Raw genomic sequence first — 70096 nt, forward strand, 5'->3', positions numbered from 1 at the left:
TTGCTCCCCGAGCCGTGCCCGTAGCAGCACTCGCGTGTCCTCCTGCACAAATCCTCTCGCTTAAAGTTTCACCCGTGCCGGGCCAGGCGCTGGCACTAGGGTTACTGGGGTGGGGGAAGCCAGGATCCTCACGGAAACCCTCTCGAGCCAGCTTACTAAGGACCTAAGAGACCCTGCAAGTGCTGTGCAGACTCCTGGACTCCTTCCTGCTTCCTCCCCCGTACAGCAGCCAGGAGAAAGGTTTGACCTGGGATATTTGGAAGCAGATTTGCTCCGATACGGCCGCAGCCTCTGAAGCGAAGCAGCCAGCTAGGCTGGAGGCCAGAAAAGAGCCAGCGAGGACTTTTCTATAGTAAGAAACGCAGAGGCTGAACTTGTAAACAAGCCTCCTCCCCCCGGATCCATCTTGCTCCCACGTGAGCGAACGAGCAGATGATGAAAGCGCATAGCTCTGTCCCACCACCGAAACGACTGCAACGGCCGCCGTGCACACGGGCGCTCGAACACGCGTGCGCTTACGGGAGCCGAGCCAAGCTTCCTGTGAGGCTGCAGCGCTGCTTTTCAGAAGCTAGCAGCTTATTTTTATCTCGAAAACTTCAAGGACGCACACGTGTACTTTCCTACACGTCATGTGGCAGCCCGCGCAGGATATGTGCACAGACAGGTCCGGTATGCAGACAGCTACAGCTCACAGCCCCAAGCAGCGCCACGGGGGGGACATCTGAGCATACGGATGAGAAACGTGATCCCTCCGGAGTGCAGCCCGCTGGCACGGACCAGCACACCCCTGAATCTCTTCTGGGAAGACCTCGGCTGGGAGGACCTCGCTTTGCGATGCTGAACGTCCCCCGGGTTGCCATAGCACCAGCATCCACAACACTGGGCAGGGGAGGCCGGGAAGTAGGTCAGACCGGGCTAACAATACCCAGACGGGTCGGTCTACAACTCGGCCTGCTCCAGGGAAGGGAGCGAAGCAGAGGAGAAATGGAAAGGGGAAAAAAAAGAAGGAAAATATAAACATCCATAGTCTGAACAACGCACTTCCTTCCCCTCCCCCCCCCAAAAAACAAGGACTTTTTAACTTTTTAAAGCCACCTTTGTGTATCAGTGCTGAGAGCAAGACTAGCACCCACCTCCTGCCCATCTGACAACAAACTACAAGGGAATTCAAATGCTAATCTGTAGCCAGACTTCTCAATGGGTCTTTATTTCCCCAGTGGCTCTGGGATCAAAGCCTGCAGGAGCCAGCCTGCCGAAGCTATGAGGAAGTTTGTTTCGGGAGCAAGCACTGAAGGAAGCTTTCCTTTCCCTTCTCCTTTCCTCATCCTGATTTTATTATCAGCCTTATTTTTACTTGTTTACGTCCAAGCGACTTCAAGGGCAAGAAAAAAGAAAGCAAGTCACACTGGAGTTGTGTAACAGAAATAAGCACTGTCGTGACCCATTTTATCTGCTGAGTCTGCAGAGGTCTTACTCTCACCATAACAGCATTTTTGTGTTTGCCTGTGTGACCATTTTGAATTAGGTATTGATCAATGCCAAAACTGTGAAGAACATTCTGGCAGCAAGAGCCAGAACCCCATTGATCTGAATGAACACAGAGCCGCACAGAGCTCCTGCTCGGTGCGTGCCCGAGAGCCAGGGTGGAGGAAGGAGTGCTCGGCTGGGGGGGAGCGCGGGGGCAGCAGCCGGATCCACGCTGCACAGACTGAGAGGAGTCGGTGAAGTACGGACAAAGGTGGCCTGGGGTGAAAAGCGTGACTGCGGCTGACCCGTGACATATCAGGGGTTGGCAGCATGGCGTTTGAACTCTGCGCTGTCGCAGGGAGGCACAGCTGCGGATGGAGGCACAGGGTGTTTCCGACAGGGTGAGAGCAGGCCCCTTGCCTGCAGGCAAATACTCCCTTTACGACAGGCCACAGTCCTATGCAGTAAAAAACATTCCTAGATTAGATAACATAGAAAAACGCAAGCAAAAACAAAGCAATTTGTCACTTTGAATGTTAGCGGGTCAAGATAGGCTAGGAAAGTCCACACTTTAATGCTACAATTTGCCTTGTCTTCACCAGTTTTTCACCAGTAATCACCACTTGTTAGAGAGCACCGAGAAGTCATCTTTCTCCCTGGTACAGGCAGAGCCATAGTGTAGGAGGGGGATGCAGCCTCACACGTGCCCTTGTGTGAATGCCCTCCCTCCGGAGGAGAGCTTGGACGCTTGTTGCGGCAGCTTAGGAAAGGCCATGCCTTGCTCCTGACACCGTCTCCTGCTGTGGGTTCTGGGATTTCCCGGGTTTCAGTGCTAAAAACTATGTAGGAAGAGTCAAAGTAGGGTCAGCACTGAGGAAGACTGCAGAGTCTGACAGAGCATTCCTGGAACAGGAAGAAAAAAGAATTGTGTCAGCAGCATGTGTGGCCTCTGCACCAGCTGCGTCACATGGTTGTTGCATTACTTGACAAGAGAAAGGTGGGTGACTCCAAAGAGAAAGGTGGGTGACTCCAAACAGCTACGGCAACATTACCTGCGGGGAGTGGGAGATACAAAGGGGGCTACTCTGGCACCCCTCCCTCCCCGTGCAGCATCGCAGGCTGGACAGTGATTGTGAGTCACTATGATGGCTATGACGCTAAGCTGAATATGACATGGGGAAAAGGACTTTGGGAGATGGGGATCATCATACCAGCAAGCACGCAACCAATGAGTCCCTGTGGTCACTGCTCCTGGATCCGCAACTGGTGAGTGGCTGAAATAGGCTCCATTTCATGGACGGGGCAGTTGAGCCCAGGGTCTTGCCTGAGTGCATCAGCTGCACTGGGTTTCTGACGGCACCCCTGTCAGAGTGGCTGGCAGCCTCCCTCGAACGCCTTGGCAGCTGCCGTGGTACCAGGGGCTCGCGGGTCCTTGGCACGGAGTTCCCAGGGTATAACAAGAGCTCAGGCACTGCCGATACGGTGGAATTGCACTGCGTTAGCGCTGTGCTGACACAGCCAGTGCAGCACACTCTCCCAAGGCTGGACCCAGTCACCCCACTGTAAAGTATTTACAGCTGTATAGCTCATTCTCCTCCGGGGAGGAAGGAAGGAACTTCAGACAGGGCTTGTTGCAACTGATGCAAATGGACTGTTGCCTGCCTCCCTCCCAGTGGGTGCAACACTGAACCACCAAAGAGCTGTAAATGTTCTGCCTGAGCAAAGAAACCTTCTCAGCGGTCAGCTTTATTAGCTCAATACAGTGCTGCACGGGCGCATGGCCTTTGGATCAGAACTGACTCATGCCCACCGAGCTCAGAGTCAGGCAGAGCACGGCTGAAGGGTGTAGATACCCAAGTTGTACTGGAAGGGGTCACCGCTTCTCCTGCCGTAACTGCATTCACAGAAAGGAAGCTGTTATCAGTAAAAAGCAAAAGGTATTCTGTCAATTGTCATAATTATCATGGTACAAAACCCAAACATTAACAATAATGAATAGAAAAGCATCAGACAGGTAAACTCCAAAATGAGCCCTGAAAGGGCAAGATCATGGAGCAGAACAGTGGCAATTCTTCCAATCTCTCAGTGACTAAAGAGGCTGAGCCTAAGCTACGGATAAGTTGGCGGTATAAAGGGAACGGTGATGGGTTCAAACAGTACGGCAGCAGCCTCAGAGAGGAGGGGGACTTGGGTATCTGCTTTTCACTAAAGCAGAGTGTGTATCAACCTCACAAATTGGTTTCCAGACTGGCTTCTTAGTAAACTACAGATTAGGAAAGCAGGGAAACCGGAGCTCCTGCCCAGCCTTAGTTACAGAGCAGCACTTACAGCATAAAGAATAAAGACAGAAAAGATGAAGTGGAAGAAAGTAAAGGTGCAGTGTAACTGAAAAGTTTCATAATTTGCCCAAAACAAAAGGGAGACAGAGGCAGAATTAGCAAAGCTGTGAATTGGCAGAAAGATCATGGATGTGACCATGTTATATAATGTGGTAGAACACATATCATACATATTTAATAGCATTGTTTAGCTTGTATTTGTCACAGCATCACATCTAGAGGCTGGTTCTAAAGCCATGGATGGTGATGGAAAGGTCCTAATTGAATTCTAGGGCTTTTAACTAGAGGCCACATTATACAGAAAAACCTACAGAGTGTTAGTCGTATGAGACTTTCATGCATTCCCCACTTACTGACCTCAGATGATAAAGAGTGAGCTGCTAGAGGTATTTGTTGAGAGTTAATCAGGTTTGCAGATTAACTCTTAGATCCTGAATTATACATGTTTATATGCAAATGGAGGGAACAAGCAACATGTTCGGGGATAAGACAGCAGACAGCTGAGAGACGAAGGATGAGGCTTATGACGGAAGCACAAGAACAAATAGATAACATCTAGCTAGGAAAGACAGGAAGGGAAGGAACATAAAGCAGTGGGGCTAGGATAGCAGTTAATGGGTTCTGTCATCTTTTCAGAAGCAGACATTTAAACTCTGATCTCTGTTTTCTCCCTGAAATGGCAGATTCTTACCCATAATAGAATTATTGATAATTTCTTTTGCATTGCACCATTACCTCCAAAACCTACGCAGAGATCACCATCTACATCACCTACAGACATGCAATATGTACCAAGCCTGTATGACCGCAAACGCAGGCTGAGCAGTTTCCCTGACATTTTCTTGCCTACTAAAGAAACTTAGAAAGCTCACAAGCAGCAATTTATAACTGGTACCAGGCAGGATGTCCTGAGCAGGTAACAGGCTTTAAGGAAGAACTTTGCTTGCTGTCCTTTGGTCTAGCTTAACACTTACATGTGTGCTCAGCTTTATGCCTCTCTCTGCAGGTTGGATCAGTGCTGGTACTGTTCTGGTGGGGGTCTCTGCGCCCAGCCCCACTCACCATGAACATCATTGGGAACATAGCACAGGGGCTGCACAACTGCTGGGCAGACCATTTCTCCCGCAAGTTTCTACCCAAGAGGCCTCCCCTCCGCCAAATCACCTATTTGCCCATTTTCTACCAGGTGGACTATAAAACCCGGCAGACTGAAGTTGGCTTAGATTATGGCCCTCCCCGGGCCCACTTGAATGAGGCTAAACTTATCTTCCGGGAAGGCAAGTGGGAAGATGAGAACAGCTCCTCTCCCCAGCAATCACAGCTGCAGACATCCCCTTCCCCTTTGCGGGAAAAGGCCAGTGAAATTCTGGAAAAGAACAAAGCCCTTTTGGAGGAAAACAATTACCTGAAGCTGCAGCTTGAGCTGCTGATGGACATGCTGATAGAAACCACAGTTCAACTTCGCCTGTTGGAGAAGAAGGTGCAGGTGTCAGGCAGGCACCTGAAGACAAAACAAACAGGTAAATTGCTGATGCTTGAGTCCTAGAAGAAATCACGGAAGCAAGACTGGAAGCGTATATGTCTAACATACATGTCTAGCTGTTTCCTTGCTTCAAGAAGCCTAATAAAATCCTGAAGCAGATGTTTCCAGAGTGAGATTTTTGTCCCTATCACAGTCCACACTCGCAAGCAGCCACATTCCATGGAACTGCCCTGCCTTGCAAAAGCACTTATGAGAGATGGCCTGTTGGGAAAAAGGCTGCGGCTGTTAACAACAGCGCTGCTTGAACTGATAGTTGTTTTCATCCTCCAAACATCGTGTATATGTTGGCTAATTATAACTCTTCTGATAACTAGTTATGTTTCGGTTTGCCTCTATGTATGGCTGCTGTTCTGCTGTTCACAGCCACATTTGACCCCTGGAAGCGGCTGTACACAACAGCCTGTTGGATGCATCAGCTTTCAAAGTGGACAAGTATTTTGCCTATGCTTAATAGTAATTACATATTTACAACAAACTCATATGACTTTTTTTGTAACACTGAATAATTAAACCGAAAGAGTGCACACCCAGCAGAACGTCATCCCAATGTGAGCAAGGGAAGATCTCCAATTCCCAAGAGATCTCTAAAGAGTGAACTGTTGTCAGAATGCCTTTCGACTACAACAAACACGATCACGAATATACAGGAGTCACCATCGTACCGGGCAAACTATACTTTACTTATCATAAAAATTAGATTCCAAGAAACCAGCCAGTCCAGCCCACTTAAAGTCATGAAGTCACGTGGCTCATGATGCACAAAAACCAGAGAATCAATTTTCCCTTGTTATTTAAATGCAGTGGTGGTGACTAAAAAAACCCAATCAGACTAGTAAAATGACACAGTAAATGTATCCCAGTCGCTGGTTATTAATAAACATTAAGGGAAGACAAATATTATCATTAACCCACTGTTAGAAATGCAAAGACTACAGCATGAATTAGCAGGATTCAGTTTATATTAACCAGTCACTCAGAAACAAAGCTGTGAGTAGACACCACACCTCCACGGTCCTAAGGTCACCACTTATCTGTTCAATCATGCAGGCTGCCTGACAGCTATTTTAATCCAGAGCTGTCCCTACACCCCCAGCTAATGTTTCTTTGCAACAGCATTTTGCAGAGGGCCAGGATCCGGTTATGGCAGGGCAAGCGGGGGCGCGGGGCCCCTGTGGCAGCGGCCCGGCGTGTCCCCCGGTCAGGGCATGTGGAGATCTCTTTCCGGCAAGCTAAGCCGCCGCACGGAAGCCTGAGCAAGCAGCGAGGCTGCGAGCGCCACCGGGAGAGGCCGGGCTTGGCGCATTTTCAGCCGCCGCAGCTCCGGGCCTATTGTTCGCGTTTCCGTGCGAGGCCTGGAAGGAAACCCGGGGAAGGGCCTGCTCGGAGCCCAGGCCGCAGCGTGCCCGGCCCGCGACGCCATCTCGGCGCGGCGCCTCGCTCCTCCCCCGCCGCCTCGGGGGCCGTTGGTGCGGCGGGGGAGGGGGGGAGCGTCCTGCGGCGCCGCACAAAGCCCGCGGCCTCCGCCAGCCGGGCCCGAGCGGGCCACCAACCCCCTCCCCCGCCCCGGGGAGCGCGGCGGGGCCCGTTCCACCCGCCCGGCGCTGCGGCACCGCGCTCAGCCGGGCCCCACTCGCCGCCCTGCGGCCGCAGCTCCCGCCGCGGCCCTCGGCGGGGGGCGGGCAGGGACAAAGCCGCCGCCATGTCCTGACTTGGGGCAGGAAAACAGCCGGAACGGGTCCGCGAACTCGGGCGGCCTCGGCGCGGCGCCCCCGCCTTTTGGTACAGCCCGCCGGGGAAGGCGGCATCAGGCGGCGCCCGTTGGCCGGTGGGGCGGCCGTTGCCCCCAACCGCTCGCGGCGGCGGTTGCAGGAGCGCGGGCTCCCGGCGGACACAGCGGCGCGGCCGCGCGCCTCACTCCCTCCCCTCCCCCAGCCCGGCCGCGGCAGGCGGCGGCCCCCTCCCCCCGTCTGCGTTGGGCCTTGGGACGTGACTGGCTGGTTTAATTTGTCACTCTGTGATTGGCTGGCGGCCGGTTAAGAAAAGGAAGGCGGGCCCTGTGTGACGTCACGGCCCTGCGCAGCGCGGGCAGCCGCTATTTATAGGCGGGGAGCGGAGCTGCGCAGGAGGAGCGAGCAGGCGGGTTGGGCCCGGGCTGGCGGCTTTGTGGTGCCTTGTCCCCGCAGGGAAAGGGAAAAAGCGGCCGAAAAGCCCCGATCCGCCTTCGCCGAAGCGCCCCTTCGGCGGCCGCTGAGTTTTTGTCTCCGTCCGCGCCGCGCCCGAGCGCCCCCGTCGAGCTTTGTCTTCTCCCGGCCACTGTTGGGAAGGCGCGGCCAAGATGGACCCTTGTCACACCGAGGAGACCGAGGGCGAGATCCCCGGCCTGGGTAAGGCCCAGCGGCGGCGCGCGGGGGGGGGGGTGGGGGGTGGAGGAAGGCCCGTGGGGGAGGGGTGGTGTAGCCGGGCCGCGGCGGCGGGGGGGAGTGGGGGAGGGGCGTCCGGGCCCGCCCGATCCGGGGCCTTGGCGGCGCCGAGCCCCGCGCTGGCGCCTGCTGGCGGCGGGGCCGGCGGGCGGCGGCCTCGCCGGGCGGTGGCGGCGCGGCCGCGTGCGCCGCTCCCCGCCCTTCCCCCCCTCCCCCCCGCCGCGTGCGTCGTGGCTGCGCGCGGCGGAGCCTCGGGGCGGGGGCCGCGGACCCGGGAGCGAGCGCGGGCGGGCGGCGCCGACCGCCGCTGGCTGGGGGGGGGGGGGGGGGGGGTTGGGGTGGGGGGAGGCGCGGGTTTCGGCTCCGCGGGAGCGCCGGCGGGTCGCTCTTGGCCAGCGCCCTGCTGCCCGGTGGGAGCCCTGCCCTGCCCTATTCGCGCAGGGGATTTCCGTTCTTTTTTTTTTTGGGGGGGGGGGGAAACAAGACACTTTTAAATTACAGTTTATTTAAGGTGTAATAGTGCTAATCCCCGTGACTGCGGTAACCTCCATTTCAAACGTAATTAGCATAAATCTTGTGGAAGCAGTAATTCAATAAAGCAGAACTTGAAAGTAAAGGCTTCTGGAAGCTGTAGCAGTCTCGTCTTAAAATGGTGAACTATGCCAGTTATTGCAAAACAACCCTGCCTCAGTGTCTGATATCTCCAGTTACTTGGTTGTCGGCCTTTGATAACCAGTTAACTCCTCCGTGGCTAGAGGCTGTTCCTTGTCCATTTTAATTTAAAATCTTTATTAAAAAAAGCAATGCATATACAGGAAGTCAAGTACTTTTTTTTTTTTAAAGCAGCCCCCTTTTTTTCCCCTTTAAACTACACAAAGAATTCTGTCAAGATTACTCGGTTCATACAAGCCAAAAATAGATACCCATTTTGCACATTTCCTTTCAGGAAAATCCTTAATAAGCTATACAGATAATACATTCAGTTAGCTTTAAGTAAATTGCCTCAGCACACACCAATCTTCGGTTTAACTCTTCTTGAACTTCTGGAACTGGTTACTTTCGCTGATCTTAATCTTTAAATTAAAGTCAAAAAAGACTTGACCTGTGAAAACAAGAACGAAAAAAAGCTGAAGAGTTTCAAAATCTATGCAACTCCTTTGTTAGAAATGGCTTGATCACTAAACTGTTAGGCTTTTTCCCTTCTGCACTTAAGGAACACTTTATTACGTACAGTCGTCAACACTGTTTTGCTTGTACACAATTCAAATGCCTTTCAGTATAGGAAATGGCTGTCGATGAGGGATTTGTGGGTTGGTGCTAGGCAGAATTGAGTAACAAGAAAGATAGAAAGTACTTCTGAAGGAGAAAATATTCATAGCCTGCCTAAGATAAAGTAGCATTTGTTAAATAGTACTTCCCCAGAAAGAAAGGGGTTCTCTGAAAAATGAACAAAAAAATCTGGTAGTACTTCCACCATAGTGTTCTTCCCCCCCCCCCCCCCCCCCCCCAAGCTGGAAGTAGCACTGATCTTTTATGCTTGGGGGGAGAGCACACTATGAGTGAGAGGAGATGAGATGTTTGAATGTAGTCTTGGTAACTCTCTAAGCTGTTATTTCCTCATTTTCATGAGGATATAACTTGTTAGCAAATACCTCAGTACTTTGACAGAATATTTTGTCTTCCTCCCTAACTTAAATAGGGCTATTTTATTGAGGGCACTCTTTTTATATCTTAGAGCAGGAGGAGGTTGACATGTCCCACTCAGCAAAATAGTGCAATTCTGTGCTTAGAGGGTTGGGGGTGAGCAGAGTCCCTTTCAGAATCTGAGGCTTTCTGCTGTGGAGTGGGTGCACAGTGCATCACTGCAACAGGAGACTGCTTTGGGCATCTACTCACTAAGGCTTGTCTCTGTTCCGCTGGGATTAGCAAACACCATTTTGTTTCATGTGACCTATTCACTATAACCTTGTTTCTTCTAATGGCTGTCTCTTCTTTCCCTCCCAATTCAACCTCACATCATGCATTGAGAACTGCTGGTAGAGCTCAGTTATCTTCACATTTGTCAATGTGGTGCTGTACTCCTTCAAGCAAGAGTGTAGGTCCCTAGAATGGGAGGGAGCATAAAAGAGTGCCAAGCTCAGACCGTAGTGTTTTTTCTGGAGGAATCATGTCCGACATGAATCAGACCGCATACTTCTGTGAACTATTTCATGAACAGTAGGGCAGTGCAGACTTGGCTGAGAGCAGTGTGACTACTTCAGCTGTCATGGGCTGTCTCTCCCCACAACTACCCCTCTGGAGGAAGAAACAAAAAATTCCCGGAACTGTTCTAAGTGAGAATGGTGAGGTTGGGTTAAACCCTTTCATGGAGGAAGACAAAAAGAGTCTCTAACCATGTGACCTCCTAACTCTGTACAAAGGAGACTAACTGTACTAGCCCCAATTACTGCATGATTCCTAAACTGAATTTGATGGGTTAATATAGGTAATAATTTTTAAATAACTTAAACTGAAGACTTACAGCTATTTCTGTAAAATAAAAGCAGCTGAGAGCCTTATTTAATGCTTACCTTATCCATCAGGTATTCCTGTTTAATCTTGTCATTCTTAAAATCTTCATTAACATCCAAAACTAGAATGGGAATCTCTCTAAGGTTCTCAAAATCAACTCTGTTAGGGGGAAAAATGTCACGGTAATAAAAAGGGTATAAAAATACATTGTGTATAAAGTCTAGCTCTTTCAGTTGCTTTCAAGTCATTCTAAGGGTGCAGCATTACTCAGATTACCACACGCACCTGAGATGTTAATGCTAATATCAATGACCTAAGTATAAATCCCTAGTCAAGTCTGCCCTTAATTACTCTTGTATAACCAGTCAACATTGTATCAGCATAACTCTAAATGCATATCAGAAACCTGTCCCTTTCACATCTAGCTGTATGGTACAAGTACTAAAAAAAAAAAAAAGCTGTTCATGGTTCTTTTACCAAAAAGTAGGTGACAGGGAAGATATGGAATCAATTATCACAAATGTGATTCTGATAAGTGGGAGTATTTTTTTTTTTTTTAAATATTGATATCATTAGTCCTGTCTCCCCATTCCCTTCCAGTTAACTGCTAATCCATTTACTAAGTTGCACTTTTAAAGCTTCCTTTGGTGGGGATGACCTCTTAACAGGTTAGAAAACTGAAATACTTAAAGCAGATTGGAGCATTGGTTTTTTTAACTTTTCTCATTTTTTCTTCCTATTGTCTATGAAAAGCACTTCTATAATGCAGTAAATATGCTGAACCACTTTAACTTGTTTTTTGCAGACCAAGCATTCCTGGGGAAGGGGGACTGACACAAAACAGGAAATACATACTCCATTCCAAACTTGTGAGCAAATAATGTAAACATTCTCCAAATTCCACAACATGCAGTGCATTCTTGCCCCTAAGCATGTGGGTCATCCTATGTTAAACTTAAATTTAGGAGGGCAGATGTGACTGTACAATCTAAGATACTGTTCCTGATATTGTTATGAGTCTGTTAGTGTTCTGTCTGGAAACAGTCTCTTGTTTCAGCTGAAAAGGTGCGCTTGTCTACCAGGCACTAGGAACATGTCCTGAAAGCTTCATTGATATTCTCTTCTGTTGTGACAGCAACTCACTATGCTAGAGACAGGTGTTTCAATCAGTAATAAATGATATTTAACCCTCTGCTTCCCATGCAACTGAGTACTTCATACTCCTGTGGAGTAGAATCTAAGGCTCTCTTCCACAGAGCTTTATCTAGCAAATCCTTGCATGGGAGGGTTAATAAATCAGTAAGAGAGGCTGGCTGGGGGAAAGGTATGCAGAGCTAGTTAGTCACTGACAAGGCTTCTTGTGTATAATAGTGCAAGCTGTAAGCCTTTCTAGTAACTGTTTATTTTGAAGCTAGGATCAATGTTTAAACTTTGAAATACAGTCATCCTAGTTTAAAGGTAGTTGGGACGCCCCCCCTATTGGAATTGGAAGCTGCCTGCTAAGGTAACTGTGATCAGTCACTGAATACAATTTCAAACTCCACCCTGTTTCTGTTTACTGCTTTCAGTTACCAGTTTGAAATCCTTGCTGGAAAAAGCTTTTAGCTGGGTTACTAGCTACATAGCTTTCTAGTTAAAGCTAATGCTTAACATAGGCTTTAAATTGGATGAGTTTCGATCTCTTGGTGATTCTTACTTGCTTGCCAACAGATGACCTTCCCTCTGCGTTTAACCTACAGTAGTCATCTTTGTGCCAAGAAACCTGGAGTGTGTCTAAAGTTAAATCCTTCCAGCTGTGCCTGAGTGAAGCTGGATTTAAATCTTAAACTTATCCCTAATTAACTTTAGCATAGGCTAGAAAAGAGCCTTACCTATAAGCTGAAACTCAAAGAAACAGGCTGTCAGTTTTTAGTATGAAACAGTTCTAGTTTCAGTCAGTGTCTAGTGTGTTACTGCAGCAGATCGTTATAGCTGTTTTGCCCACAGTAGTGGCCTACAGAAAATAGGTTCATACCTCATAGTCCTTTCATGAAGCCAGGCTTCATGTTTATAGTGGAGGTTTTCCAAATATTCGAGCTCAATTCCTTGCTCCTCTTCTCTTCCCCTCGTCTGCAGCCTTTCCATACATTTCTGAAAAAGTAAATGCAAGCCTGAACACTAGTAATGTGTTGAAGACTAAATCAGCCAAAGTGATGAAGTCAGAAGGACTAACAGACCAAAAACTACCAAGGCTTCCCTAACTGCATTCAGTTCCTGGGGTATCTTTAATTATAGAGGATTTTTTTTGTTAGGTGAATTGCTTTGGGCACATGAACATGCGAACAGGCTTACTATGCCAATATTAAGCAAAAGACTGACAATCCTTAAACCATTTAAGGGTGGAGAATGTTCTAAGCATTACACATCAGTGAGCATTAAACTGTAAATCCTTTCCTGAACATAGAAAATGAATTGCAGTCTAGGACAACCTCTTTTTCAAAAACAACTTGAGCCACTAATTAGCCAGATGTCAATAGGCTTTAAAAGGCTGTGTTTCTACTGCTCATCCCTTCAGAGTACACTGCTGAATTAAAGTTGAGTCAGATTTGATTCAGATGTTGAAATTCAGCCTAGGGATTCTTAGTAAGAGCATTGAATGTTAGCAATTGTAGCATCTAAACATCTACCATCAGAACAGCAGCTCAGAAAGAGGATTTATTTTATCTTTGGTCTCTGAATGAAATCTGTTGGAATTCACTGTAGGTTTCCTGTTGCTTTTGGAGAGTGAAGTACTAATTTGGTGTTCATTACTGCAGTATCATGCAATGAAAACTTACTGATTCTTTTTTGGTACCTTCTAAGCTCCTAGAAACAGCTTTTTCAGCTAATACTTTTCATCTTAAGTGAGCATACCTCAGGTGTGGTTCTTAGGTAGATCATGCCATCCAGTTCTATATCAGATTCAAACTGGTTCAAAAGCCATGTGTGCCAGTCCTGATAAATAGCCCACTCTGTTTCATTGATGTTTCCAGATTCAAACAGATTTGAAGCAAAGACATATCTGCAATGAAAAATGCTAGCATCATACCAGGAATGACAAAAGTGGGAGCTCCTTTAAAAAAAAAAAAAAAACTCCCCAGAATCAGAATTGCAGCACTAAGCAAATAATTATTCGCTCTTACACTCAAAATGAGTTTTTACCATTTAACTCACACCAGTGTTAAACCTGTTCCTTGCAAGCCCCAGGCCAAAGACATTATTGTAACAAAATGTTGCATTTGATGGTTTAGATTTAATCCTCTTAGGAGAAAATGCTAGAGTTTAGTATCAGTTTCCCCAGCTTCATTCTTTGCATAAAGACCTAGAGCTATTACTCTGAGCTTGGTAGCACTGAGAGAGTAGTTACCTGTCACTGTATACTGATCTTTCAAAAAACTGCACTGGGTGTTCTGCTTCATGTAGCTTGGCTGAGATGGGTTTTAATTGTGCCCTTACACGGCTCAAGCAAGCATAAGTCTGAAATGTGTAAGCCCATCTTGTGGGTTTATCATACAACATTTTTAGTAGATTTCCTCCACTCTTCTGCGATGTTGAAAGTTCCTGGGGAAAGAGAGGAATATCAGTATACTTAAGTATTTGATGCATTTTTTCTTACCTTCATCCAAAATTCTTCTATGTTGAAGTAGGAATTTATGCCTTGTATTTCTTGGGAAGTGGCTTGGGCACAGGAATAACAAGATTTGTTTCTCAGCTGATGATAGTCTTTAGTCTGACAGCTTATTTAGGTTTATCAGTGCATTTCAGACTTGATAGGGGCTAGTACACTTTGTGTGATTCCTGTGGGGTAGGGGTGACTATTTGGAAGATGCATTGCGTAGTATCCTCATAAATAGAGCTTTCAGTCTATAAATGTGTCTGATAAAACTAGGATTATAGTGGGGCTGACTCTGGTCTCAGGAAGAAACCCAGTATCTCCAGACTAAATATAGCTGAGTTCTGGCATGGCTTGCTTGGCTGGTCTCTTTGATTCCTTCCCTCCCCCCACCTCTTAAGCTTCCCAAGACCTGCACACCTACCTCGTACTCATCCTCAGCTGTCTGAATGTTGCACCACTTGGCGATAGGCTCAGGGATTACCTCCCACTCATCACTGTGCTTCTCTAGTAGCCTGACAAATGTAGACTTTCCTGCAGCTGCAAAAGATTTTTAAAAATTCATAAGAATGTGGCTTAGATGGTCCCACTGTCCAAAATAGTGGTGTTTGAAGTCTGAGGTTTGGGATAGTGGGTTTGTTTGAGATGGAGGGCTGTGTTCCTGCAGTGGTGATGGGACTTGCGGCAGGATTCTGCCCTGGCTGCGGCTTGGGAGCCCCTAGGAGCAGGGCTGGAGGCTGGGGAAGGGCTCTCTAGGGCTGCCTTCACCGTGCTGGTGCACATTCAGAGAAAACCGTGCTAATCTCTAGCTCCAGAAGGCCTTGCCTGGGCTGGAAAGGCGATAAGGAGGCGAACGGGACCGTAGCTTCCCTCTCGGATAAGGGTTGCTGCCACCATTTTAGAAACGGGTTTAGACGTGGGGGTGGGGCTTAGCGCGCGCCATTGTTCGCGCGGGGGGGAGAGCTGCTGCGCACGCGCGGCGCTGGGACTGGGGGAGCGGCCGCGCATGCGCGGCCAGCTGGCGCTTGCGGCCGAGTTAGCGAGTTCCTGGCGGGCGGGCTAGAGCGCCACGTACGGGCCTGCCGCGCACAAGCGGGCCCCGCCTTTCAGTGCTGTGGCTCAGCCCTTGAAGAAGGGGAAGCACAAACACGCTCCGGGCGATAGGGGCAGGGAAATGGCGCCCCCTGGGGAGCCGCAGATAGCAAATACTGGGCTCAGTAGTAGCAGCCGAGGCCCGGTGGACGAGCCGCGCCTTCCCGCTCGGCCATGTCAGCTAAGCGTGTCGGGTGCCGGGAGGAAGGAGCGCGGCGGCCCTGCTGCTGGCCCGGGCAGGCCGCGGCGCCGTTGCTTGGGTGTCTGAGCGTTAGTGCAGAAAGGTGTTCGTTCCCGTAGCGCCCGCCCCGCAGCGGCTGCCCGTGAGCGAGGGCTCCGTGTCCCTCCGGCGGGGCGGGAGCGGCAGGCCCTCCCCCACCCTGGCCGTGGCGCCACTTTCGCAGCGGCGCCGGAAACGCGCCCTTCAGGGAGCGGGGCCCGGGGAGGCAGCCGCGGCGCTCCCCCTCCCCCCCCCGCAGCGAGACCCTTCCCCCCTGCGAGCAGAGGGGGAAAAGCGCCCTCAGCCCGCTCCCGGGTGTCTCCTGCGCGGGGTCCCTGCGAGCCCTCCGCCATGGGCGGGGGCCGCGGCTCCCCTCCCCCGCGCTTACCGATGTTCCCCTCGATGGAGATCTTCCTGAGGCGCTTCTGGAAGCTGGAGTTGAGGGAGTCGGCAGGGCTGCGGCAGTGCCGCTTGGCGGGGGTGGACATGGCGGCGGGGTCCGCAGGCACCGAGCGCCAGCACACGGGCTGCCCCAGCCTGCTTTAAGCTTCCCGCCAGCCAGTGGGCGGGAGGCGGCCCCGCCGCCACTCCCCGAGAGGCGCAGGCCGTCCCCTCCCCGCGGCGGCGAGGGGGCTGCCTTTGCTTTTGCTTTTTTTTTCTGTTTTCCCCCGAGATCAGTGTCGAGCAAGGGAAATGGAGCAGAGCTCTTTAGTTCAAGAGCCAAGTGGCTGTAACGGAGCTACTGCAAAACGCTTTAGTTATTCGATTTGCATTAACTCTCATGAGTTCCCCATATCTTTGAGTTAGACTTATACTTCATTTCCTCCCCCCCCCCCCCCCCAGGTCCCCAGCTTTGAAGGGAGGCAGAGAGTGGTCTTGATTGGTATCTGATTAAAAAAAAAATCAGGTTATGTAGACTTGTAGGCACTGGATAAAATGTCTTTTGGAGCTGTAAGCTGATTTTGGTAAATGACTAGATAGGAAACAAGCATGAATTAAAGGAGTGAGGTGTTAGAAGCTGTCCTGGGCAGCTTTGCTTCTAAACTCCAAACTTCTGCTGTTAGTATGAATATGCTTGGGGCTTTATGGAGTCTGATTTAACTCTTGGTGTGGGTTCTGCATGACCTCTCTGGGCAGCTGCCAGCTGAAAAATGAACTGCTTGCCCCGATTCGTACTGTAAAGCAGCAATATAGGCTTCCTAGGCATCTGAGTATTTTTATTTTCTAAGTACAAGTATCTGAGATTGTACTACAGCAGTTATTCTCAGTAACTCTGTTCCTGTTGCTTTTATTGCTATGAGATGCAGGGTTAAATCTAGCAAGGTCTGGTGTGTTTGGAGGAGATGGGAGGGAGTAGTATTTTCCTTTTTATTATGATAATTGTGACCCATGTCTCTTCTTTCCCCATCTCCTACAAACACACCAGGCTTCAGTGACCGAAGCGAGCAGATTGTTTCACGTGGGGTAGCGTCAGCATTTGAAGCTGGTAAGTGCTAGTTCCCACACATCTCTTGTTCAGTCAGACTTCTCTCTCCGTGCAGTGCGTGTCGTGTTGGTGCGGGGTGAATGTCGGTGGTGCGGAGCAGCTTCCCGCGCACACGGGCGTGCCCGGGCCCGCGCCTGAGGGAGGACGGGGCGGGGGGAAGCACCGTGCGGCCTCCGGGGCATGCGCAGTGTGGAGAGCGGCGCTGAGAGGCGCATGCGCGCAGGCCGGCCCGCGCTCTGCGCGGGATTCGGCGCCTTGGCTTTGTTCAGAGGACGTAGCAAGCGACGCATGCGCACAGGCTACGTCGGGGAGGGGGGGACGGAGGCTAGCAAGGACGCATGCGCAACCTGGCGGGAGCGGCGCGGGGAACGTGTGCGTAGCGGGTGTGTGTCCCGGGGCGGAGAAGCGTAGTGGTCCTAGAGAGCATGCGCAGGCGGATCCTGCGGGGGAGGGGCAGGAGCCTGCCGGGGCTCGTGCGCATGCGCCCCGCGCCTTACTCGCAGCCACGCCGCGGCACACTTTAGAAGCCGGTGAGCGGCGCGGGCAGCCCGGGCTCCTTGGCGGCCGCTCGTCGCTCTGCTGCCGGCCTCCACCCTCCGGGCCCCTAGCGGGAGGCGGACGCGGTGCGCGTCGGCGGGGACTGCAAGTCGTCGGGCCGACCGGGGCGGCGTCTGGGGCCGGGGTTCTTTGTGCAGCGGAAGGCCCGGCCCAGCGGGAGCACCCGCCGCCATTTCCTAGCGCGCTCTCGCCACAGGCTCGCCCGCTCGCTGCCGCCTGACTGGGACTAGGCGCTCTCCGGACAGCGGATCAGGCTCGGAGCCCTAGAACCACCGCGGAGCCCCACCATGTGTGCGTGCGGGGACGGGGGGCTGGGCGCGGGCCGGGGGGGCGGGCCAGGCCAGGCGTGCGCCGGGCGGGAGCGGCTCTGTGTGTGTGACGGTGGGCAGCGGTCCGAGGTAGAGGAGGCTCGGGGGCGGGCGGGCCCGGGCCGGGGGGCCGCCGGGCGCTCTGAGGGGGTGTGGGCGGCGGCCGCCCCCCGTGGCGTCTCAAAGGGCCTGGTTTGGTTTTCTCCAGCGGCCACGGAAACAGAGACGGAGCCGAGCCTCACCTCCAGCATGATGCTGAACACGGAGAGCGGCGAGGGATATGTGGTGAAAGTGAGGGGGCTGCCCTGGTCCTGCTCTGCAGAGGAGGTGCAGAGGTTTTTCTCCGGTAAGCAGAGGTGGGGGAGAGGGGCCTGGCTCCCTGGTAGCCCCTCTGGGTTCCTCTTGGGGAAGCTGTGGCAGCAGGAATGAAGCAGTGAGCAGTTTTAGAAAGCATTTAGAGCACTTTAGGAGCAATAAAGTTTGTAATATAACAAATACCCCAGCTAGGGTGTGCTGTACTAATAGGGACTAGACAGAGAGTTCAGCCTGGGACTTGCTGGAATAGTTACAGTTGCCTTAGGTTCCTGGTCATCTGGAAGAGAGAGAGCTTCTGTTTGAAGAAGAACTTTAATACTTGCTTCAGGCTCACCCAAGTAAACTTAGTTCTTGGCACTGTTCTGATAGGCACTTGGGTGTTAGGTGTTTAGTCCTAAATAATTAGTAACTTGGTACAGTCATAAGTCATTCCTGTAGCGGTCACTGTGAACAGTCATTGAAGAAAGCATGTATGTATTTAATGTATTTCTGGAGCTTGATGTATTGGAGCTGGTACTGACTTAGATCATTATGCTTACACTGTGAGTGTAACTAACTCTAAGTTCACTTCATACAGACCAGACAGTGTAAGCCACTTTTATAATCAAAAGCAGAGAGCAACATGAGCAAGAAGATGTGACTTGAAACTGTAAAGCATTGAAAATAAACAGCTAATTTGACTTTTATCCTTAAGTGTTTTGGTAATCTGTAGGGATTTGGAGAGAAGAGTATTTTGATCGTAGACAAGCCCTTAGTTTAGTATCATCTTTCAGAGTTTAGCAGAACACAATTTTTCGTCGTCCTGATGCAACTTTAGTCTTCAGTAGGAAAGCTTTTTTTCTAGGATATCTGCCAATTTACAGCCACCATGTTTCTTTAATAATTAAACCAATTCTGACCTTCCTGTTTCTCTTTTTAGAATGCAAAATTCTAAATGGGGCTTCGGGTATCCGTTTCATCTACACAAGGGAGGGCAGACCAAGTGGAGAAGCGTTTGTTGAACTTGAATCAGAGGACGATGTGAAATTGGCACTGAAAAAAGACAGAGAAACAATGGGACACAGATATGTTGAAGGTTTGACTCAATTGGTCTCGTAAATGGCTAAATGTTTTTTTGTAGTTAATGGCTTTTTGGTTAACTGTTTTTACTGTCTTTTTAAAATGCATGTAAGAGGACAAATGGACTTGCGTATCATACAAGTTGACTAGTTTCTCAAGGCAAATGACTTTTAAAACAGTTGCTGCATTCCAGAATGCATTAATTCTGAGTGCCTTTTACAGTTTTCAAGTCAAACAACGTTGAAATGGATTGGGTTCTGAAGCATACTGGTCCCAACAGCCCTGATACGGCTAATGATGGTTTTGTACGTCTTAGAGGACTCCCATTTGGCTGTAGTAAAGAAGAAATTGTACAGTTTTTTTCAGGTATGTGGGGTAAAAGTACTAGCTGTAGCACTATTGGTCAATGCTAAAGCCACTGATTGCCCAGTAGTACTTCCAATAGTATACTGATGGATGTTAACAGTAAATAATCCTCCATTAGTTATCTGGGCTTGAGAGGTCAATTGTCTAGATGTTTTCATTTATTAAATAACTGAGGAAGCTCCCAAAAGTTGTACTTACATACTCTTACTGGAATGTACTGGTCCATGTAAGGACAGCAGAAAACAAGTGTCTTGCTTGTTAAAGTAAACAACTAAAATGAGGATACTTCCACCCACAGTCTTAGCTAGTCCACTTTTCATTCAGTGAAAGAGGTAGAACATTTGCACTGTTGGGCTCAGTTAAATGGGCAGAGTTTTAAGAAGGCAAGGCATTGTTGCCCATGTTTCTCATGTAAACTTAGTATTAAGATTCAGGAAAACCCCACCCTGCTTATCTCCACCCAAATACAGATTCTTCCCCCTCCCTCCCCCACCTTCCAGAACCCTTTCTCCCCTGGCCGCCCCCCCCCCCCCCCCCAATGTTGTGTAGTGTAAAGTTTTGATGAATGAAGAGATAATGTCTTGTCTTGACTCTAATTCTCACTTTTTTCCCAGCTGTTGTATGTTTATTTTAGGAATTGGAATGCTATTAGAAATGCATAAGAATGAAATCTGTTCTCTAGGATTGAACTTAGCAGTATCTACAAAGTAGTAAACTTCTAAATGTGAATGTTATAAAACTAGCTAGAATGTTTTGCTTTAACAAGCCTGTAGATATGATTAAGTTTACTGTTTTGCTTTAAAATATATTAGAAATAATTTTCCAGTTTTAAAGAACTTCAGAACTTGCTTTTATGTATTCTAAATCAGTAATATATTGTGAACAAGAGCAATTCCTAAGCATGTGTATTTTACATTGTTTGTTTTTATATGATTAAGTGATTTAAACTTTAAAAACTGTATAATATGCTTAATATGCAAAATATGCTGCTTCTGTTTAGAAACTAATACTTTTGAAATTCATGATTTTTTCTTACTTAAGCACTTTTATAGATAAAAATTAATACTGAACTTGACATTTGCATAAGAGTATAATTATTTTACATGAGTGACTTCTAGTAAAAATACTTGTTAACTGTAAAGCTATTTAACTTGCTGTGTTTGAATTTTTAAAGTTATATTAAAGTTCTGCTTAAATTAAGTACTTTTGCAGAATCAAAGAGGTTTTTAATAATATGTAGACTTCTTAATGCACCCTGCATTAGATGCCTTATCTGAGTCGTTCACCACACTCAGTTTTTTTGTGCTCTGCAGGGTGGGTTAAGAATGTAAACTGAATGGTATGCGATCATGGATTTCTTTTGTTGACATGCTTTTTCTTCTAGTGTTCTAGAATCAGCATACCATTCACTTACAAGTATTAAAATTCTGGTGTATTTAAAGCTATAAGAAAAACTCATGACTGGGCTTGTGATGTTAATATTGCCCCCTACTGGGGTTATTTGTCCTTGGGTTGAAGGGTTGGAAATCGTGCCAAATGGGATAACATTGCCGGTGGACTTCCAGGGGAGGAGTACGGGGGAGGCCTTCGTGCAGTTTGCTTCACAGGAAATAGCTGAAAAGGCTCTAAAGAAACACAAGGAAAGAATAGGGCACAGGTGGGGATGGATGGTTGGTTGGATGTGTCACTTTTCTTATGGTAAACAATAATTAAATCCATATTCTCTCTTCTGAAAGTGTTAACTTCCAAATAGAAATAGTATTGTGGTCTCTAACTTGGTCATAAGTAAAGTTATCACTAATGTGCACATGGCACAGACTTGTCTGAATTTACCCAAAGAGAAACACAAATTTCGGCTAAGCTTAAGTTTGCTTCAAAACCTTCTAATACTGGAGAAGTGCAAAACTGCTAGCTTGAAACTGACAAAGTTGAGAGACTATGGCTTTAACTTCTCAAATAGCACCAATTATGCCTTTAGCTCTAAAGACACACACATACTCTATTACCATAAGAAAATGTGATAATTTCTAAACTTGTTTTATAAGTTGAAATGTAACAAATTTTCTTACTGTGTTAATCTTCAATGTAATAAGCATAGCTTTCAAGAAATTGTCACAAAGGGTTTTTATTCTATTTTACTTGTGACTATCTTTCATTGAAGCATGCATTTTTTTGCCTATGCTGAATCACTGAAGCATAGGCTGGGTTTATTAGCACATGCAGAGCTTTTTGTAGCATCCTGATGGGTTAAAAGCTTGGTGGAGACTGGGTTTTTAATCCTCTTTATATATTGCCACATGAGCAAAACAGTGCTGAGTTGAGTGGACATAGTCCCTCCTATACTTTTTTTTTTTGACTAACACTTTAAATTTGGGGGGAGGAGGGTGGGGATTCAGTATTGCTCCCCTGCCCTTAAGGTTGGGATACTGTGAAGTATGAGGAGCATGTAAACCCTTCAGTAATTGTAATTTCTTGAAAATACACTAATTTGAAAGTAATGTAGTGTTTTTAATAGTATGTCATTGCCTGCATAATATAAAGAAACCTGGCTTAAAACATACTGCCAGTTTCAAGGCTATGACTAAATGTCTTGCTTTAATGTAAAATTATGTGAGGTTTTTGTGGAAAGAATTAAAGACTGACTACTGCCTGTGGAAAAAATTCTAGGTACATTGAGATCTTCAAGAGTAGTCGAGCAGAAGTGCGCACTCACTACGATCCTCCACGCAAGCTAATGGCAATGCAGAGACCAAGTCCTTATGACAGGCCCGGTGTTGCACGGGGATATAACAGTCTTGGTAGAGGAAGTGGCTTTGAAAGAATGAGACGTGGAGCTTATGGGGGAGGTAAGTATGTGAAGTCCAAGAGTGAGCTGCTAATCTTGGAAGCAGTAACACTTGGAACTGATTGTCTTCCCTGCTTTGTAACTATTGATTTGTAGATGTAGTGGACTTCTCTCCCCAGGACTCCCCTTCCAGAAGAAGGGAGCTTCCTGATACCAATCTTTGCCCAGTGTATTTATGTGCATTTGAATCTTTGTGTAGTTGAAATGAACATGTTGTCCAATCTGTTTATAGGTTATGGAGGTTATGATGACTACAATGGGTATAATGATGGCTATGGTTTTGGTTCTGATAGATTTGGAAGAGGTAAGATTTCTCTAATAGGAATATTAAACAACTTTACGACTACATCTCCAAAGTAACTCAAATACATCTGAAAGACCTAGAATGGACTCTCTTCTCTGCAGGAATGTCGGACCACAGATACGGCGACGGGGGATCCACCTTCCAGAGCACGACCGGCCACTGCGTCCACATGAGAGGTCTGCCTTACAGAGCTACGGAGAACGACATCTATAACGTGAGTTCTGTATCTGCTTAAGCTCTTAGCTTAAGATACTGTGATCATAACTAGAAATGTTAATTGAGCTACTTGTAAAGAATACTTGTTTGGGGAATAGAACTTGCTGCAATGCTGAGGTGTTGAATTGGTGCGTTTTAATCTGTAAATATTTTGTATGTAGTTCTTCTCACCTCTGAACCCTGTAAGAGTACACATCGAAATTGGACCAGATGGTAGAGTGACTGGAGAGGCAGACGTTGAATTTGCTACTCATGAGGATGCAGTGGCCGCTATGTCCAAAGACAAGGCAAATATGCGTAAGTATGGCCATTTCTGAATATAGCTTTGTGAAAATACAGCATTGTGGCATAGTTACAGTATGTATCAGGCTCCTGAAATATTGAGTTGTTTCATTGTGACCCTTCTTGCAGTGAGATAAATTGCACACTTATTTGGTGTGAAATGCTCTCATGGCAAACTTTTTCTTCTTCCAGAACACAGATATGTAGAACTCTTCTTGAATTCTACAGCAGGAGGAAGTGGTGGTGCCTATGGCAGTCAAATGATGGGAGCAATGGGTATGTGTAAACAGTCTAACTGCACTTTTAAACAAGCACTTCATATTTAACGAAGCTGGCTAATTTTATACAGCTCCTGCTTATTCTATGCCTGGCATAAAAACTGAAATTCAACATTCTGTCTTAATCACACAGTCAAGGAATCGGAAGGGGTAGTTCAAGATTGGAACACTAGCACATTGCCAGGTATATAAACCTTTTGGGAATACATTCGAACAATTAATAGGTTGAATAAACTGTGTTGAATGTGGAGTGTATGGTGGGATGAATGGTTTCTGGGTGTGTGGTGGTGTGGGAGTGAAGTGGGAGATGCCTGTTCTCTACTCTTTTCCCCTCTCCCTTTGAGACTGGAATATAGTCTGGCGATGGAGGGTGTATCTGTTGTATGTTGCTTGCCATTCAAGCCTTGTCTTGGTGGTGAGGGAAAACCTGTTTTGGGATTTGGAGAAGCTGGCTGAATTACTAAAGGAAAATGAAACTGCCTCAAAGTCTAATGTGCATTCTCAATGTAAAATTCTAAATGATTGTCAATATTGTCTCTGTAAAGCAGATACCTCTCTTGATACCTTACTTTTCTGGGTTTTTAGAGCTTAAGGTGGTGGTTGGTTTTGGGGGCTTCTTTTTGGGGGTGATGGGGTGGAGGGTGTGTGTGTATGATACTGCTTTTTATAGTATTTTGATTGCAAACTGCTTTAAAAAAAACTAATGCTGATTATCTTAATGCTGATATTTTAGAGTTCTGTGGGAGTATAGAGAAGCAGTTAAACTTGAATAGCAGTAGTTAGTAAGGTTAAGTAAGTAGTGGCTTCCTGTGTGGTGAGGCTTAGCGCTGATGTGATGCATGAGCAGTCTAGAACAGAAATAAACCTGTTGGGATTGTATACAAAACAATTATAGTTAATTTGTCAACATGCCTCCTAAAGGGGATAGTTGCTGTCATTGTCAGCACTCTTGTGCAAGGTCATCTGCAAAGCATAGTCTGAGTCTCAGGGTATAATAAGAGAGATCCCATCCTGTATAATCAGGACAGTAGAAACGGCAGAAGTAAGCCCTCTTATTGTGCTTCAGCATCACAAGCACTTCCAGCAGTTCTTGAAATACTTGTTGCCACTTGATTATAGGAATGCCTGAGGCATTTAAAAACTCAGTGTTCGCTGTTTGAGCTTGTTCCCATTGTATTTAGGAAGCGAGATCTCTAGGCTAGAAAGAGTTAGCTCCAAATACAGAGGCTATGGTTGGGTAAAGTGTGGATTTGTTAATGGACAGACTTTTGACAGGCAGGATCTTAACATTTGTGTCCTTAACTTGAAAGGAAGCCAATCCAGCTATGGTGGTCCAGCTAACCAGCAGTTGAGTGGGGGTTATGGAGGAGGATATGGTGGTCAAAGCAGCATGAGTGGATATGGTAAGAGCTTTTCCTCACTAGTCATAGGTGGCATCCAGTGCAGCTGGCTTACGTGTTTTACAGAGTCCTGTTCATTGGTGTGGAAGGGTAATGGTATAGACTGGGCAGCGCAAGGCTGAAGCATCAGGATGCTCTGAGCTTTAGAACTAATAGAGGAATAGAAGGGAATGGAGGCAAAGCAGGCGTTTGGAGGGTAGTGGGGAGGAATGGGTAGGAAACAACTTCCAGGTTCTGTGTTGGCCTGTGTATGTTCATGGCTTAATCTTCTCAGTGTGGAAGCTAGAGACTCATGTGGTCTAAATAGACCACTATGAGCAGGGGAAACTGGTGGGGTGGGGGTGTGGGGTTGGGCCCTTTCAAAAAACTGCAATTTGGAAAAGAGACCTTCAGAAAAGGAGAGCGAGAGAGTAGTCTCTTCCATTGAACATCCAATAAGCTTAACTTTGGCGATAAAGCTGTAAACTGACACTTTTGGGCATCTGTCTTAATAGCATGTGGTATTTACAAGGTGGCCCAGCAAGAGTTCTTGGGGAATGACATTTCAAATATCCATGAACTATCCAGTAATCTGCTGTTGGTTTTCCCACCCCTGACCCAGGCAATCAGGGCGCCATGAACAGCAGTTACTACAGCAGCGGGAACCGTGCATCCATGGGAGTGAACGGCATGGGCGGAATGTCGAACATGTCCAACATGAGCGGCGGCTGGGGAATGTAACCAATTGCTGACTTTTGGTCAACCCTTTTTTAAAAAACAAAAAAACAAAAAACTAAGTTTAACAGTTTTGCAATACAAGCTTGTGATTTATGCTTTACTGTAAGTGAAATCAGGATTGTTATTTTAAAACCTTTCAGGTTCAGTATTTTTGAACATACAGAAATGAACATTCATCTAGGATGTAATAACCAAGTTGAGTAAAGACTATAACTGTTAAACAATTTTGAGCGTTTCTCAAGTTAGTTTTGTTGTAGGAGTGTATTTAAGCAGTAAGCGTATTTAGGTTAAAGCTGTTTGAATTACGTTAAATGTTGCTCTTATACCATATTACATCCAACACTGTTTTGAATACATGTTGAAAGAAACATGCTTTTTTGTAAAGAAACTATAGGAGCTGTGTCTGAAATTCAAAGTGAACATTTGGCATGTTAGTTCTAGTTTATTTCTTTTAATATCCTGTAAGGCACGTTTAAGCTTTTTTTTTTTTTTTTTTTTTTAAGTTAATGGGGGAAATGTGTTGAGACGCAATACGGCTACTTTAGGATTTCGGTCTTGGTGTTCGTATAAAATTCTGAGGCCTTGATTTAATCTTTCATTGTATTGTGATTTCCTTTTTAGGTGTATTGCGCTAAGTGAAACTTGTTAAATAAATCTTCCTTTTAAAAACTGGAACTCATTTCTTTAACTTTTACTTCTCTGGTGTAGATATGCAGGGAGAATATCACTGTGCTCCTTCAGTGATGGTAGTGCTCCAGTGTCCATCTGCTGTGAAGTAATTTGACTGCTTCTAGCAAGAACTGTAATGCATTCCTTGTGGGATAGTAAATGATGTGACAATTTTCTGTCTGAGCCAGAACAGTGGGGTTAGTGAAGCAGCATCCAGCCCATGCTGGTGTAGGTGCCAAAAATACACTGCTTCAAAGGCACAAGGCTACAACATGGCCAAGTTTAAGCTACCTCCCTGATGTGACTTCAAAATGCCCAGAGAGGCTGGGAGAGGATTCTGTACTTTAAGCTTAAATCCTAGGCCTCTACTGCTTGGAGGCAAAGTACTGGCATCAGTGCACTTTCCAGCTCAGTGCAGCTGTGTTCTTACAAGGATTTCAACTTGACAACTCTACTTGAGCTGCTTTTGAAACCAAATCTCTTGGGTAGTTAAAAATAGTAATAGCTGTTTAGTAGTTTCATACATAAAATGTAGCTCTGCTCATTTTTAACAGCAAGTATGCTTGCCTTCTGTAATTAAATGTGTAAAGCTTAGTTGATTGATGTTTTGGGTTCCTTCTAGTGAGAAGGGCAGCCAGAGATGGTTAAAGCTAGTGTGACCTACTTTGCTTTCAGCATAGTAAGTCTTTATGTACTAAAACACAACATCCATTGTCAATGAAGTATAAGTGAGGTGTCAGTACAAAGACTACAGGAAGGAATCTCTGAACTCTTGTGTTAGAAACCTAGTGGCAGTGGTGTTCAGAGTCTACCTGAACACTGACTTTTCCTGCTAAGCTTCTACTCCTGCTGACTGGAAGCTGGTGTTTCAGGGGAGAAAGGCAAGAGGCAAGCGCTGTAGAGGGAATCTCACCTGCTCTTTGCAGTATAGTATTCAAAAGAAATATTCCTTAAAAGCCTAATCACCTTCTGCCCTTGGCTAAAGTGCTGCTGCTTTATAATGCAGCACTTGAAGCAAAGTGGTGCTGTTTTTACATTTTTCTTCCTCACCATAATTGCTCATGCTGGTGTTCCACTCAGTGTACAAGTTGTGCAACAACTGACACTACCCCCAGCTGGGGAGTCCTTAGCTGTGTATGCAAAATGTACTTTGAAGAAATAGAATTCAACAGTAAACATGTACTTTCTTGGACGTCAGGTTCCAGGAAGCATCTTCCTTACCAAAAGACCCCAGAGAACTAGAAGCTGTATCATCAGCTACTCTTTGGTTAAGGCAGTTACTTGCAGTTAATTCATACTGCAAGATGAGTTTAGTTCCTGCCTTTTCCCTTGAAAAGTACTGAAGCAGCTATTGCTGCAGAGCATTAGCTTTAGCTACAGTAGTCTTTCCCCTGGTGTTCAGTTGAGATGCCTCCTAACATCTATAACTTGTGTTACAAAAGCTGTGCATTGGCCCAGCAGTGCAAAAACCTTGCCCTCCAGGGTAGGTAACTAACTGAGCTTTTAAAAATCAAAACAATATTACTTTCAGGTTTTGTGAAAGACTTTATTGTGTAACTACCACATGTGTTCAGATACTTTCAGAACAAGTATAACTTCTTATTTTTAAGTATAGTGAAGGCACATTCATTAACACTCATCATAAAGCTTTTTCTGTAGACAATCCATAAATTGACATTTCTTCTCTCAGAGCAAATACAAAACTGTACACTAGCCCCTATAACAAGTGGGAACACCTGAAGTGAAGTTACAGTAGAACCATGAAGTTAATGTGCAGAAAGTGACTTTTAGAGGGATCAAGTTAGCATAGAAATGCTATGTACAAATTTTAGTACAAATAACTTTTTTTATAAAATCAGAAAAGTGAGTTTGCATTTTAATTTCAAATAGAACTTTAATGGAAACCAACACTTGATTAATTAATTATTCCAGTTAGAGAAACATTAACTTGTGTAATTCATACAAGTTTTTACATTGACATTTCCTACAGTGGAAAATTTAAACACCCATCTGCTGCACAGAAGGCTCCTGGAATTCAGAATTTAAAAAATGGCTACTTTTCCAATGTTAGAGTGGTCCTCTTGAGGTTACCAGAGCTTTAGGAGGAATTAGATGAACATCGCTGAAGTAGTAAAGTGTGACAAGTATCACAAACACGGACAGGTTTAGGATACGATGGCAGTGCAAGTTCATTACTGGAACAAGTGTTGCAGAAGATGTCACCACAGTTTCTGCAGTGATGCTGCAAACAGAGTTAAAGTAAGCACAGCTGCCTAAAAGTTAAGCATGCCAAGAAGATTAAGACTTCTAGTGTCCACTGACACCACCCCCCAGTCCCTGATCAGGCCTACCCCTTACTGCACCATTTTCTATGCAGAGCACAGCATACCAGGCCTCCCCTAGCTGTCACAAGCTGTTCAGCAGCCCAGGAGGCCAGCCATCGACGCGCACAGCCTGTCAGCTTCCAGCCCTCGTTACACCCAAGCCGACAGGGAAATGAGATGAACCACATTATGGGACAGAATGCAACCCACAGTATCTCCCTACCAAGAAAAGGGCCCGAGTATGATAGTCTGGGTTTAAGTTCTCTTTAAAAGAAAGTTACTGAACTTTTAAGACAGGGAATACTGAACTACTTCTTGATTCCATGATCATGCCAAAATCTGGAATCGGAGCTGTCAATTTTCCCCAAACTAAGAGTGCCATAAAAGGCAGTTTTTGTTTTTTTGTTTTCTGTGAGGAAAGGAACAAGGTTAAAAAAAGAAAATCAACTGAATAACTACCTTCCTTCTTGAAATAGAGAATTCCTTTTCACATTGCTTGCAGTGTGTTGCTTCATCATCTTTCAGCCAGGTATGACCCTAAGAAATTGGAACAAAAATTCACCATTTTTTAAAAAAAAATATATATATATATACACACATATACACACACACACACACACACACACACACACATATATATACACACACACATATATATATACACACACGCACAGGTTATTTATCAGTAAGTTTGGAGGGAATTTACCAACATTGGTGGCATTTCTCATGAGCCATCTTTTAAGTATAATAAAATGAATTAGGAGTTAACTGTGGGATGAAATCTAAAGGTTTTTAAAGAAAGGCATTTGTTATATCAAAATATCCATGAGATGTAGAGTACCTTTAGTGCTTTATTTACTTCTTTAATATCTTCCATCTTGAGCTTAGATCTGCGGAAAAAAAAACATTTTGTCATATATTAAAATGGAAGTAATTTTTAATAGTTTTACAGAAAGCATATAATAAATTTTAGCTGAGCTTAGGAGAACAGAAATAACATCCCCTCCTCTGTATTTCCACAGAAGACAAATACACAAAGACCACAGGATACAACCTCAATTTTGTATATACTTTTAGAGAAACATGAATTGCACTACTAGGTCAAATCAGAAGTCCCCATAATCCACTGTCCTCTCATTGCCAGAACCTACGAGTAGGTGCCTAGGGAGAAGCACAAAACCAGGGAGTACCACATGCTGCCCGATTCCTCTCCCAGGTTCTGGTGTTTTGCAGCTTAGGGACTTGTGAGCCAGACACGAAGACTGCATTTAGCAGCCTTAGTGAATTCCTCGTTTGTCAGTCAGTCCAGTCTCCCTTTGAACGCACAAACTTTAGTGCCCAGGCTCTCGCACGAGAGTGAGCCCCGCGGCATGGTGGCAGGTGCTAAGAACCAGCTCCAACAACTTCTGAACCTGCTTTTTGCTGCTATCTTATGTTGTAGCATCAGTCACATCCCAGAGCACTGATCAGGGCTGAGGTGCTCACAAGTCTGCACAACTTATTTTATGACCTCTAACATCTTCCCCCTGCCGTGCTGCCTCTCTTAGCCCTTCTCAATTGTACTTCTGTTTTTGAATTGAACTTCAGTTCGATATCTTTTTTGAGACTGGGTATCAGAACCGGATGCAGTATTAGAAATGCAGCCCCCACCATGCATTAAAAGAGGTGCATTCTGTTCTTCCCTTTACTCCCTAGGAACTAACATCCAAGTCACTTTGTGTTGCTGAATATTGGACTAATGCTTCTGTAGTGCTTTCTGTCATGCCCCCAAGACTTCACCAAGTGGCTCATATCTGAGCATCATTTCACACACTGCAAGGATTATTCCCTCTGCAACACTTCAAGTTTATGTGTGTTCAATTTCACCCACCATTCCACTGTCCAGTCACTGAGCCTAAACTCTTAATTCTCCGGTCGGCTCTGTGCTACTACCCGGAACCACTCAGTATCACCAGCAAACTCCGTCACCTCGGCATTCACCCCCTTTTCACGCAATGTGGAAAACAAGTGACAGAAACAATGTGGAAAACGCACAGAATTCCTGTGAGAGCTGGCTTTTTACTGTACTCCATTTTTTCTCTTAGCCAGTTTACCCATTCAAAGATCTTTCCTTAACGTTCATCTCACGGCTGACTAGTTTCCTATGTATAATAGTAATTGCTTCATAAAATTCTCACATTTACTGACTTTATAACTTAATGGGTTTTAAAATGTTCTGTGCGTTGGTTGGATAACCAATCCTCCAAGTCCCATCACTTTCAGGAGTCCAGTTCCTAGAACTTACTGGCTGAGATGAAGTCCCATTTCTTGAAGGGCTTGCTCCTGTTCCTCACAGATTTTCTCTAACTGCTGCTTCTCATCTTGCAGTTTTCTCAGTTCCTATTAAAAACAAGCATAAAATCTCAAGGGTATCTTAAACACCCTTGAACCTAGCCCGAATGCAGCAGTCCTATGCCCACACATGTAAGTGGACAGACAGATACTGATGTACAATTTGTGTCTTCAAAATTTAAACTGATAAATACACAGGAGCAGATTCTCTTCAGCTTGATAAGAATTCGCATGCTTTTTAAAAATCAAATTAAATCACATTATTTTCTACTCTGAAGGCTTGAAAGTGTGTACTTATTATATACAGTTAAAAGACCTAATACATGCTATTATATACAGTTTAAAGACTTAACACAGCCACTGAAAGCTCTGAACTTGCCATTTCCTAGCTGAGCAGGGGTGTCTCAACATAGGACAGTTGATGATGCTTTTGTCCCCAGCTGTCCCATCTCAGCAGCCACCTCTAGCTAAGCCGTCCTATTGTCCGAGACCTACACTGCTTCAAGTTCCTTCTCTTTGCATTTTATGTGCAAGTTTATGTTACATCAGCCAGTTTTCTGAAACCACTCAGAGGAGGAGAATGGCACAGAAGAAATCACTCAGCTAAAGATGCAAGTATTGCAATGGTTCTAAGCTAGCTTTAATCCTGAACAGTGGGCATGCTTGCACTGCACATACCTTCTTCAGTCCTTCCATTTGTTGCAATTCTGTTTTAAGCAGCGTGGTATTATCCTTTTCTTGATGTAGTTCTCTTTGCAAAGTTTGCCTCTGTTCTTTTTCAGATTTTAACTCTTTCTCCAGAGTAGAGCTGTTTAAAAATATGCAGTTCTAAGAAACCATATAGCAGAAAAATATCCTACAGGACTATAAGAATAGCACTGATATAGGAAGAAAGACCCTTATCCAAAAAGGGGCAAAAAGTACTGCAGTGCTCTGGGAAGGGAAGGAATAGGGATGTTACGACAGACATCAAAATTATATTAGTATTTTCAGGTCACAGCAAACAAGTGGCAATGCTGATCAATGGCTATAAGATTTTTTTTTTTTTTAAGTACATATTTGACTACTGGTGTTTAGACAGCTATGTTTAAACTGACACCGTACCCTGAAGTCTGAACAGCAAAAGCAGCCTTTTCTATAGGTATTAGTCACTTACACACTCAGGCTAGAAGCATGACCATATTTACCTCCTGATCTGGTAACAAAGCACTTGAAAGATCTGTTATTAGTCCAGAGCGACCAGATTTTTACTGGTACTCTGTGTGCCAGACTGGATGTTCTGGAAAAACATTTCAAAATCCTCACGTTAGTGTTCATTTCACACGCACTCACTCTGCTTTCCTAGAACTTGTACACTTCCATCGATACTTGCTGAACCCAATATGACTCAAATCTATCACCCTTAGCACAAAAGGGATAGAAAACACTTTTTAAAGAAACTGCAAAAGGGAATGAAAAAAACCTGATCAGATGAAATACCATTTGCTATCCAGTTGGGACATCTGCTGCCGACAAATGTCAAGCCTGCCAGCAAGTTCTTGCTTCATCTTGTTGCATCTTTCTTCTGCAGCCTGCCTGGCCTTTTCTGCATGCTGCAATCTACAACAAAATAAGGGACACGTACATTTGTAGTCAATTCACACATTCCTTACATATACCCTGTAATTTTTATTTTTATTTTTTAGATCTACTGCACAGATCTTTACAGAATGCCAGAACTTAAAATACTAGTGGAGAAAAGAAAAAAATGTGTTGACTGGTTTAAGAATAGGTATAACTCATGTTTTTGCAGAAACAGTTGCTTTTAAAAACTCAGTTTAAATAACTTGCATATGGAAAGAGTTATGGCTTTCAAACTGGTCAGTTACGTGTATGTGTGTCTGGGAAAAAGAACAGAAAATTGCAAAGGGTGATAACAGGAAGAAAGGAAAAAGAACATGTATGCTGGCATACGCAGCCAGATGCTTATGAGAGACAGGTGTTTCACACAGGTACAATGAGAATTGGAAGGTCATTCTATAAAGCCTGGAACGTTTCTGCTAACATTCTGAGCTTGTAATTATTACCTCTCTTCCATTTGTTTCATAGCAGACATCATCTCATTTGTTTTTCCTTCAAAGGATGATATCGCTTCCGTTTTCTGTTGTAACGAACACTCTGCATTCTGTAGGAATAAAGTAAACAGATATTTCCTGTAACACATTTTAGTTTTCTAAAGCACCAAGTATCTGTCACTACATATAAGAAAAAGTGTTTTAGCTTGTTATGGACTGTGCCTGGGTTTAACCAGAACGTACTAACAGAACACCAATAACCACAGATGGGCCAGAACAGTCACTCCTCAACTCACTTTGTTAGAGCTCAGAAAAACTTAACTGTACTAAGTTTTGACCTAAGAGAGCATCTACAAGCCAATTTTTTTATTTATTTAGAAAGGAATTTGAGGAAAGAAATTGTCACACTACATAAGCAAGGCAAGTAGATCAATTATGTTACTATTATAATCTGACTGTAACAACTGCCCTTTAAGGTACTTGATAGTGATGCTACTGTACAGAACCAGGAAGCCAAAGAGCAGCTTCCGTATCAAGAAAATTCTGCTATTCAATGCAAAGGCATGCACTGACCCACTCGGGTTTTATTTGCCATTGCTCTGTAAGTTTGTGTGCACCTGTGTAGGAAGAAAAAGCCAGGACAAAGCCTGAACAAGCACTAGGAAACAGGCCAGAGAAATCCCCTAGGCATGGCGTTTCCAGCTCCAGGGGAGGGAAAAAAGTCTAGGTAACCTCCTGTTTTCATTAACAGAGACAAGCTCTGTATATTCTGTGCAAACAATACTGCTCCATCATTTCCTTGTAGAAATGCCTACAAGCTTATTTTCTTGTCCAGCTGAGTTTAATGAAACCCCTAAACAGAAGCAGAAAAAAAAAAAACACGCAGCAGAAGCAATCCCCAAGCCCTACAGTGTGTATGACCCAAAGGCTGGGGAGCAGAAGTCTAAAAACTGCCAAAGTAGGGAAGAAACTGAGGGGGAGGAGGAAGAAGGGACACAGGCCCAGCAAGCAAAATGTTTTCCATCTTACTTCTCTAACATCTTACATCCAGAAAGCCGGGTCTTATGCTAAAGGAGGGTATCACAGAACACCAAAACCAATCCAACAGCTTTTTAGCAGCTCCAGGGGCACCCCCGACCCCAGACCTCCCCCTCCCCAAATCTCATGTTTCCTTCCCGCTGCCTGTAGCGCTCATCTCACCCTTTGGTGCAACCTCCAGAAAGTAGGCAAGAAAAATAACTATTAGTTTTCTATTGATTTAGAGAGGCATGTTGTTGGCTTCTATGGTAAACAGTGTTAAAGCTGGTGCAGGTGAGAGGCAGGACAACACAGATGGGAAGAAGCAACACAGTTCTTGGCTGCAGTAGGTAACTGCATCATTTGTTAAAAGCCTAATCATTCAGTGGCTAGAATAAAGGACCCTTGAAACCACCTTCTCCCCTAGGAGAGCTCTCCATTTGTCTCTGAGAATTTGCTGGATGATCCTATGACATACCACACAGCATATTCAAGGAGACTTACTTTCTGTCCAAAGACACCCAGTTTCACATCACCAATGAAGCATGGTATGAGAAGTTAAACAATTCCTTCTACAATTTTAAAACAGAAATTCCTAAGAAAATTGATGCATAAGTATTACTTCAGAGCTATATATGTGTACATGCCCCTTTGTGCATGATTAACAGGTGAAGAACACCACGAGAGATGCTCTTTCTGTTCACCATTATGTACATACCTGAGATTTGTGGAACATCTGCAAGTTAATAGCTTTCACCTCTTCTAACTGTTGGCGAAGTGCAACCAGGGTGTCTTGTTTCTCATGAGTATCTTTTTCCAAAAGTTTCATGGCAATTTCCATTTCTGTTTTCATTCCAATCTGTAACTCCAACTCTTTCTCTAGTTCCTTACAAAGAGATTTCCTAGTTACTGCTATATAGTCATGCATCAGGGATAAGTGTTTCCAAAACCCATAAAACCCTACAAAGGAACTACATATTACTCTCTAATACTAAGCAGTGATTTTTACAGAGAAGATACCATGGCAAGTTAGTAAGAACAAAATGCTATTTGAGACTTTATTTCAGGTCTCTGCATCATACCAGGTGATCTGCACCCTTGCTCTGGAGCGCAGAGTTCAGTGTGCAACTTGGCTGCCTTTCAAATGAAGCACTTTCCTGGCAGCTGGAGATCTGCTGGTTTAGAGAGCCACGGGCTCCAGGAAGCCTTGTCAGCCTCTCCACCAGTCACTTATTAGCAAAGTTCACCATGGAGGTGATTATTACGCATATGCCATATTTTCATCCATAAAGGCAGATACCCTTCTTTGTGCTCTTATCTTAGTCTCCAAGAGCCTACCAGCATTATTACAGCACAAAGCGGAAGGCCTTTCATTTTCAGCTTTTCAAAAAACACAGCTTTCCAGTTCTTTACAGACACTGCAAGTGATTTATGTTCAACATCCTGCTTGCAAATCCATTATGAATTCAGGATAGTTGCAAAAAGTTTGCAACACTACCTCAAAGCAGACAGAATCTGAGTCTTTCATTTCACTTTCCATAGCTAAGTTTCCTCACCAGCCTGATTTTTTTTTCTTCTTTCAACTGCTTCCAGACATCACTGTACATTTCATCCAGACCCTGGCGTGACTGCTTATAGGTATCCAATTCTACCTTTGTGTCTTCTTTTGTTACCTACAAGAAATATTAGCAAAAAAGCTGTGTAAGATGACAAAACTATGTATTTAAAGTTTGCCTCAAATTCTTCTGCAGAATACAGTATTTCCATGTGCTATTTCAAACAAAATCCTATTATTTTTACAATTAATAAGCTGGCAAACATTAAGAAGCAGAAATTTCAAAGAATAGATTAAGAACAAAAAGAAACCTGTATATTACTTTAAGACCCTCTCCATTTTGCAAGTACATATTTAAGTCTGTAGTAGAGAACAGCAAAACCTAATGTCTGCACATATTATATATACACTAATAAGCAGTGATCAACAGTAGCCCGCAGTATGACCGTATATTTAGCATTCAAATTCAAAGTGGTTTCAAGAGCACTGAACTACAGTTGATCAAAACCAAGGGCTTATTTTAACAGTTCCCATGATCTTTAAATAGGTGTCCTACCTCCACGCTTTTTTCGCTCCGTTCACGAATTAATTCATTTTGTTGTTTTAACTGCTGCTGCTCTTCCTGAAGTGATCCAATTCGGTCAGTTGCTGCTGTGAGCTGTTTACAAAAGGACCATGTCAACATTTAATCACTATACAACCAGGTAACATCTGGAAGAGTTCTAAAGTTCATAGCTTAGTTTTTGTGGCAGATGCACTGCTCACTTCTCTCCCTGGCTCTTTCGTTCTCCCCAGAACTTGTTTCCTTTGCAACCATACTCACTCTACAGCCAAACTTAGTAAGCCCACCAGTATTTGTTCACTTTAACCTCTACTTCATGCTCTCATCAGTTATTCTGAATATTTGCTGTATAAAGAAATGCATCTGAGTGCAAGAAAGCATCATGCACAGCTGCTAGAGAAACCAAGTTAATTTGTGCTGTTCTTTGCAAATATTCATTTACTGGTGAGGTAGCTCACTGGACTATCACATTAACCTCTTTCTTTGTATATGAGTTACGGCCTCTGTTCAGTCCTAAAATGAAGCGTATTTATTATTCAAGTCCTTTGGATTTGGGCCTGAGGACCATCTTAGGTTTGTGGTGTTCATTCAGGAATGAACTGGAAGACATATGGCAAATCAGGGCTACCATCTACTGATGAAGACTTAGGGCATTTTAATGGGAAGATAACCCCAAAAGGACTGGAAATTGGACTACACAGATATACACTGAACTTCTAAAGGAAAGGAGGAAACAAACAAATGAACAAAAAACCCAAACCAAACCCGAAACCCTTGTCATGTGTGCTGTGGGATTATATTTCGGTTCCCAGCTAGGAAAGAGTTCCAAATTGCAGCGCAATTCTTTATTTCTCTTCTTCTGTCTTCTATTCCAGTTGACATTAAAAATACATACAAAAAGTGTGTGTGCAGCAGGAAGGAGGAGGAATCATGTGCATTAGTAACACAATTAGTTTTAGCTGGAGACACCACTGCACCACCGCAAGAAGAAAAACTTTAATTAAGGAAACCCTGTCTAACAAATAAGTGCCCAGAAGCATTTTAATTTCTAACATAATACACAAGCTTTCTGCAGAGCTTGCCAAGTGTGCCAACTCATACCAGTCTTATCAATCCCCCACACTTCATAAGCATCAACTCAAGCTTTCTAGGTCTAAGATAAACTCTTAGGGAGTTTTGCCACTGATAGCAACGAGCTAAGAAGGGAAAATAGGAAGGTTTATAAAAAGAAATATTTAACAGACTAGACACAAACCTCTTCCTGCAGTTTTGAATTGGTCTTTTCTAAACAGTCTATTTTGTTCTGAAGATCTGCAACTGTGCAACTACAACAAGGAAGAAAAACGTATTAAAACAATATAAGAAATGTCAACATTCAGCATTTATTCCCACCCCCAATTTTTGTTACTATCTTGTATTTGTTGACAATGAAATACTATGGTGAGCTGGGAAAAACCTAGAGGAAGAACAGTTGTCTCTTAAGTTATGACAGTACATAAAATAGGGTGCCAAGTATAGACAAGCATATTAGTTTGTGGCCCTGTTCTAGCCTAGCTTTTGCAGTCTAACACCTCTCTGATGTTCAGGAGGATAAGGGAAGGCTGTTCCTCCACTGGGCAACCCATGAGAAAAGAGCACAGAGTCTTCATCTAAAAACAAACATCCAGATGCACTTGCAATAATTTTCTCTTTAAAAAGAATCTTCAAAATCATCTGTTAATCATAAATAAGTCTCAACCCCCTCCAACTATTATTAAGACTTTATTTTTCTGCATTGCATTCTGCATCAGAAGAGCAAGATTATAAAGTGAAACTAAGATTTTTGGCAAAAAAAGGCATTTCAATGTCAGACAAAAATCTACAAGATCGACAACAGAAATATTTAAAGCCGTACTAGAAGAGCTAAACAGAACAAGTGTTTGTACATCAGAATAGACAAAAACCTCACCTTAGATGTCGGTTAAGTTCTTCTACATAATGCTTCTGGTCAAGCACAGCAGTAATCCCTCCATCTCTAATTGTAAAAATGAGAACTGATTTATTGAGAAGAAACTTCTCTTCACTCTAAAGAGTTAGCTTGTACTAGGGTTTTCAGCATAGACTTGCAAACGTATCTGAGTTGGAACCTTTTTCTTTTCTTCCCCTTATAAAATTACTTGTGCATGAACCAGGCTAGAAGCAGTAGGAAGGTAAGATATTTTTTAGTCAGAATATCTGGAAATTACTGGGATACCATTAAGATTTCAGAGGTGAAAGGATAGATTTCCAGAGCAGCAAGCATTAGAAAATTGTATTACATGTCCCCTATAACAGACTTCGTTTAATCTTACATGCTAAGCTTGGAAAAAATACATTTCCTAAGGCTGGGTAAGGGAGGGGAAGGGTATCTGGATGTTCTATAAAGTAATTACTTTTCCATTCTGTTTCACCTACAGTCAACTTGAGTACAGTTCTCAAAAAATATTATGAAAATGAAGAGAACTGGAATATGCTTTTAATTTAAGAAAGTGAAACTAATTAAGCACTTTTTTTGTACAACATGAAGTGATAGAGGCTTTCAAGACACATTATTGACCTGAAGGTCCGTCTTTCCTTTCAGAAGGAAAGGGCTAAAAGTGATTGCAGGTACTACTGATCTCATGCCATACTCCCTTTATTTTGTCTCTTTGTCACTCCTCATACTTCGCATTGCTGTATCTCCTCAGCTGCTAAACAGTCAAGTGCTCTGAAGTGCAGGAGGTAAACAAACTATGAAGTCCTCTCCCTCCACGAGTCTTCTAGATACAGTGATACTACCAGTTACAGTCTACACTTCACTGAACACTTCAGTAAAAAGCAGACTGTTTTTCCCCTAACTGACCTCTCCCACAGAGACAGCTACTTAATCAAGAGCATTTCTGAAACAGTTCAAGGCAGTGTTTTTGCAGGTGGCCTGGCAGATCATATTGCCTACAAACAAACAAAAATGCTACCCGAAACTTCAGGTGCTCTTAATATGGTCCCAGCTTCAGACACAGACTCTCCACACTGTATTGCTGTTAAAATTACTATAGTTCAAACTTTGAAAGCTAGTACTTTTGTTTAACTAACAAATCCACTCAGAATTCTCTTTTTTGGATAATTAAAAGAACTGAAGGCATCTGTAGCACTGACTGTCTGAAAGTGTTTTTTTTTTTTTAAATAATAATTATGAATCAGTAATTCACCAAACATACTGTTTGCCATCGCTGTCCTGGGTTTCCTTAAGGTACAAGGAAAAATCAATCACTCCAACCTGAAAAATAAATTTAAGACATTAACATATCTTCACACTGAAATTCTGAATAGCAGTATGCATTACTTTACATTTTTACCTTTTCCAAATATAAAATGTAAGTTTAGAAAGAAAGCTAACACCTATCTTCTTCCCCACTGAAGTTAACTTGTAAAAGAGCTGCTGTTTGTCACAAAAGCATCAGAATGAAGACCAAAATTAATGTGCTTAGTTTCCTAGCAGTTATTAATTTTAACAGTGATTCCATGAGATCCTACGGAAAGACAGATACTAATGTCATGTTTCCCACACTGAATAAAAAAAAGGTACACGCTCCTATATGCGACACATAACATCAAATTAAACACAGAAACTGCATTTGCTTGAACCACAAATACCCAAAACATTCATTACACACCTGGGCTGTTTATTAAAGCAGTAAATGCATGTGACATCAAAAACCCACCCAAAACAACCCCCCTCCCACAACCTGCAAAACAAAAGCCCCTAAAACTCCAGAAAATCCAAAGCTTAAACTAGCAGGCTAATCTTGAAAATATATTTCCTGTAATTAGCTTAGTTCATTTTTGATTTCTCATAAGGCATTCAAATGCCTGCTTATGAAACACAGACAAAGCTAACCCAAGTTGTGTACCAGATCTAAGAACTCTGGAACCATTTCATTAAAGTATTTATGGATGTACTTAATTGTTAATGGAATCTTTTAATAGCTGATTTTATTTAAAGTCTATTCTTTACCTGGGAATCCAAGTCTTCTCCTTTCAAGCAAAGGTTTGCATCAATAACATTCAGTCCAACTAGCAGACCCACAATAACTGCTCCTTCCTCTTCCATCATCAATGCATCAGGTTCATAAAATTCACTAGAAGAAACATTATAAGGCATCACTGCACATCATAACAATTGTAACGGCACTTCCATCACTGAAGTCACATAAATGGCAATGTAGTCCTTATGCAGTAAACTGGCGAGGAGGGACTGATCAGCCTATGTGTTAGAGCTGTATAAGACAGAAGCAGCAGAGCTTGCACAGAAAAGTGTTCTACGTGTTTATCTGCAAATTCACTGCAAAAGCAATGAACAACTTGCTCCTCTGCAGGTTGCAAGAAAAAGCTTAAGCTACTCAATTAAAGATCTCTTACCATAGCAATGCAAGTTCAGTGAATACAACCTACATGTGTCTGTTCTGTTACCTTAATAGATGCTTATTGTCCAAGAGTACTTTGAGATAATCTGCCAGTTTCTTTTGCATGAGTGCAAGATAAAGCCAAGCTCTTCCTCTTCCTACAGCAGTCCTAAAAGGAAAAGTTGCAAGTTTTGGTAAAACTAAAATGTTTTAATAGGTAATTTCATGTAATTCAAAATTCTCCCTTTAAGAAGAGAGAGGAAGATAGATATTTATTGAAACACAAAATCCTAAGGGAAATGAAGTGTTGTCTCCAGAACACAGAACCATTCCAGTACATCCCACTGCTTCACTGAAGGAAAAGTATCTTGTAAAAACTTTCTAGATTGGAAAGGTAAACAATACTTTGACTAACTCATAACCCAAACACTGATGCAGTCTGCTAGCATGAGAATCTAGGAGTAATACTAGCTTCTTTTCATCATCCTGAATTACCCAAAATAAATATCATATGCACACACATAGTTAAGCAAAGCCATACAAGTGATGGAAAGAGAAGGAAAGAAAATATCTGTGAAGACTCAGCAGCAAGCTTGTAGAAGTTCTCAAATGCTATTTTTAATCTGACAGTGCTGTTGAGTCAGAAGTGCAGAATACCTTAAGATGTCCTCTTTACCTCTTGGAAAAGCCAATGCTTCCAGCATACGCTATCTTTCCGTTTGGGAATAAGATCTCAATAGGGCAAGGTGAGAGAGTACAGGAAGGATTCTTCTTCCCAGAGGTATAAATGAATTGCATCATCCCAATAATCAACTTACTTCAGCTCTGGCAGATTTTTAACACTAGTTGCTATATCTGATGCTTCAGGACACAGTTTCTCCACTAGCTCCAAAGGACCAAAAAATGATTTGTTCTGTCCAATAAAAGTCTTCTTCACTAAAGAGAGTACAGAGAGGAGTTTGTGAGGAAAAGCGACAAGCTTCCACCTCCAACAGCGCAAGTTTTAGTCTACGTTTTACTTCATCTTACCACCTCCTCATATGTAAATGGAAATGGGATGCTAAAAAAACCCCTTGACCATTTAGGCAACAGTCAATACAGGGCATATTAGAAGGTAAGCACATAGGTGTATCGGGAATACCGAATAACATCTTACAGTGTATGCAATTAATATTAATTTCATGTTCAAGTCCAACTGAAGAGGCAGCGAGGCAGGACGCAGCGGCGTCCATCCCCCTCCTCTCGTGACGCCGCGGCGGGAGGACGCGGGCACTCACCTTTCAGCCCGTGCTTGAGGCAGTGCTCCAGCACCACGAAGAACTGCTGCAAGGGCGGGAAGTCTGAGTCCAGGGTGCGGCCCAGGCTCAGGGCTGACTGGATCAGGGTTTTGATACTGAGCTTCATCATGTTCATGAGGTTTGCGCGCTCCTCCATCGTGTGGCAGCGGACAGCTGGGCCGGGGGGACACAGGCGGGAAAAGGAAGAGGAAAGGGGGGCGGTGAGCGAGGCAGGCTCCCCTCTCCTGCTGTCACAGCAGCCACGAGCGCAGCGCCGCCGGCCCGGCCTCCATCTTGCCGAGGGAACGGCTGGAGCAGCGCGGGGGTGCGAACAAGGCCGAGGCGGCCCCCCCTCTCCCTTCCCGCCCCCCTGACGGTCTCTGTGAGGAGCTCGAGGATTAACACCAGCCCCCGGGCAGCGGCGGGGGCACCTGCCCTCGCGGAGCCGAGGCGCGGCGGCGGCGGGGAGCGGCCCGGGGCCGGTGCGGGGGGCGGCCGGGGCCGGCGCCCTTCCCCGCGGGGGCGCTGCAGGCTGCGCCCACGTTACCACAGCAACAGCCCCCCCCCCCCCCCCCGCCCCGGGAACTCTCGCGAGACCCAGCGCGGCCGGGACGAGCCGCGCGTGGCGGTAGGCGCCATTTTAGAAAGGGTTTCCCCTGCGTCGGGGGCAGCGGGCGCCCTTCGTTATTGCTGCCGCTTCCCCCGCTTGCCGGGCCGGTGCTGCGGCTCCCCCCACGCCTTCCCGAAAGGCCGCAAGGCAGCTGCAGCTGTGTAGGCGCGGGGAAGGATGAATACTGCACCCCAAACGCCTGCAGCCCAGGGAGGCCCGAGCCTGCTCGGCCAGCCGCGCCGCTGCGGGGGCGGCGGTGAGGGGCGCCGTGCCCGCTTTCCTCAGCACAACCCCTGCTTCCGAGGGGGCACTCTGCCCCCTTCCCCTAACGGGGGAGGGCAGCGCTCCTCCTCCTAAGCTAGAGGAGGGGCGAGACAAATGGGCTGCCAGCTACTGCTTAACCTCTGCCAAGGCAGGCTCATGGGTCTGCGGCTGGCAGCATCTGCCAGGCTAAGTAAATGATCTTTTGAGCCAACGATGTTGCATTAGGAGAATCCTGCTCTCATCTGCGGATCAAACATGGTAACACTCCCTGCAGAAATAGCAGTCACAGAAGACCAAGATTAACAGGTAGAGCCCCCTGCATCAGTCACATGCGAGATTGCTAATGCTATTCCTAACAGCATGCAAAAGTCTTTGGGTACTAATTTTCATTATTACCTTCCTTATTGCACACAGAATGTTAATTCAGGACTACTAATGCACAAAATTCTTCCATATCAGAAGAGCCAAAACAGAGAGTCTAATCCAAATAAAAAAAGAAGCACAAGAAGTCTTGTCTTCTTAGTAGGCTGTTTCTAACATACCACTATCTACAGTCAGTATAGTGGATGCCTCAGAACTGCTTATAATGTCTGAGATGAGACTGAGATATTTTGAAATTCTGATGTCAGCATTACCAGGCTACACATTAGGAACAGAAAAAAAGCTGGCTGTAGAAATAGGAGTTCAGTGGCCTGCCTTAAGTGTTAGGATGCTTGAGTAGCAACTCATCAAGTTATTTTGATGGTTTTCTGAATTTGTATTTTTAGTTGTCAGGAATCTTCTGCATGTAAGCCTTGCTCAAGAGATATATATTGTATTAGCCACAAGTCTTTTTTTAAACTAACTTAGTGAATGAAAATTTATTTATGAACACAATTATCTGAACTAATATTTAAACTGTTGCAAGTTTAGACAGTCAAGTGAATCTTTTGTACAAGTTGGTACATGCAAAATACCCAGGTATTAGAGCAGCATGGATTACCAAAACTAGGCCTGGAAGATTAGGGATTAAGTTACTTAAGTGCAAAAGATCACAGACATTATGATGCAATCATTAAAGACATGGTCACACAGTCTCTTACATCATCCAATTCAACAGATTTGTTTTAACATCATTCTGAAGCCCTGCGCCTTGTTTACTGCGCACTACTCAGCAGACCTTGAAGTAGGAAAAAAACAAGCATGAAGAAAACTTGACAGTTCTCCCTCTCTAGGTCTTTTAAGCTGCAAGTCTTTCCTGATTTGTATTTAGATTGGTAGCTCCCCACCTTTCCAGCCAGGCAGGAGAGTTCCTTCAGTGGCAGACACTAGTTTTACGGTGTGCCTTTCCTTTTCTATCTATCCAACTTAGTTACTTTAAAAGTGATCAACAGATCTGAAGTAGCAGGTAGAGGTTATAAAAATCTCTGGAAAAGATGGCAACAAGGAACAAGTTGCTAGCACTCCACAGGTCCTCTTGCAGGCTGCAGAACCAGGTTATTTATTAGAAATACCTACTTTAAATCAAATTTACTGTGCTTAGTCAAGAGTAACGGTGAAATCATTTACACAGGAGGGCAGAATAGGTCATCTAGTGCCTGTTCACTTTTCTTTTTTTATATCTAAGGTACAAGCAGATTTTTCTCATGGAATTTTCTATAAATCTTATCAATATATTATCCAAATACTTTGAACAATCTGGTGAGGTGGTGCTGTATTCCCTTATTTTACAGATAGGGAACCCCCCCCCCCCCCCAAACACACGCACACCAAATGCTGCATGTTCTGTTGTACTACCTATGTTCATAGCAGTGATCCCAATGCACCTGAAGACACTGGGATATTCTGCCCTTCCTCAGTTTAGATTCCAGGTTCTCAAGCTGGGCATCCAGAAAACAAATCTGTGAAGTTTGGTTTGAGACTGTTTAATAGATGCAGGGAAATCTAAATTCTGCCCTGGAAAACTAGATTATTATTTTAAACTCTCCTGACTATGCAAAAACCAAGGAATCTTCACCCCCCCCCCCAAAACAACCTGTCCCCTCCCCTCCAAACCCCAACAGTAGCTTATTTCACCATACGGCCACGATTCATCCCCAGAGAAATCCAGCTTGCGCACTAAATATCACTAAAAACAAGAAGGTCAGAACCATAACTGAGCTGCACTGGTCCAAAAACACGGCACTAGCCTGGGAGCCTGGAGGACAAGACTAATGTCACCAGTTACTGCTACATTTGATTGGTTTTGTTTCCAGTGTCTGAGTATCACTCAGATGGTATCAAACAATTCAGTTTGCACAAGGATCCAACTAAAGCCCTTTTAATTCAGCTGTAAGAGACTAGTTCCATAAACCCATATGGATTGTTACATCCATAAGTATGGATGCTTAGTTAACTACAGCTTGCTTTATTAAGGAGGCATTTTTAGCATAGTAAAAAAATAATTCATAACAAATCTATTTCTTAGTCTACTTTATGTCATGAAAATCATACAACAACTATAGCTGCCACATCACCTACTAATGCAGTCAGGCTGCTGCTGCTGCGAACTTTAAGGGAGAAGGCAAAAGTAATCAAAAGCCTTATGTGCAGAAAATAAAGTCAACTTTTCCAAATATATTAAGAGTTTAGGATTTTTCTAGTTATAATATATTTCGTTAAGTTCTACATCTGTGTTGTCTGTGTAATTTTGCTTAAATTAAATAATGCAGCAGATTTTTAAAAATAAATTCAGAGTAATAATAATGCATCACTGACACATAAACACCACCTACGGGAGCTAACTTATTTGTGCACCATAAAAGCAAGTTTACTAAATAAACATAACCATACTTGTTTTTGCTGTGTTGTCATTGCTGACTGGTTTGGATATGAATCCTACCAAAGATGCAGACTTCAGAGCATTGCCATAGCTCAGCGCTAAGTTTTCCGAGGCTTTCTTAGCCAGCGACAAGATAGGAGCAGACCATCTTGCCTCTTCCGCAGCTTTCTCTTTTCCCTCGTTTTTCAGCTCAGTTGCATTAGGAATCAGGTTTTTGTCAATAATTTCAAAGTCTTCTTTCTGTTCCGCGGCAGATGGGCTGCAACTCTCCCCTTCAGCCATCTTTAAAGTGTCATATGACACTAGTCATGAGCAATCGAGTTGGCAGGGCCTCCACCCTTCCCTGCCCTCACTGCGGCTTGGAAGCCAGGTAGATAAGAGCGAGCCGAACAATTTTAAAACCGCGGCATGCATAAGCAAGACTAAGACAAGCCTTTCCAGAGCTGTGAGCAGTTTGCCTGATGTTCTGAGTTAAAGACTAGGGGGAGGGAGACTTGGAAGGAGGCGTAAGGGTTTACTTTTTAAACAAGTTATGGAAGTAACAAAAATGCACCCTAGAGTGATTTATTGCATACCATGTTCCTAAACATTATTTTCAATTAGAATCTTTGTAGCATCCTTTGAAATCCCGCTTTTTTTTGCATTTTTTGTGACAACTTAAAGAGATCCCTATTACTCTGTCTATAATTCAAGCCATCCTGACTTGATTGAAGTGGTGGATAGATATGACAGGTTTGGAGTAGTGAAAAGTGCTTGCTCACATCACTGACATTACAAAATAGTTGTAGTCAGTAAGGCTGCTTCATTAGTATAACTTGGCTTCATTTGGTAGAAGAGATTTATCATGAAGGGGAACTGATGCTAGTTGAAAAGTTTGACCTTACTAGGTGTCTCGAGTATCAATGCAGCCTGCAGAGGCGTGGTTTAACATCCATTTTCTCCATCCAGAAACTGTATATACCTGAGATATGTCATTCATTTAATCATGGGTTAGTAAATGTTGCATATTAGGTCTTGCTACACTGAGAAAGTTTTTTTTTTTTTTTTTTTTTTTTAAATAAGAAATGACCAGATTGAGAAGAGGGGAAGGAACAGCAGAGTTGGAGATGAGTTTTAGTAGTCTTGGAGCAAAGGAAATCTTCAGTTCTGTCTCTTATTTGTTCTCACACTATAAGTTATTTTCAGATTTATTCTGTCTTCTAGGCTTCTCAGACACCGAAAATTTAGCAACTTATGTTCCACAAAATGTAGGGAAACTTTCATATTTTTGTTGAGAAATCAGAGATCAGCAGCCTCTTATTCACCTGTGATTTATTTAAGATAAATATGGGCTTTTAGCTACTCTTGCTAAAGGGTACAGAAGTAAGTTTTACTCCATCTCGTGGACTAAAGCAGTATTTGACAGTGTGTTTATAAGGAAGTAATATCTAATAGCTTTACAAGATCTTATATTGTATTTGACTACATTAATATACCTGTATTTGACTTGAGTAAGACTTGACCTTGACTTTCTGCCTTTTACAATCCACCCAATATTAGAATCAGGACAACATTAGCTAGAGAAGCAAAGCAGACTTCTAGGCTTTGAAATAACCTTCTAGGCTTTGAAATAACTTTTCTTTTTCAATAAAGCTCAGGAACAAGATGTGAAAATTTTATGACTGTGAAAACAAGAACAAAACAAGACTCCTACTTATCTCTCACTATATTGCTCCTGTAAGGTCATGATTCATCAGACTGCTCAGTTTAACTTTACAATTAGATACATGGTAAAAATATTAAGTGAAACTAAGACATAGTCTCTTGATCATCTTTCTGTGTGTTACTATTAAAGAAACATTTTAATGTACACAGTAAAGGAACATTTGGTCATTTTATTTTGGTGCCTGTTGGAAATTGTATAGCAACCTATATACTATATCTAAGAAAATTGGTAGAAATTTTTTGCTACACAGTCATATGATTTATGACTATTTATGACTGTATGGTCAAAATGACTTTAATTTTAGGAAGTCAGCCACTGACAGCATTAAATGCCCTCTTTCCTCCTCCTTTGCATTTTAAAGCAAACAAGAAGTCTTGTAACATTGTAAGTGACTATGTCAGTGAGGTTTTTTTGTTTACAAAGTGTAATAGTTTCCCACAGAGTCCTTTAAGTCAGCCATAGAGGATGTAATTTATATAGGATACAGCTTTAGGCTCTCTCTCTCTCTCTTTTTTTTTTTTTTTTTTTTTTTAAGATTATTACTTCAGTTTCAATTCACATATTTGACAAGGAGGGGAACTACACATGAATAACACTGTTCACTTTTAGCTCTGAAAGTGGGCACATTTTCAGTTCTGTCTTTTGCAGACACTGATATTTCGTCACTGTTGTCTTTGTTACAGACCACTAGTCCAGCTGTTGCCATTCATATGAAGATGAACAAAGTTTTCGTTTGAAAGTCTATTTTGTGGCTTGTCTAGAAGGTCTGCAGAAGTACATAGATATCAATTCTGTGTAACCACAAAAATAGAATTCTTGAGGACTTAATTTTTTTAGGATTCGCTGAAAAGTTGGTCAGGAAACTAAATGACTCAGCTCCTATTTTTGCCTGTCCTAACCTCAGAAATCAACAAAATACTTTAAAAAAGTATTATTATGAAGCTGTCTCTGAGTTAAGTGAAGTTCAGTTCCTGTTTCATGCAGCTCTTGTGTGGCATTGTTAGATTTTACTCCCACCCCCCCGCCCTTCTTAAGGGGAAAAAATCATGTTTGAAATATTTAAATAATGGGAGAATTGAAGCATAGAAATAGATTATTCCTGAAAGACTCCTAATTTGATCATGAAACTATACGCTTAAGACAAAAGTCTGGCTATCCAAAGTGGAAGATAGTTTTAGAACAGGAGAAGCTATATTATTTGCCTTCAGTCATGTTGAAAGGGATATTCATTTTCATGTAGCGATACTTTTTAAGACAGTTTCCTTGGTTATTTCTTCTCCTTTATACCAGATTTATTCCTTTTGGGGGTAATGGTTTAAGAAGTCTTTTTGCCATTTAGCATTTCAAATGCATTGTGCACTTGAAATATTTCAAAACCAGCAATAATGTCACTGTCTGTTAAAGGGTGAACTTTTATGATTAGCTGCCAGTTATACCTTGCATTTCTCTAACATCTATCAGCAAGACATGGATTGCTTTACAAATGAATTAGTCAAGTTTTAGACCTTTAAAATGCTAAATTAGGAAATACGAAGTATTGCTGTAGTTGGCACAACAAAAGGAAAAAAAAACACAATGCATTTAACAGTGTTTTGTACAAAGTTCACAGAACTATACTACAAGTTGTGGTAGTTAGCCTTAAGTGCCGAAAAATTCAGTGGTTGCTGAATGGAGCTGGATCCACAAGAGTTCTGAGCAGGCATTTTGTGCATACATAAGTGTCTGATGCACAGAAATGTCTTCACTGTCTGAAATTTTTGGCTAGAGGCTTACATCCTTTGTGGAGCACCTACTGATATTTGGGTTCTTCCTGGTAAAGGAAATCTTTCTCCACTCTGATCTTTCAAAGCACGAGCAGTTGTATTTGAAAATTCCAGTTTAATCTGGTAGAGTTCAGTAGAAAACCTATGTGAATAATTGTTCTTATATTTTTGTGTGATTAGATCCTAGTTAGTCCCAAGTGTGTGGATTTTATTAGAAGAAAAGAAGCTTAAAGAACATGTTCTTCAAGTCCTTAAGTTTCTATATTATCCAGTGCAAAGGTACAGGCAAGGAACTAACACTTCAAAATCACCTGGATTTCAAGTTATTGAACTTTGTCACTATTTCTCTAAATAGTTTTAAGAGAAGAATCAACAAGGGAATTCAGACAAACCATTTAAGAGGAACAGCTGGTATGATGTGAGAAGCTTATACATGTACATAGTGCGACTATCAAGAATGATCTTCCAGTGATTACAGGAGCATCACATATCAATAAAGGATTACCTGCTTCAGTTGCAGTATTCCCTATCTCCTGTTCCTAGAAGCCTTAAATCATTCTTCCACTTGTGCACTGGGGTACATGAATACCAATGGAGGAAAAGCATTATTAGTAGTAAAGGATAACGTTTCCTTTAGGAACTCATTAAAAAAAAAAACAAAAAACTCCACAGCACTAAATTAATTTCCCCATTATACCGTAGCAATTAAGTTATTACACTTTTAGAGACAACAGTTTAACTGTTATTGCACCCACAGTGCAGCTAATCAGCTAACATCCTTTCCAATCAGCTCTAATCAAAGAACTTGCTTAAAAGCCTTAAATTATTTCCAGTTGTGCCATCGCACCTGTATTAAGTCAAAGCAGTTATTACTTTATTTTAATCACAACATTATGTTTCCTGATCCAAATGTACGAGCTGGTGCCATCCTTGAGAAAAAAATCCTTGTTACTACTGAAAGAATCAGCTGCTTGAAACTGTCATTTCACAAGTCATTGGAATCCCTGAGGGAAAATGGAAATAGTACTAGGTGGAAGCGTGCATCACTGTAGTAAAGAAAGATAAGTTAAAGTAGAATACTGAAAAGTCTGTTAAAATATTGACTTGGAATCAAAACAACAGCAGCAGAATTCAGTATATATTGAAATCAGCCAATTAAGGCCAAATACTACCTGGATATATGTTAAATGACCCAGCCTGAATGAAAGAGACTAGTAATTTGCAGTGGGGAGGAACAGTATAATATATATGTTTTTCTACTCTATCACCTGCTCTTTAGAAAAAAAAAGTGAAGCATTTAATAGAAACACAGTGGGTGGGAATGTCAGAAAACAGGTAAAAATAACACACTGGCCAATTTTCCTTGTTGTGCTGTAACACGGTATTTAGTGGTACTGTGGAAACAGAGGTAGCCAGTAGAACTTCCCACTAGGTGACACTGCAGCACTACTTCATTCCTAGTGCAGAATCTGACATAGAGCAACGACACCCTAAGAGCAAATCCCACGTTGTGAAGGTACCTGGGAAACAGCAGATAGCTCACGAGGTGTCACCTGCCCAGCAGGGTCTGTAAATAGCAGGTTTTTTACCGGTCTTAAAGTAAGAGGTGGATTTTGGAGATCTTTACGCAACCTTCTGTTGGGGACAGAACTGAAGCAACAGCACAGCTATGCCACATTTAAAAGCCTTACTATCTTAGAAACACCTCTTTTTTTTAAATCTAAAAAGAATTTTAAATCTGAAAAGAAACAAGCTAAGATACATACCTGAGCAACTCCCAAAGTTGCAGTCCCCCATGATATAAGCTGTGCTAACAGAGGCCATTTTGGGAAGAGGAGGTAGTTACCTGGTTAGCTTTTATAGGAGGTTTGAAGTTGTGACCAGTGAACATATCTAGGAATACACTCTGTTGTAATCCTAGCTGTGCTTGGATTCAGGGTCATTTACTAGTTCCAGAGTTTCACATGGGATTTTGAAATGGTCAGTGTTTTACAAGAAATTTGGGCTGTTACAGGTTGTTACATAATGTTGCAAGTCCTTCGTAGGAATCAGGAGGTTTGAAAGATGATAGAAATTGGTCTAGTTTGCAGACCAAATCAGAAATCAGACCACACCTGTTTGAATGGGATAATTTATGGACTTTGATAACCTGTGTGTTTTTCCCCTGCTCTGTGTCCTTGTTAAATACTATTGGAGCCAAACAGTTCTGACCTACAGTCTGAGAGAAGAGGTTCAGCTCTATAAATACATTTATAAAGTAAAAGTTACAAACAACTATTTACTCCATCTGTTTACAAATTAAAAAGATAAAGGCTAAAAGTTGATTGTGTCTTCAAGTTAATAAATCCACAAGCAAGAGCTCCAAATGGTGGTGGAGGACTAAGCTGACTTTCTATTTGTGTCTGTGTTGGCTTGTAAATATATCGCTTTTTTTCAAATGTGCCTTTTTTGTTTTGTGTTACATTTTTCATGGCTTATCTGTATTCTTTTCTTGCCTTTTAGTAAGTTGACTTTTGTTACTATTGCATGCAGACAATCTTGGATAAAGTATAATTTTGAAGGTTTTATAAAAGTGGTGTGAATTAATAACTGGACTGAGGTATGGCAGGTCAAAGGAAGTGTAAATGTGATTAGAAGCTGAATCTTAATAGGATGTGAATGCAATATCTTTGAAATATGATGCCAACATTTCTGCTACTTAATTCAGTCTTCAGCTAACATGCATGAGAATGCTTCTATGGGACTCAATTAGCTGAAGAAGGGAGCTCATATTGTTCCATTAATGTAATAGAAACATCTTGCAAATTAGAGAAGAAAATGTTATTAGAGATTATATGGTAAGCCAATGAAATGCATAATATATTCCCTAGACAAGTCTAAAAACACCTTTATGTTAAACAAAACCAATGCTTTTTATTTATGTTTTTAAAAGAAAATATTTAATGTTCCTTAAAAATTTAATCTATTATTCATGAAGGTTGAAAAAACATGCAAATTTCTGCTTAAGAGGGAATTTCCCGCCAAAGTAATAGGGCATGATGTGCTTCAAAAATCATGGCTTTAAAAATCTTGAGACATCATCACTTTATCTTCCCAAAATTTCTTCTGCCAACTTTGGCATCCAACTACACTTCCAGGTTTCTTTCCTTCCCCTTGTGGCCCAGGTCACCTGTCCCTTCCAGTCCACCACAAGTTTGTCTCTCCTCTTTCCAGCCTGTCCAGATACTCCATCCTCCACCAAAAGGAGATTAGGAAGGATCAACAGCAGCATAGCCTTCCTCCTGCAGCTGCTGCTATCTCTCTGTCCTCTTTCTTTTCCAGCTGGAGCGTGGTCATCCCTTCTCTGGCTCAACAGGCAGAAGTGCTGCAGAATGGATGGTGCCCACTGCTTTTCCCGTGATATTTTCCTACCATCTGAAATTGTAACTTCATGTTTGAATTAAAGACCTGCAGGGGTTAGGAGACCATGTACTAGACTACATAGTCATTTTCTGAAAAGCTTTGTGAGTTTATGAGTTCATTGGAAGCAATAGAAATATATTGAAAATTATGTTTAAGGTTACTAAGAAAAGGGGTTTTTTAAGTAGAAAAAAACTTCCTCTCTCCTTCCCTTTCTTTCCTCAGAGCTTTTATCCTTGCTGAACTGCAACCAATAGCTGGTTTGCCACGCTTAAGAATAACTCCCCAAACCTTTGATTCAATAGGGATTTCTATGGGGGAGAAAGGGAAAAATGAATCAGGTTGTTTTACAGATGTGCAAAAGCACCTTGATTATCCAAAGAGTTAGAGAAACATAAGCTTCTGGATAGTCAAGGTATGTAGCTCAGCTAGCTAATTTCTCATATCAGTTCCCCTCACATTACAGGTTAGACTAATTTCTCGTAAGGCTTTTCCATGCTGCAGGGGTAAGGTGGAAACTTGGCAGGTTAGATGTTAAGAGCAAGATTCCTTCCTAGTTGCTTAGCTGTCTCTCACTAACAGCCCTTTAGATGTGTCTGTGCTATTTGAATTGAGGGAATTAATCAAATGTAGCATCTCACCTTTGGAAACAGAACTGGAAAACTTAGAACACTTAACGACTCAAGTGATTTAGGCTAACCGAAGTTGGGCTGCTGCTCTCCTTTTCTTCCAGCCATGTGTTCCCATTTCCTTATATCAGCACCGCTTCCCATCTGACCCCTTGAAAAGCCTCTCAAAGGTAAAAAAAAAATGTCAGGAAATTAAGATTGTAGCTCTGTAGCAGCCTAAGGCAATCTAACTGCTTAGCTGCCTTGTTGCTGTCTCTCACCTCCTGCTAAACCTACTTGTCCCCTTTCCCCCACCTCGCTTGATCATTGGGTTGCTGAACCATTTTATTGCACTGAGCTGGCAGAAGACTAATATAACCAAAGTGAATAGTTTATCTAGTGACTTAATGCACTGGAACAGCTCATACTTTACAAATCATGTACCATAAGAATTGCTTATGTCTTATTCTCTCTCTCCATTTTTCTGCCTGCCCTTATTTCCCTCCAGAGACTCCACATGGCAGATTAGCAAAACAGATGACAGACTTACTACTGGAGTGCTTTGTCTTAAAAATCCTTCCTCCAATCTTTTGTCAATCGTAGGGACTCCTGGCATTATACCGCCAATGAATGCATAAGGAAAAAAAGGACCAGAATTAAAAAGAGGAGTCCTTGCCTTGATAAATCATAAAAGCTTCTAGAAACTAATGGATTAGGGGCTTTGTGTTAGAAGTGGCATCTTAGGTAGCCATCTTTAGATAGAGGAAAAATACGATCTGAGTGTAGATTGAAGGTTTGTATGCCAAAAAGCAAAACCTCCCCCAAACCCTCAAATGGTTATTCTTTAAAATTCATTATATTTAGATACTCAATCGGTATTATTATTCCTAACTCATATTTTTAATATCAAATGCTAGCAATATTGTCATGTGGATATATGTAACTTCCCTCCCTGAATCCTGAGAAACAGAGCAACTAAGAAAACATTACAAGTTTTTCAGCTAGAAAGAAACAAAGGGTCTAATAATGCTAAATATCTTTAGTGTGCTACAGGTGGCATTAACTACAAGTGCATACAATGGCGAGTTTCTGTTGACACCTCATCTCATGTAATGCAGGTCTTTTAAACTATCTCTCATGATCAAGAGGGTTCCTTTTCGTACAGAAGACCTCCTTCTTACGGGTGAACTTTAAAAGCATACAAAGATGAAAGTTACTGAATTTATCAAATGGTGAAAGAACCATAATTTATAACAACTAGGGTGGCAATAAAGAAGAGTAATAATGACTTCAGTGAGATAAAGTGGGGATCATTCATCTTTTTAGATGAAACTTGTTTGAATTTTTGAGCTGTGTGAAAGGGAAAGAGACCTTTAATTGAATTGCTGGTTTGTGCAAATGGGGAGACAAAGACGCCTCCAGTAGATGGCTACGTTTTGTTAACAGAAGATAATAATTGTCATCCAGCTGTTAAGATACAGTGTCTTGCCATCTTTCCCTTTCCTTTTTGTTCTATTAATTCCAAAAGATTTTACACATTGCACTGGCTGCTGCGTGGAAATATGGTATTAGTAAGTGTAGCAAAATATTCCAGTCGTGCATGTGAATAATCCCTCTTTTTTAAAAACCAAAACAAACACCAGATTCTCATCTGATGATGACCCTATTTATTGATGCAAGGAATAAAAATGCAAGGTCCTAAAATAATAAGAAAGGCTGAAGTTAGAATGGTTTCATTTTTTTCCAGTTAAACATAAAACAAACATTCATTTTAAAAGTATAATAAGAGTAATAAAAAATCCTGTCATTCTCTGCCAATTACTGTTTCAGGCTATGATCTTGTCAGATCTCATAAGCTCCTAACTCCAGTACTGCCAGGATATGTCGGTATTGATCTCCCTTGAGTCAATGCTTTATAATGGTTTAGGGCATAGGGCCACCTGAGGCGCGAAGTTTCAGATAATACTGAGGCCCTAGTTTGATCTTTAACCGTTTCAGGGTTGCCATATGCAGCCAGTAAATAATGAGGTAAAAGATCTGTGTTGTTTCACAGTACTGTACTGGTGTGTTACCAGGGCTGTCTTGGGACTCCTACAGAAAGATGGTGTTTCAGGCGCATCTCCAAATACTCCATGATGGTTCTTGTCAGTGGCCATTCCTGTGAGGGGCAAACCTCAGTTTGTATATTAGTATTTTTTTTTGCTTCTGAAAAATCTACCAGCAGTTTCAGAAGGAGGAGAAAATCTGGATATGCTGCTGAATAAGATGAGTAAATGAGATATAAATGCAGTTGCTGGTGGTTGCATTTTAGTTGTAAATCAGAAAGTTGTTCAGGAGTTGCATGGTGTAGAAAAACAGTTGGTTTTGCTTTTAGGAGAAAATATTATGTCCATATGTAAGACAAATGTGACTTGATTTAGAAACTTCACGGTTTCATACCTAAGCCATATTGCATTTTACTGATAAGGTGAAGCCTCACGACTAGGACACTGAGGAGGGACTTAGAAGATCTCTGTTCTGTTTCCAGATATGTGGTAGATTGTTTGTGTCCTAACTTTTATATTGCTTATGATCGAGAACTCTGCCTCAGTTTCCTTTCTTCAAAATAGGCACTATCTTCCTTCGTTTTGCCTGCTTAGACTGCAAGCTCTTTGGAATGGGGACTTCTTATTTTATTACTAATGCATATATCATGTCTGGCAAAATTGGATGCTAATGTGGTTTGGATAAGTAGATGTATATTTAATGTTACTATTTAAAAAAATGATTGTAAATTGTTGCTGTTAAATTGGAGTGTTTCTAGTTAAGGTTACCTCTGTGTCTGTTCAGAGAGAAATCATTTCTCAGGGAAAGCTGTAAGTTTTCATTAACAAAAGAACTAAATTTACCACAGGCTTCTGACTTCAGCTCATGGCATATCTTTGAAAATGAAGTATCTTTGTTGTTATTCGTAGAGGCTGAGCTGCAAAATTCGTACATGGTTTTGAAATTACATAAGCATGATAAATCCCAAAATAAGTAAAAGGACGATAGGAAGGACAGGAACATTTTGTCCTTGACTAACTGAATGCAAGAGGGGGTTTTGAACATACTTTAACTTTCTTAGAGTGCAATTGTAAAGGACTGGGACTGTAAGGTACTAGACCAAAGTTCTGATTTTTTTTTCTTGTATGATTTCTGGACCAGATCTCTTTACTTTTCATTTGACCATGACACCAGCTTCCTAGTTAGCTGACCTCTATTTAAATTTCAGTTTTACCTCAGAATCAGGGCAGTAAGCTCTTTGATTTTTGATTTTTCTTGTGTAAAGTTTTATCTGTAGAGCAGCTCTGCCGTCTCAACAGGTGCACTGAACACAAAGTCCAAAGGAAAATGTCTGCTTTGTGGCTAACGTGTCTCTGGAATTTACTAAAGCTAGACTTGAGATAAATGAGAGGTAAAGCCCACATCTGAACTTTAAGGCTCAGACTGCTTTGTTCTCAGTTCTGCTTTTTGTATTTATCTTCCTTCTTTATGTTCCCTAAACGAGTGGAGTTGATGGTGTCACGATCACATTGCTTTCTTAGCTAAATTGTATGTTGCACCATAAAGATGACCTTCACTGGCATTAATTAAAAATGTGATCCCTCTTTTTAGAGAAGGAAACAAAAAGACATAAGGTGACCAAGTGATTTTAGATCTTAGTAATCAAAGTTTCATTCTCCACTAGTGAATAATTGATAGGAGGTCTGAATCTCTGTGAAGCTGCATTAATTTATATTCATGAAGAGGATATAAGATACAGAAAGCTGGTAAGAACTGGCTTTGGGTAAGTTTCCTCAGGATAGGGACCTTCTTCATGATCATAGGTGTGAGGCTATATGCTGACTTGAATTCTGCTCATCGTTTCTTTTATCCAGAAATCCCAGAAGACCTTTCTTGTCCAGAGCAAGTGTGGGGGAATAGGTGCTTGTAGTGGAAGAGGGGAAGCTGATCAAATATACTATGCATTGTTCTTAGGGACCATAGGAATCAGAGATGGAATTAGAACTGATGTAATGGTGTTGATGTAATTGTAAGAAACAAAAAATCCTCTAATGGTTTCCTCATAGGATTTCTTCTTTCGTATTAGATTTTGCATCATCTCTGAGTCAATACAGTAGCTCATAACCTCCAAAAGGGCAATGTCACGTCTTCCTACTCCTTACCTTTGCCTCCTTCTCAGCAGTATGATCCCCCCTTCATCTTCCTTGTGTTAGCTCTGGTACTCAGATGACACTACCATGAGCTGATTTATCTGACTAAATGAGCAGAAAAGTAACCCAGAAAATAAAACATCGGTGTTTTTCTGCTAGCTTAGAGAGATAAATCAACTCACTGAGGGTCAGGTGAGTGCCCAGGTTGGCACAGGAATGAAAGCATGTAATTGGGAGAGGGGTTGGAAGAGGAGGAGGTGGAAGTACCTGTCGGTGGCAGTGGACTGTTAGGTTGGCTCAGCTATCCCGGGAACATTCTTTAAAATCTGAGAACATACCTTTGATAGGTACTGGGAGTGCATGCATGCGAAGGCGCGGTATGTATGTGTGAGTACAGCTTTTACAGTTCTCAGTTTCTTCCTTTGCTAATTTTAGTGTCCCTCCATTGACGTTGACTCTGAGTAGCGTATTTTCTGAATCCAAACTTACATGTTGGCAAGGAAATTCACAAATGGTAATTGTGAAGAGTTAGGACAGCACAATACATAAATGAATAAAAAGTAAACTTTTCTCTCTGTGGGAAATTACAAACCACTTCAGTTTCAGGGCAGAAATTTTTATTTTAAGATCAAAATCTAATTGCAATCCTTTTTCTTTTTTAGTAAGTCTCTCCTCCTCATAATTTTTTATACTTTTTGATTTTCCAGTATGTATGATTTTTAAACCATGAGTCAAATATTAATTAGTTGTAATTTTATGGGTTTTCCTCTGTTTTTAGAAGACTGTCAGTACAGAAATACAATCTTTATGGATCGTGCAGGCTGGCAAGCACATCCTCAATATTTACCTCAGATTGAGAAAGCAGTTTCATATAGGTGGCACTTAACGACATACTTTAGTTTAGCATATGCTTAATGACATTGATCTGCGCGATCTTGGTTAGGGGATAAATTAGGCAGAATTTGCCCCTTAGCATACAACCTACAAATGGTTATCTGCAGAAATGCAGTGTTTCCAGTTTCTCGATTATCTGTCATTCTACTTGGCTGGTTACGCCTGTTAATGAACAGTTTGATTTGCATATCACTGTCTACATAGGCATACCTGTCATTTTCCTTTGACCCTCATGGCATCATACCTGCTATACTGTGTGAGAGTGATGAAAAATCAACTGCTGTAAGGCACAACACAGTACATGAAGTCGCTTATATTTTGTGAGAAAAATTAATACAGGGTTGTGATAGTTTTTATGGCTCATTTTTATTTGGCAACTTTTCTCCTTCCTGTGTCTTATCTTTCTGTTGCTTTGGATGTAGTGCCAGCCTTACATAATAATTTAAAACAAGGGCCTTATTTTTGATACCTGGGAACCTCTCATACAACTATTTTCCTGAGGTATTTCTGACTAATATGCTGAATTATAAAGGATGAAAGCAAGAGTCTGACATAATATCTTTTGATGATGGTAGTAGGAAATATTTGTCACATCATAGCTGTTATTATTCTATTCCATAGGAGAACATATAACTGTTTTTCCTTTGACTTTAATTCATGTTTTTTTCAATAAGAAATAGGTACTATGTCTTTATACAAAGTAGCAGTTATTCTTACTGCTGGGTTGAATTTTCATCTCTCAAAATTCCCAGGCCTCCCAGTCTTAAAAAGGGCAAAAATTATTTTCTACTGCTTGCAGAAATATTATGTTGTAAAATAAGAAGTAAAATATGGATTTTTACATGTTTTTACGTTTTTTATTTAGCCTGATACATTCACTTTTTATCTTTATTTTGAAATGTTGTCACCAGACATGAGATTACCTTAAAAAGAACTGAGTCTGCTGCTAGCTCCATATTTGCCAAGAAACTTATGAAACATGACTTAGGAAACTGTATTTTAATATAGTTCTGAGTACACAGTTCATTACTGTCTCTAAGACACACAGATTTAGCTTGACATAAATGTCAGAAAATATTATTCAGGTGCATAAGACACCAAAGATCACAGCTAACTGGTATGTTGAATTTTAATTAGCAAGGAGACCATAGAGAACTCAGAAGATTCTGTGAACTAAGAAAACAACGCTGACATTCTTTGTTCGGCCCTGGGTATTTGTTACTGACTTTGATCTCCGGTGATAATCTCCAAAGAATTGTGGTTCTGGCTCACTTAGAAAATGATTTTTACCTTCAAACTTTGCCTGTTAAGTCATTATTACCAAATAACTCCGGCGGGAGTAGAACCTCATAAAGGCACTTTATTTGCCATTATAGAGTTAGAGGTTAGGCAACAATGTGGCATAAACCAAAGTTTGTTGCTTCTCTGGCACCTCAGTTTACTTTTAAATATAATCTCTGCATTGAAGCTGTATCCTGTTTCTTTAAGAATCTGCAGGTTTTCTGCAGGCCCCATTCTGTTTAGAAAATATCACAGTACTTGTTTTATGTATAATAAACAAATAGTTATGAAATGGATTAGTGCACTATTCTTTGCTTGCGAGAAGACCACAATCCACGTCATACTTAATAGACACATCTGGCAACTAAAAAAAATCCCCTTTTCTTCTAGCTTTTCTTCTTTGATATTTGTTCTTAGTAGGATTATTTCTAATTAGCTTGTTCCTTTTCCTAATCTTAGGAGAGACACACACAGTGAACAAACGGACTTTGTATCTCATCTGTCTGAGCTGAGGCTAATGGACTGCAGATTCTCTTGCTGTAATTGCAGCTAAATTTGCATTTTTAAGAAGACCACTCACATGACCAATTACATAATTTCCCTTTTTTATACAAGGACATTATGGGAGCAATCTGTGAATGATGCTGCATTAAACTTCAAATGATTTGGGCTTCTATTGCAGCAAAGTATATGAGTTTATAGTGTGACCTCAAAAATATGAAGGCACTCAGAACTCTGAGCTGAGCTTAGTTTGTTTTTGAGACTGCCATGACAAATGTTATCACATACTTATCTTGTAATTTTATTGGCACCACATCACCTGTGTTACTAAAAATTATTGGGATTCCAGAATTTGTTTCTTTCTTCCAGACACTTTCAGTGTTCTGAAAACTACACCTGGAGTTTCCAATCAGGGAACTTAGAAAATATGATCATTTTTATGTGTAAGAACAAACAAGTAAAGCAACTCTATGCCCATTTTCTCATTTCTATTTTGAATAAGTAAAAAGCATTACTGGTATCTTGTAGACATATATCTACCAACATTAATGAACTTGTGGTTATTTTACATAGTATACAGATTTCTGTGAAATGCTTCAGAAGAAACGTCCCATGCAACCTTTTTCATTCTTTATGTAAAAACTTTGCAGGTGTGCATCCTGTGAAGGCGGGTGAGGTAGGACACACGTGGTTCTGGATGCTGACAGTGTATGCTTGGAGAGAAAGAGATTGGCCTGTCTTTATAAAAGTCACTTCTTTAACATTTTGGTGGGCTGTAGCCTACAAAACTTGATTGTTTTTTGATGCTTACCATGATGCAGGAGTAAGTGTAGGAGATTTCAGTTAGTATTGAACTGGCATTTCCATGCAAAATTACCACAAGTGGAGCTGATAAAAACTTGTAATTTTCAATCTGTAGGAAATTCTGAAATTTAGTGTTTGTTTTCATTTCAAGATAGCAAGCAATGCACTTTTAAAAGCAAGCTCTTAATGCAGCTTTGTTTAAACTGACACAGAACTGACAAAAGTTGTCTATGATAGCACACTATCACTTTTTCAGTTACTGCTTTGCTATGTAGGACTTTGTTCTGGTGGCTCCTGGGCATCTTCTGATACGTAACTACGTATCCTGTGCCCTTTGAGAAGCTAAGTAATGCCATTATCACAAAATATAGAGAACATTATGAATCCTGTTAGTTTTGCTTCCAAGACTTAGTAGCATGGTTGCAAATAGTCCTTTTAGGTTAGATTATTTATCACCTTTGCAATTTTCAGGTGTAAACTCTTTTTAATGGCCAAATTTCTTTCTTTTCATTGCTGTTTTTTCAGTGTTTGCAGTAAAAACATGTGAGAGTATAAATCTTGGATTGTGACCCCACTCTAGTATGTCTCCTTTGAAACCAAAAGAAAATAGATCTTGTCACAGAACTCACAATCTCTTTGTGAAATTGTTCTGTGCTGTAGCATCAGTTTGATAGAGAGTGGTCAGTCATACTGTTACAGCTTAGCTGGATATATAGGTTATCAACTTCTGTCTGGGTCCAGCTGTTTGTTCATAAATCCTACTGAAAATTGCTGCCCTATAGCATATCCCTGTTACACTGTCATTTGTACTAATCTGTAGCTTGGACATGTGTCCAAGCACTTACAGTTTGAATAAAGGTGGCTGAGCAAGTAGAAATGAGTACTAATGATCTGCATTTCAGTCAGCTCAGAGCAAACATAGACTGGATACTCCAGAGGTCCCTAGAGAAGTCTGATATATCTATTAATGACTAACAGAAAGCTTTGTTAATTGTTTTCCAGTTAACTGATTCTGGGAGATTCTGAAAGAAGATAAGAAATTATACTGTATCTGTTGGAGATCTCAGCCATCTCCACTGCCAGGGAAAGGGGCAGGCGGAGAAGAAAATAAGAGCAGAGAATTGGTTCTTGAATAGATAATGAAATTGTATGATGAATACCTTTTGTGCTTTTGCACCTCTGTGTCAGTATTATAGATCAGTAGTTTTATCTGGTAATATATAGACCCCTAATTTTCTGTGGACTATCCTAAAATATTAACAAAACCAAGCCTGTTCTTGCTATGTTGGAACTCATTGCATCAGCTTCTACATCTCTGTTGTGAAATGTTTATATATGCAGAAAAAGCTGAAAATCTTTATAATTAATTGATATTGGGGGGAGTGGTATTAGTGGGAGGGAGGGTCAGAGAGAGGGATGCATGTATCAGATAAAGACGAAGAAGAGAATGAAGAGAAAGGAACAAGTAAATGGAACAGAAAGCTAGGAATGAGCATGACAAGGAGCTGGCAGCAGAAATCTGAGAAAATGCCAGAGGAAGAGTTGATGTATGGGAACAGCATGTAGAGTAACTCTCTAACCTTGCTCTCTTAAAATGATCTAGATTACAAAAGAAAAAAAAAAGGAAAGAAAAGAAAAAAAAACCCCACAGCCATTGGTAGGTAGGGAAGGACCAGATGATTAAGAGGGTGAAAGGAAGCTGAGCAACAGGAGGATGTCAGATGTGTTCTCCGACTGTGTCTTTGGCATTGGAGTACATTATTTGCCAAATAAACACGATCTTTTGAATTTTCGTCTGAAAGCTGCCCAGTATCCTCTATGTCATATTCTGTGCCATCAGCACCTGTTTAGATATCCTTCGGCAGAAATCGTGGCTCCTAACATCCTGTCGAATTTGGTGCTGCTGTCCTTAATGCTGGCTTTGACTACTCAACTATTTTTTTTGCATGGGTTAGATTTTTGCCACTGGCTGAGCTGAATGAGCTTACAGAGGGGTTAGAAACATAGACAGGCCAGTGCCCTTACAGTGACTGATTTTCTTACTACTACAGTAATTGTGGCACTTGCATTTTTCAAGTGTTCCTGAACAAGCTATGAAAGGCACTTTTGGACTATGCAAGTCAGAGGTATAATTGATGGTGATCATCAAAGGAAGATGTGCATCTGTATTAATAGATACCTGCGTTGTATGGAGAAGGTCCTCCTGCAGTTGTTAGTGGGGCTTTTCTTGATGGTAGATGCAAACAACTTTCTATTTTTTATAGAATTAGTACAGAATGTACCCTTTGTGGCTTTTTTATCATCTAATAATGAGTCTTTCATGAGGGTCAAACACCAGTACTTTTATAACAGTGTAGAGATTACTCCCTATTGACCTTGGTAAGTATCAAGATATTTTCATATTCTTCTAGCAATCTGTTCTTGCTGTCAATCACATTATTGCTAGATTCACTACTATGCTTTCAGAACAGATATTTGTGGGAAAGCTATCTAAATATTTTGTTGATATTTGATAGAATTAAAATAGATGAATTTCTCTAATATGCTATCAATATGCATCATCAGCAATGCATATTCTATGGAAGTAATCTGGAGAAACTAATAGAGAAGGTTAGTAATAGAGAAGGACAGTTAATGCAACAACAATATTTGATTTAGGGCCAGTGTATCACTGTTATAAATGAATGCAACTTCTTAGGCTTACTGAGTTTAAACCTTGTTATCCTACTGATTGTGCTGGTCAGACTCCAGCTAATGCCGCTCTGTGTCACACCGCAGAAATTGATAGAATCAGGCTTGAGACAGGTCCTCAGTTCAAAACAACCAGCCTAATTCCCTGGCTTCCCTAGAATGAGCAATTGCATCTGCTATGTGGTGGCCCATTTGTGTGGCACTATGAACTGTCTCTTGCCTTGGTTCTTCCTTTTTGCAATAGCCACAAAAAGGTACAATGCTTTAAAATTAACCACAGCAGCCTGCAAGGAAGCATTCCTGTAAATCACAAGCAGAGACTTAGCCATCACATTTGATACAATTGTGTACATAATATTTGGTTGGCTGTGCTATGTATTAAGTAAATGAAGCACCAGAAAATTCAGCTGTGTTTCAACTTCACCTTTTCATTGTTCTCCTTTCTTAAAGCTTCACTCTATTAAGAATTCATAAATAATTAAAGTAGGCAGTTGGGTGTAGTGAAATGAGCCATTTCATTCACACTTTTCAGGAGTTATTTCTGTTCATGTGCGTAACAATGTAAATTGTCTTTTTGAACTTTATCTGAGACATGCAATGCCTGGTTCTACAAGGCTGTACTTTACAGAGGAAATGGTTGAGACATTCCATGAACCAGAGCCCTTCTTCTGACTTCACACAGAGCACTGCTCTGTGATATTGCTGCTTTGGCAATATCTGGCTGGAAACCAGAGCACCAAGGTTTGACATGTTCTGCAGCTCTGAAAGTCCTGGCGATTGGTGCAACTAATATTATAATCTCATTCAACCCACAATTTCTGTTTGTGATTAATTTTTTTCAAGTGCTTGTCAAAATGTATATTTAGTGTCCTATAAATGTAAAAACTGTTTCATTTTGCTTAAAAATGAAATAATGATTTGTCAGTTGCACTTCTTTTTCCCCCATGAACAGACATCTCATGCACTGTTTTCATTTGCTATTCCAGGTATCAGAAATACAGCATGCACTTGATTGTTTTCTTTTTTTTTTGAGGCTTAAATGATTTAAATAACAGTTTTGACAAAAGAAAATTGGTTACAAACCAGAGGTAAGTACAAGCCAAAAATAGATGGTAAAAGACATCCACCTTCCTTAGATTATAGGTTTTCTATTTGAGAAGTTAAAAAAGATTGCTGATCTTGCAGTCTCTAACCCGTGTTTATCTGGTTTGAACTCTATTTGCTTATATAGATTAAAATTATTTTGCAGGATTTTCTTTTTAAAGAAAATAATTCCTTTCTTAAGTATTTCCTGTATAATCAGATAGCTTGACTTGTTTTCATGGTGGGAAATAGAAACAAGAAGAGAAAAGAAGCTAGATGTGCCTACTTACATGAAACTGTCATTTCTAAACCAATGGTTCAAATTAATTTATAATACATTTTTATCAGTAAACATTACTTAAATGTTTTAAATAGCTCATTCTATGGCACTTTATTGTAAACATTGCAATAAATTTAGCTCCTTTGGCAGTCATTGTTAATTCAACTGTACGTTAATTCAACTGTATTTGTTAGGTTTTAATGAGAATGGAGTATGATATGCATGGTGGTTCCCCAAACATGAACCTATTCAGCATCTTTGAGCTATATCCTGCGAATGTAGCTATGTGTTAGCTCCTGCCTTTGCATTTTTGGTGTGCCTCTTGATGGTGAACATCCTTGCAGCTGCTGTCTTTTGAAAACCCAGTACAGATGCAGAGAGTTATTGGTACGTATGGATCTTATATCCTGGTCTACCCTTCCTGTTCAGGAGACCCCTGCCCTTTCAGCCCCTGTGGAAGTGACGGAACCAGCAGAGTTGTCCCTGGGTCTGGTGTGGTTCTTCTGTGTATTGCCGCTTATGAGACCTGTACCTTTCCTATAGCTCTTTGCACAGCATAACCCGCGAAACAGGTCTACAAAGCTAGACCTAGACCAAAAAATTTTAGATTCAGATTTACAGAGATTTTTACAACCTAATTCACACTGTTATGGCACTAAATTCTTTTTTACTTCTGGCTTTTAGCATTTAAGAGTTGATTGAATTTGCGATGGATACCCATCCTAAAAGAAGGAGATGCTAGCTATTGGGGTGTTAAATATCACTGAACCAGCTCTGCCTACAAGAGACGATTTTGTTGTCTTTACCCAGTTCTGATTTTTTCTAAATTTCACAGGAGGTTATCCTCCTTATATGTGTAGCACAAGTGATTTGTCTGTGTACATAAAGACCAAACTCTGCCCTTACCTTCCCCTATGCAAACTCCTCTAACGTTAATGGACATGCGTGTCTCAAAGAGGGGATTCTGGAAATATCTCTACTGACAGTGCTCTCCATTAACAAACCAGCATCATCTCTCTTTTTTTTTTGTCTCTGCCAACTGTATAGGAACCAAAATAGGGACTGAAAACGCAGTGCACACTAGGCAGAGTTAAGTAGCATACGTTGCCCTTTGATCTGAATAATTTATATGCAAGATACATAAAAATCAGAATCCATACTGATTGCAAAAGCCAATATGGTTAAGTGAAACAAGTGTCAAAATTGAAGGAAAAAGGAAGCCTTTAAGATGTAATATCTGTGGTTCAGTGATGAATTGAAATTAAGAAAAAAAAAGGAGGAAATAAATAATTAGGAGCAGAAAACTACTATGTAACATAGTATATACTAAGAGAATACATTTTCTGGTTCACTGTGGGACTGAACTAATGAAATACATAGATAGGGAAATTATCTATCATCAGTTGCCATGAATAATTACAGCTTCACCATCTATCTGGGCAGAAAAAGATATTCGTTAATGTATTTTTAAGATTTTTTTATATTAAGGCCCTTCCCAATATAGCTGCATTTTGAAGGGATACCACTTCATGTTTCAAGGTTGAGGTAGCATCGAGTAATGAGTTTAGAAGAAAATTTTAACAGGAAAAATTTATTTTGCATTCATTGCAAAGTACCTAAAACTTTTCTCTAAACATCTGTCACTTACAGTACCAGAGAGGAGTAAAGGACTAGGCAGAGCACAGTTCTGGTCTAGTATGGGAGTTCCTGCATCAGCGCATGGGGGGTGAGTGTGGAGACAAATTTTTATGGGACAATGGAAACATGGAAATGGGCAGTGTTTGTATAAAAATACGGATTTTCAGTGGAGCAGATTTTTGGACACACATAGCTCATATCTTTCAGGTCTTAATCGGAACCACGTGATTTCAGCTCCTTTCCATTTGGTTACTGTTAGAGACTCAAACTGAAATCACTACCCTGGGAAATCAATTTCTTATTTTGTCCTCCTCCTTTCCTGTAAATGTCAGTCAGGTTGTAGCAGCAACACTTGAACCTACTCTTTTTTCCCATTTGACTTAAATTAATAAGGGCCATGCATGTGTAGGGGTATTTTTAAGTGTGTGTATTTGCACAGATAGGGGAAGAATATATGCAAAAATGTAAGATGATAGGGACTGAAAAGGAAGAAGATTAACCTACCGATTCGGTGTGTAGCTGGGAAAGTCTGTGTTCTGTGTAACGTCTCTGACACGTTTCCTGTGTGCTGGCACATTCGTTCCCTCCTCTGTGCCTCAGTCCTTCATCTTTCTTTAAATCACAGGAGTGCTGTAAGAATAAATGTCTATGAAATGTTCACGGGTGTTCATCAGTTCAATTGTCACGATGGCCAGAGAGTGTCCTTGTTAAACAGTTATCTACATTGTAACCTTAAAAGATTTGATTCCCTGTTTCAGATACTGGTATGCTGGGAGTGGGCGGGCACAGCATCTCTAGTGTCAGTGCTAGAATTCAAACTTCAAAAATAAGATTAGTGAGAAATTTTTCAGTGACCATTTTTAATAATAGGCCGGATTTTCAGTTAATTTTCTTTTGCCTACTGCTTGTTTTCTTTGAAGAATATTTTGTCACAGAAGGCATTAAGTTTTGAGCAATTTTTAACTAAAATCAGTAACTTGTTTTTCAATTTAAAGTTAAACATTTCTGAAGTGGTTTGGGTAAAATACTTCTGTAACAGTTCTGATTTTCAGAGTGTTTATATGTGATGCCAAAATATCTGTTGCTTCTGACTATATCAGCACCTGGAATTTCTAGTTATTAAGTCATGCTTCTAGGTAACTTTGCAACATTGTCAGTCATCTCATCTCACCCCACCCCCTTTCTTTTTTACATATACAGAAATTTGTATTTTTCTTCTGATTTAATGCCTGCTGGCATTCTCAGTTTGTACTGTTTTCTTGATGAATTATGGCTCACGTTATGCCATAAGAAATAAACTTGGGAGATTTATGGTTTAATTGTATCCATGCTGAACTCACTGTTAAAAGTCCTGTTTGTTTCAATGGGACAAGACAAAGCTTGTAGGTAATATAATTCCAAAATCTAATAAGAGAAACATTAGACATAAGACGAGTATTCTTCTTTGTGCTTAGTTATATTTCAAAGATGTATTGGTCAAAAGATCTTATATTTTGTAGCCATCTCAAATCCCCTGTGAATAAACAGGAACATAGTTTAATTAGAGCAGCGTGCACTGCTTTAAATCAAAGTCAGCTCAGTGTGTCATGTCAGCAGTCTTGTAGCAAGTTCTATGTAAATTGGGTGTCTATAATTATGTTCCAATTGTTACAGAGGTGCAGACATCAAAGAAAATGCATTTTCACATCTGTATTTGTAGTATTGTGGTTTGGTACCTATTGGAGCCTGAATTAAAATTTTGGAATAAAATTTGCTTAATACTTAGGGGAAGATTAGTTCTGGTCTCTAGTCCAGAGGTTGAAAGGCAGATGCATCTCTGCAGATGTTTTCTCTCTTTCATATATGCATGTTTTCATAAATCTACCCTTAAACACTAAACACTTAATAAGCAGCTTCCCTGTCTGCCTTCCTTTCGTCAGTCAGTCAAACCAAATAATTTTGAAATCCTTTTGACTGATATACCAGAATGTATAGCACACGCAAAGGACCAGCGTGTAATTTTGGGACATAAAGAAATTTAATGTTTAGTGCTCCCTCTTCTGGTTCTCATCGATAAATATTAGGGCAATGCAAACAGTATTTGTTGAAGCTGGTGTGCAGAAAATGTGATCTGGCACCTCCAAGTGGCTCTCAGGAGGTAGGTGCTTATAAATAATTACACAAGAGTTACACTAACTTAACCGTAGTTTATTTAAAGAACAGTGTATAAGGTAAATACTTAGTCAGCTGGCCTCTAAGGAAGGGGAAATGGAGGACACATAATGGTATGTTACATTTGGAAAGCCATAGAAACATGGCTTTTCATTACAGGCTTTGTTTTCCTACTGTGGCATTTATTAATTTTTATCTTCTCATTTCTTCTTTTTATTTTCTCTATATTTATAAAAGATTAGTGAGGTCATCTTACTAATAGGCTGTGTCAGTCAACTCTTCCCTTCAAGAACAGATTATTGACCATTTTCTAGCACCTTTAGTACTATAAATTTTTTTAAGGAAGTGACTGCTGGTGAGGAAGCCTTTCAAAATTCATTTTTATATGGTTTGCTAAAACCCGTAAGTGCATACTGAAAAAATGATGACGTACTATTTTAGCTTTTTTTCTTGTTGAATGCAGGAGGTGAAAGTGACATAGTAATGAGAAGTCAGAAGGGGGAGAAGTGGATCAATATATTGCTAAATTCTTATTGAAATTCTAATGCTTTGACTGTTCTGGGCAGTTTTATTTCTGCTTAACATTTGCTGAGTAAAAGTCATTGCCCTAGAGATGCAAGATTTATTGACACACAGAGATGAAAATGATTAGCTAAAAGGTTTCTGCACAAAGAGAATCAAAATCAGCTGAAACACTACAGGGTGACTCATATATAGGAGGCTGAGCTATTTCAAACAAGTTATTAATTTTCAAAGCTGGAAGCTTAGCATGTTGGTATTATACCCTTTTTTATTGTTTGCTTCCTTCATAAAAACCCTAACATTCTCAAAAAGGTTTTTATTTATATATATATAGATATATACCCACACCCAGTTTGTTTGTTAGAGTTCATAAAGGCTTTATTATCTTTTCCTAATTCATTTTCTAATTAAAAATAAATACATTTTTATTTATTTGCAGATTCCAGCTTTTCAAGAGTTGTCTTTATGGGATGATCTTCCCGTCCTGGTACAGGTAAAATTCCTTAGCAGTATATTCTAATTCATTAGGAATCATGCTCACAGATACTCCTTTTCCATTCCATTTCCATTGCCACAAGCTATGTGTATTGGTACATTGTATTTAGCTTTTCAAAAACATCTGAAAGATGTTGGCATGATTTGGCTCACAGTACATATGAACCTGCCAGAAGTACTAGGCAGAGCTTCTGCTTTTTGGCCTGTGGCAAAAAGGGTTGTGTCTTCAGACTCGACTTCCCTTTGACTTTGCACACACAGAGTATAGCTAAGCCTGGGAAAGTTTAGTTGTTGGACATACTGAAGTGAAATACAGTGTACGCTGGTGCTGCGAGAAGTCAAAAAATAAGGACAAATTCATTCTCTAGCTAGGTGGCATTCAAAAGAATTTACTAATCTTACTATTGCTGCTTACAATTCCAGACAGTGGCACTACACTTTTAGTGATAAACTCCAGTGGGCCACATCTTCATTCCCTTCATCTGGTTGCTGAGTGGACAGTCATCCTTACAGATTGTCCGGAAGGAAATTTGTGGAAACTCTAGCAGGACACACAGAACACTGTATTCCTGCCCTACCATGCCAACAAAAATGCTCTGAGCTGCCTCTTACCGCAGAGGCTGCGATAAGCGCAAAGGGTACTTGAGGCAGTGTTAGTGATGAATAGAGTCCTGATCGTCCTCAGAATCAGAACTGGGTTTCAGGAGGGAGACATCTTCAACTTGTCTTGATCAAAGGATAGGGCTTCATGCATCTTACTATCTCTCATCTACTGTCATCAAAAAGATGAAATACAACATTTCCTGCAACAATATGCATAATTATTCAATACTTCCAGCTTTGTCTGGTGTTCAGTAATCTCTCATTTTCTCTGAATTGTGAGTTG

General features: G+C 41.9%; 4 protein-coding genes and 1 long non-coding RNA gene across 13 annotated transcripts; 2 read left to right on the forward strand and 3 right to left on the reverse strand.

Annotated features, from left to right (window-relative positions):
• Positions 1 to 1175: 1175 nt before the first annotated feature.
• Positions 1176 to 5298, reverse strand: LOC135330032 (uncharacterized). Its single transcript, XR_010391753.1, has 3 exons — positions 5212 to 5298; positions 2679 to 3381; positions 1176 to 2370 (listed from the first exon to the last, which is right to left on the reverse strand). It is a non-coding gene; the product is annotated as an uncharacterized LOC135330032 (long non-coding RNA).
• Positions 2641 to 5860, forward strand: CBY3 (chibby family member 3). The gene is made up of 2 exons (XM_026122591.2): positions 2641 to 2733; positions 4813 to 5860. Exons 1-2 carry the CDS (start codon positions 2641 to 2643, stop codon positions 5350 to 5352), a joined length of 633 nt encoding a protein of 210 aa, XP_025978376.2. The 3' UTR covers positions 5353 to 5860.
• A 1576-nt stretch (positions 5861 to 7436) lies between these two features.
• Positions 7437 to 26032, forward strand: HNRNPH1 (heterogeneous nuclear ribonucleoprotein H1). Of its 8 annotated transcripts, none has more exons than XM_064521064.1 (14): positions 7437 to 7733; positions 16650 to 16709; positions 17784 to 17921; positions 18810 to 18965; positions 19172 to 19315; positions 20834 to 20972; positions 21983 to 22161; positions 22393 to 22464; positions 22545 to 22678; positions 22842 to 22977; positions 23155 to 23238; positions 23374 to 23424; positions 24551 to 24643; positions 25242 to 26032. In XM_064521064.1, the coding sequence occupies exons 1-14, from the start codon at positions 7685 to 7687 to the stop codon at positions 25358 to 25360; spliced, it is 1554 nt and encodes a 517-aa protein (XP_064377134.1). In that variant the 5' UTR covers positions 7437 to 7684; the 3' UTR covers positions 25361 to 26032. The 8 variants fall into 8 exon arrangements, with proteins under 8 accessions (XP_064377134.1, XP_064377133.1, XP_064377140.1 ...); XM_064521063.1 differs by having other exon boundaries at positions 24551 to 24641; positions 25234 to 26032; XM_064521070.1 differs by having other exon boundaries at positions 22566 to 22678.
• LOC112996956 (deoxycytidine kinase 2) lies at positions 8535 to 15784 on the reverse strand. Its single transcript, XM_026122712.2, has 7 exons — positions 15612 to 15784; positions 14336 to 14451; positions 13666 to 13859; positions 13173 to 13320; positions 12295 to 12410; positions 10340 to 10439; positions 8535 to 8871 (listed from the first exon to the last, which is right to left on the reverse strand). Exons 1-7 carry the CDS (start codon positions 15709 to 15711, stop codon positions 8845 to 8847), a joined length of 801 nt encoding a protein of 266 aa, XP_025978497.1. The 5' UTR covers positions 15712 to 15784; the 3' UTR covers positions 8535 to 8844.
• Positions 26033 to 27551: 1519 nt separating the features above from the next.
• Positions 27552 to 45541, reverse strand: RUFY1 (RUN and FYVE domain containing 1). 2 transcript variants are annotated; one of them, XM_026122606.2, is made up of 18 exons: positions 45232 to 45541; positions 41547 to 41720; positions 41088 to 41205; positions 40337 to 40438; positions 39882 to 40005; positions 39085 to 39143; positions 37818 to 37883; positions 37125 to 37194; positions 35864 to 35965; positions 35309 to 35425; positions 34471 to 34638; positions 32748 to 32845; positions 32161 to 32280; positions 31360 to 31489; positions 30635 to 30729; positions 29192 to 29240; positions 28810 to 28887; positions 27552 to 28268 (listed from the first exon to the last, which is right to left on the reverse strand). In XM_026122606.2, exons 1-18 carry the CDS (start codon positions 45500 to 45502, stop codon positions 28125 to 28127), a joined length of 2085 nt encoding a protein of 694 aa, XP_025978391.2. In that variant the 5' UTR covers positions 45503 to 45541; the 3' UTR covers positions 27552 to 28124. The 2 variants fall into 2 exon arrangements, with proteins under 2 accessions (XP_025978391.2, XP_025978393.2); XM_026122608.2 differs by having other exon boundaries at positions 45281 to 45415.
• Positions 45542 to 70096: the final 24555 nt, after the last annotated feature.

Source organism: Dromaius novaehollandiae, chromosome 15 (genome assembly GCF_036370855.1).
Source record: "Dromaius novaehollandiae isolate bDroNov1 chromosome 15, bDroNov1.hap1, whole genome shotgun sequence".
Lineage (NCBI taxonomy): Eukaryota > Metazoa > Chordata > Aves > Casuariiformes > Dromaiidae > Dromaius > Dromaius novaehollandiae.

Coding starts and splice junctions, on each gene's coding strand:
- LOC112996956 (XM_026122712.2), bottom strand. CDS start 15,711: ATGTCCACCCCCGCCAAGCGGCACTGCCGCAGCCCTGCCGACTCCCTC. Junction 14,452..15,611: donor CTCCATCGAGGGGAACATCG/GTAAGCGCGGGG, acceptor AATCTTTTGCAG/CTGCAGGAAAGTCTACATTT. Junction 8,872..10,339: donor AGGAATACCTGATGGATAAG/GTAAGCATTAAA, acceptor TTGTTTTCACAG/GTCAAGTCTTTTTTGACTTT.
- HNRNPH1 (XM_064521063.1), top strand. CDS start 7,685: ATGGACCCTTGTCACACCGAGGAGACCGAGGGCGAGATCCCCGGCCTG. Junction 16,710..17,783: donor AGCGTCAGCATTTGAAGCTG/GTAAGTGCTAGT, acceptor GGTTTTCTCCAG/CGGCCACGGAAACAGAGACG. Junction 22,162..22,392: donor ACGTGGAGCTTATGGGGGAG/GTAAGTATGTGA, acceptor ATCTGTTTATAG/GTTATGGAGGTTATGATGAC.
- RUFY1 (XM_026122606.2), bottom strand. CDS start 45,502: ATGGCTGAAGGGGAGAGTTGCAGCCCATCTGCCGCGGAACAGAAAGAA. Junction 40,006..40,336: donor GACAATAAGCATCTATTAAG/GTAACAGAACAG, acceptor TGTTTCTTCTAG/TGAATTTTATGAACCTGATG. Junction 28,888..29,191: donor AAGTAAATAAAGCACTAAAG/GTACTCTACATC, acceptor CCAATTTCTTAG/GGTCATACCTGGCTGAAAGA.
- CBY3 (XM_026122591.2), top strand. CDS start 2,641: ATGGGGAAAAGGACTTTGGGAGATGGGGATCATCATACCAGCAAGCAC. Junction 2,734..4,812: donor TGCTCCTGGATCCGCAACTG/GTGAGTGGCTGA, acceptor CTCTCTCTGCAG/GTTGGATCAGTGCTGGTACT.